We start from the raw sequence: 72,089 nt of genomic DNA, 5'->3' as shown, positions 1-72,089 counted from the left end.
TGGTACAAATCGGCCGTCGAGTGAATGGTTGTATATGATCTTTAACTATGGAGCTACTGTATCAGCAAACTACGAAAGGAACCTAACTGGTATGCAGTATGGACTGGAAGACTTGCTTTGGTTAAGTAATTTAAGTTGCTTAACTACTCTGAGGTACTTGTATGTTGCTCATCTTGGCAACTGTTCTTCATTCGAATTCTGGAATATTTACTTCGTCTACTATGTGTTCTTTGGTGAAGGAATTTCGGTAGGCAGTGTTTAGTAACTCTGCTTTGGCAGCACTGTCGTCTATAGTATTTCCATCGCTATCGCATAGAGAAGGCATTGATTGTGTCTTGGCACTAGCATAGTTCACGTTCTCTTTGATTTTCTGACAGGTTTCGCGAGAGAGTTTCTTTGTGGAAACTATTATAAGCATCTCGCACTGAAGTCCTCGCTAAATTTTGAGCTTCTGCAAAAGATTGCCAATCTTGGAGAATTTGCAGCCGGTTAAATTTGGCAGGTTTTTAAAGTTGTTTCTGGAACGGTGTTCTGGTCCGTTTTGTGTACCAAGGAGGATCAGCTCCGTCGTTTGTTTACTTGGTATAAATCTCTCAACTGCTGCCGATACTAATTTTTGAATTCAAGTCACATCTGGTCTACACTTACATTGTTAATTTGGAAAGAGTGGAGATTGTCTCTCAGGAAGGCATCAACTGAATTTTTATCTGTTATTTTGAATGGGTATATTTTTCGTTTATTTTAGAGGATTTTGGGGCTACAATATTCAATCTCACTACGACAACCCTGTGTTCACTATTCCCTGTATCCATTTTGATGCTTGTTATTAACTCCAGATTATTTGTTGCTAAGACATCAAGTGTGTTTTCACAACCTTTTAATATTCACATGGGCTTATGAACTAAATGCTAGAAATAATTTTCAGAGAATGCATTCAGCACAATTTTGGATGATGTTTTATGCGTATCTCCGGATTTAAACATGCACTTTCGCGAACATTGTTGTTGTTGTTGTTTTTGTTGTGGTCTTCAGTCCAGAGACTGGTTTGATGCAGCTCTCCATGCTACTCTGTCCTGTGCAAGCTTCTTCATCTCCGAGTGACTACTGCTATCTACATCCCTGTGAATCTATTTAGTTTATTCATGCCTTGGTCTTTCTCTACGATTTTTAGCCTCCCTACTTCCCTCCAATACTAAACTGATGATCCCTGTATGCCTCAGAACATGGCCTACCAACTGATGCCTTCTTCTAGTCAAGTTGTGCCACTAATTACTCTTCTCCCCAATTCTATTAAGTACCTCCACATTAGTTACGTGATCTACCCATCTAATCTTCAGTAATCTTCTCTAGTACCACATTTCGCCAACATATCGAGGGGAAATTAAATTTACCACCAACTACACTCCTGGAAATTGAAATAAGATCACTGTGAATTCATTGTCCCAGGAAGGGGAAACTTTATTGACACATTCCTGGGGTCAGATACATCACATGATCACACTGACAGAACCACAGGCACATAGACACAGGCAACAGAGCATGCACAATGTCGGCACTAGTACAGTGTATATCCACCTTTCGCAGCAATGCAGGCTGCTATTCTCCCATGGAGACGATCGTAGAGATGCTGGATGTAGTCCTGTGGAACGGCTTGCCATGCCATTTCCACCTGGCGCCTCAGTTGGACCAGCGTTCGTGCTGGACGTGCAGACCACGTGAGACGACGCTTCATCCAGTCCCAAACATGCTCAATGGGGGACAGATCCGGAGATCTTGCTGGCCAGGGTAGTTGACTTACACCTTCTAGAGCACGTTGGGTGGCACGGGATTTTTTGCGGACGTGCATTGTCCTGTTGGAACAGCAAGTTCCCTTGCCGGTCTAGGAATGGTAGAACGATGGGTTCGATGACGGTTTGGATGTACCGTGCACTATTCAGTGTCCCCTCGACGATCACCAGTGGTGTACGGCCAGTGTAGGAGATCGCTCCCCACACCATGATGCCGGGTGTTGGCCCTGTGTGCCTCGGTCGTATGCAGTCCTGATTGTGGCGCTCACCTGCACGGCGCCAAACACGCATACGACCATCATTGGCACCAAGGCAGAAGCGACTCTCATCGCTGAAGACGACACGTCTCCATTCGTCCCTCCATTCACGCCTGTCGCGACACCACTGGAGGCGGGCTGCATGATGTTGGGGCGTGAGCGGAAGACGGCCTAACGGTGTGCGGGACCGTAGCCCAGCTTCATGGAGAAGATTGCGAATGGTCCTCGCCGATACCCCAGGAGCAACAGTGTCCCTAATTTGCTGGGAAGTGGCAGTGCGGTCCCCTACGGCACTGCGTAGGATCCTACGGTCTTGGCGTGCATCCGTGCGTCGCTGCGGTCCGGTCCCAGGTCGACGGGTACGTGCACCTTCCGCCGACCACTGGCGACAACATCGATGTACTGTGGAGACCTCACGCCCCACGTGTTGAGCAATTCGGCGGTACGTCCACCCGGCCTCCCGCATGCCCACTATACGCCGTCGCTCAAAGTCCGTCAACTGCACATACGGTTCACGTCCACGCTGTCGCGGCATGCTACCAGTGTTAAAGACTGCGATGGAGCTCCGTATGCCACGGCAAACTGGCTGACACTGACGGCGGCGGTGCACAAATGCTGCGCAGCTAGCGCCATTCGACGGCCAACACCGCGGTTCCTGGTGTGTCCGCTGTGCCGTGCGTGTGATCATTGCTTGTACAGCCCTCTCGCAGTGTCCGGAGCAAGTATGGTGGGTCTGACACACCGGTGTCAATGTGTTCTTTTTTCCATTTCCAGGAGTGTATAATTGTATGAGTTGGGTAGATGTTTGAAATTAAACCCAAGTTTTCTTTGAACATTCCAGTAATTTTATCACCTGAATTGGGCGGTCAGTAAAAGGATCCAATTATTATTTTATTCTGGTTGCCAAGAATGACCTCTGCCCATACTAACTGACAGGATCTATTTACTTCAGTTTCACCACAAGATAAACTGCTTCTAAAAGCAAAAAAAAAAAAAAAAAAAAAAAAAAAAAATACATGCCGCTGCCAACTGTGTGTAGCCTATCCTTTCGCAACACTGTTAGTTTTTTTGCAAAAATTTCGGCTGACCTTACATCTGGCTGTAGCCAGCTTTCAGTGTCGATAATCCTTTGAGAATCAGTGCTTTCTATTACCGCTTGACAGTCTGGTACTTTCCCAACACAGTTATGACAATTTACATCTGTTATACCAATGGTTCCTGTGTTTACCTTCTTCCTGTGTTCAGCCTGCACCTGCACCTTTTGAGACTGAAGCCCTTTTTGTGTTTTCCCGAGACCCTCTAACCTACAAAACCATACAGTTCACGCCACACAGGACGTGCTACTCATATAGCCGCCTCCTTCGTGTAGTGGACTCCTGACCTATTCAGCAGAACCTGAAACCCAACCACCCTATGGCACAAGTCAAGGAACCCACAGCCTACACAGTTGCAGAACCATCTGAGCCTCTGATTCAGACCCTCCACTCAGCTATGTAGCAGAGGTTCGCAATCAGTCCTGTTGACTACGCTGCAGATGATGAACTCTGCTTCGATCTCCCAAGCAAGACTGGCAGCCTTTATACCACTTCTGTTAGCCTCTCGAAACCAGTGAGAGAATCTCTTCTGATCCAAAGTGACTCACATCATTGGTACCAATGTGAGCCACCACCTGCAGTCGGCTGCGCCCTGTGCTCCTCATGGCATCAGGAAGGGCCCATTCCACGTCTCGAGTGACGCCACTCAGTATGCACACAGAGTGCACATTGGGTTTATTCCCCTTCTTGGCAGCCATGTCCGTAAGGAGCCCCATAATGCGCCTAACATTGGGGCTCCCAACTACCAAAAATCTCACCCTCTGTGATTGTGTGGATCTTGCAGGCTGAGAGGTTTCCTCTGAAACAGGACCGGCTACTGCATCTGGCTGAGCAACCTTATCAGCACAGACAGCACCTGGAATCTGTTTGTCAGACTGATGGGGGAGGCCTTAGGTGCTGCCTCCTGGGAAGTATTTCACCACCAACCACTCTACAGGGTGACTTCCCACTCGGTCATGGGTGAGGGGTCAACCTCAGTGCAAGCAGTAACTGGGCTGGCTACTGGTGAGGACCGATCAAAGAACTCATATGTGCTGGACATCTGTAGGATCGCCACAGTATATTAGCTTTCAGACGGTGGCGCCTTCTCGACTCCTGATGCTAACTGGTGGTGGGAGAAGGAAAGTGGAGACATATATTTAAAGCGTTTTTAACTATTGTGGCATTGCTATAAAGTGGCGCAACAGGAATTTGGGTGTTTCCATATGCAATTTTGGTGGTACAACTCAAGTAGCGGCTAAGTGGTGTCAGTTTTGTTCTATTTAGAAACTCAAATATAAGCATTAACTTCCTCCAATGCTGAAGATTAGATGGGTAGATCACATAACTAATGAGGAGGTATTGAATAGAATTGGGGAGAAGAGGAGTTTCTGGCACAACTTGACAAGAAGAAGAGACCAGTTGGTAGGACATGTTCTGAGGCATCAAGGGATCACAAATTTAGCATTGGAGGGCAGCATGGAGGGTAAAAATCGTAAAGGGAGACCAAGAGATGAATACACTAAGCAGATTCAGAGGGATGTAGGTTGCAGTAGGTTCTGGGAGATAAAGAAGCTTGCACAGGATAGAGTAGCATGGAGAGCTGTATCAAACCAGTCTCAGGACAGAAGACAACAACAACAAATGATATATTCCTGAAGAGATTAACAAACACTCAATACATTTTGCCAGAACGTTAATGAAATGCAAATACACTTACGCAACGTATGTGGGTGTGGAATGAAACTTTCTTAATATTTAGTCAGTTGTCTTATGCTAATTGGGTGAGACTCAATGTGGAAATGGGTTTTTCAATTTCATGCATTCCAGAAATTTATGTAATCAGTTTCAACACATCATATAACCTCCACAATCAAGACACAATCTGTAAGATAACATTCTAGTAGCTGCATAAGGATGACTTTTTCGTTTCTGAAACTGAACAACGTGTATGTTAAAAATAATATGGAATTACAGTAAATTTGTTTCTGTTGCTACTTCTGCTATACAGTTCATATTCTGTTATTTACTTCAGTAATCTACAGATTATATCTGTGATAAATGTTGCACTGTGGAACATGTTAATTGAACGAAAACTTATGGAAACAGTTAAAGAAATATAAACATTTATGTGGCTGCATGGTGGCCAATTACAGTTTTCTAATTCTTACTTATTATTATGATGTAGAAGTAACTGTTAAGTAGAAGCAGCTTTAATCTGCATTTGCAGTGGCCATCTATGAAGGCAATATTTCGTTTTCTGATTGTGTAAAGCATTTGGAATTGGTACAGACATAAGAAGTTTACAAATTTCTCAGGAAACATTCATAAAATGAAGAGAGGCTAAAAAATAACATAGTTTTCTAGAAATTAATTGTTGAAATGGTATAGTTTTCAGTTATTTTCATGAGGTTATATTATGTGGATGGGTTCTGGCCTGACTACCTACAGAGAACACTCCAGCCAGGCAAAGGTATACATTCACAAGCTGACAGTAACAGCTGCCAACAACAAATCCAATATGACGTGTGTATTCACAGGTAAATCAATTGAATAAGGCAAGACAGAAATGAAAAGAACCTCCATGAAGCGAAAAATAACAGAGAAACAGACTTCTAAAACCTAGGAGGAAATGACGGAAAGAAACAGCATACTCTGTAGATTTGTGTTCACATTTACATCTGTCTTGAAATTAGATAAAGGATTATGTATATGGTGTTTGACCAGTAATAAACCTTTTTAGATTTCCGAATAATGTATGAGAAAAAAACGTATGCAACAGTTTCCATTCACAAACAACTTCATGTAGATCGACAGAGCAGATATAATAGATTTAAGATTTTTTTCTTTTGTTTAAGAAAGAAATACGTAAATATTTATCCACAAAAGTAGCAGCGGCTACAGATTTATCGCGCCTCATATTTGGGATGTAAGTTCCAAACTGAGTACAACGAAATACACGATTTGATAAAGTTGTCAACTGGAGGACAACACCATCAGTTCGATTCAGATGTAACATTTCCACACACAACACTATGCCATCAAATGTAGCTATATGGTAGATGGTGAATTGTAGCTAAGCATGTAACACAGAAGCAACTGTGAAATGCGGTATGTTTTGTGAAATAGTCGGTCTTTCCAGTCTCTCGAATAAAGAGTGACATCACAGACGTTATGGATATTGATTTGGCTGAAAATTCTGAAAGACATTACTGGCTAGCTTGCTGTTGTATTTATGTCTTAGTGTGATTAATTCGTTATGACAGCAGTGGCTGCTCTACTGAAAATACTCTTGCTGAATTACTGAACACTTTTTGTGCACCAAATTTGCCGTTCTCTGTCATGTAAAAATCCTGTATCCATGATGTGGTGCTTAATAATTATACTGAGGGTATACGTGAAGAATTAGATGCCAGCATTGATAACAAGAAACCATTATCTTTCTCATAATCCTGGAGTAGAAATGTACCTATGACACATATCAAACTGGAGGCTATTGTTATTGATCTCACCCTGTATTTTTGAGGAATAGTAACAATATTATACATAATTTGGCTTATGCAGTCATCTATAGTAGCTATATGTTACCTCGGAGGGAAGGGAAAGTAACTGCAGATGTGACATCTTCACTGTCTTCTTCCTTCTTTTCTACAATCATCTCAGCTTAGAACAGTCAGTTTTGTTTTCAGAATAAAAATACCTGTTCTCAAATGTGAAAGTATTAGCAAACTTATGGATAGTGCTGCTTCGAAAGTAGCTTGACAAGAACCAGAGAACGGAGGAAGACCTGAGTTTTTTTTAAGTGTAAAGCTCAAAATAAGATCAGAAAATAAAAACTGAAACAAATTATTTCACAATAAAATATATTAATCCATATACATTGGTTTATTTTATTTTCATTTAATTACATCACAGAACTGAAATAACTAAAAAAACTGTCTCTCATGTATGTTGTCCAGTCTTCTTAATAATTCTGCTGTCTGCCCCCTTGCCAACAACAATTAAGTCTCCACTGGACAGAAGGAAATCACCAGAGGCCAAATATCTGAGTGTCAGTAGTAGCTTGGTAGAACAGAGTTGGTTCTGAAAGAAAGAAAAGAATGACCTGAGGCAATTCAAAAGACATTTAAAAACATGACTTCCTAACCACCCCTTCCACTGTTCTGATTATTAGATTTAATAACTAACAATTCCTGTTACCTGAATGACAGGTACCTGTGTTGTTGTAGCACAAAGATAACAATTACTTTATGATAAATACGGATAGTTATGTGGATAACACTAATAACTGAGAAGTACAAGCTATCTGCTATAACGTTCTTAAAAAAAATGACTTTACTGTTAATTTTACATACTTAAATTTAGCTTGAGTAAGCAAAAATAATATACATGTTTGTGGCAATAATGCTAGGTGGTGGACAATTTTGTTGCTCTGAAGCATTCGTTAAAAGATGGGAAGTTGTTGTCCTAATGGGAGATAAGAGTGAATAATATTTTCTTCTATATATGTGGCTGTGTGAACCCAAGGCATATGTGGATACCACTAATAACTGAAAAACACGGCAGCTGTGTTCCATACTGGGAAATCGTCACTTTTTTTTTTTTTTAAAAGTAACTTTCCTCTTAATCCTACTATGTTAAAGTTAGCATCACTAACCACAAATAGTTCACACACTTCAGTGCTTTAGTGAATAATGGTAGATGGAAGTCAATGTTGTTGCTTTGAAACATTAATTGGCCTGTGATCCCATTATTGTGACTAAAAGGCGAAATGCTGTTCTGACACTGTAGGGGTGTTTCCAAAAAGGGGCATTCACAATAGAAAACTGAGTGGAACGATGTTTTCTGCTATTGACATAAAGTAGTGGAGTGAAATTGGGACACTACTGATTTATCAATACGTTTTCCAACACGAAAATCGATGTTTTATGTAAAGCTGAAAAAGGTGTTAAAAACACATAAAACGTGTGGTTTTTTTATTTGCTTAAGTCTGTTATGACACTGTTTGGTAATGGAACTAAACAGTCCTTTCCACTACTGCAGCATTGTAACACATGCCACATAAAACAATATTTTTGCAAGAATCGTCATTTTAATGTACCTGATTTACATAAATAATGCGATGGAGTTAACTAAATACTGAAATTAAATGCATATTACTATAAGTAAACAGTATTATTGGTGAAAACAGAGAAATAGTCTTACCTGTCCCTCATGTGCTCCAGTTTTTCATGTACAAGGCTGAAACCAAGAAGCACACTAGAAGAGTACCATACTTATATGAAGAACATCAAATGCTTTGTGAAATTATGTGAATAGAAATCAGTAAACATCTTATTGTAATTTTGTTGTCAATTAATAACGAATTCAGAAGAATGTGTCTTATGTATTGTACAAATAACTTTAATCATTACTGTTTCCTTATACATGTGCAGTGTACCATTCAATGTTGAATAAAGCTATTATTATTATTATTATTATTATTAAGCCTTTTCCCTTTGATATGTGAAATCATGGCTTCCTTTGATAAGCGAAGTCTGGATATAAATTCGGAATCAGGGTAGTCTTGTTTTGTTCCCCATCATGCTTATGAACGCTTCAGCCGAAATATCGTCATTGCTGTCTGCATCTGTGACAGTTCCTGCCATCTTGAAAACGTATTCCCCAGGTAAGCTCGTTAACTGGCCAGAAATCGGCGGTTAAATTATCGCGGGTTTTTCTCTGTTTACGAGCTGTTACGGTTTCGTAGAAAGCGTTTCTAGAGCTATTCCGAGAATGGCGTTTAGGTGGTTGCTAACCAGAGATTGTACAACTGGCCCCTAATCTTGTTGTCGTTATTGCTATGGAAGTTATACATATGGAGTCGTAGTATATTTCTAAATTCATAATTTAAATTTGGTTCTTGAAACTTTGTAAATAGGTTTTCTTAGGATAGTTTACTTCTGTCTGGAAGTTTTTGGCATTTCAGTTTCTTCAGCATCTATGACACTCTCCAACAGGTCAGCAAAACCTGCGATCATATATGCTGCAAATATTTGACCATGTTAAATATCTCCTGTTAGTCTGATTTCGTATGGGTCACACACACTTAAGCAATATTCTACAATGGGTCACACTAGTGGTTTATAGGCAAATTTCTTTGTAGACTAATTAAGTTTCCTTAGTATTCTACCTATGAAATGACAACTTGCACCTGCTTTACACGTGACAGAGCCTACATGACTGTTTCATTTTTTTCGCCCTAGAGTTTTATACCCATGTATTTGTATGAGTTGACCGATTTCAGTTGTTAGTCATTGCTACTGTAATCATTACATACCGTATTTTTCGTTTTGTTAATTGGACACCTTTACATTGATGAACATTTAAAGCAAGTTGCCAAATCTTTGTGCCAATTTCATATCTTATCAACATCTGACTGAATATTTGTGCAGTTCTTTTCATGCCACATTTCATTACAGATAACTGAATTATCAGCAAAAAGTCTGATGTTACAATTAATATTGCCTCTGATGGTTGCTAAAATATATTATGAGCAACAAATGTGTCAGAACATTGCCCTGGGACACACCCAAAGTTACTTCTATATCTATGAATGACTCTCCATCAGAGACAACATACTGCCTCCTTCTTACCAAGAAATCCTCAATTTAGTCACAAATTTCACTTGATTCCCCATACAATCATACTTTTGATAACAAGCGTAAGTGTGATACAGAGTTAATTACTTTTCAGAAACCAAGAAAAACTATATCAATCGGGCTGCCTTGTTCCATGGCTTTCTGGATCTCACATGAGGAAAGTGCGAGTTTCCTTTCTCATGACCGATATTTTTGGAATCAATGCTGCAACCGTATGTCTGGAGATGTGCCTTTATTTGCAAATATATAATGAGAGGTACCATGGCTGCGTTTCTTTCGAAGATATACTTTTGTTTTCTTGAAGGCATCGATAGGTGTCTCTGTTGTGAAGGTATTCAACAGAAGCTCATTATATGTTCAGATGGTTCATCCATTACTAATCTGGGAACTTTTGCTGTCTTTTCTTTCTTTGCTGTCTTTACTAGTTATTTGCGTAGTGATATGTATCACAAAAATTACTGAAGCACAAGCTAAATAAATGTGCTTGTCGTGTGAAGAATAATCTAACTTCCGCAAAAAATTATAATTCATTGCCAGGAAAGTAAACTTCTTCTGTCCTCTTGAAAGTAACAGAAACAACTAGAAAAAACATCAGCGAAATATGCTTGCACCATTACTAGAACATATTTCGTACACATATGTGCTTAATTTGAAGGTGTTCATGTTTGGAAAAGAAGTTTCCTAAAATAACTAGTTTATAAATTTTCTTTTATACTTTATAGGTCGCTGACAGTGAGACTAAGTCGCCTTTTAAATCTTTCTCATATGGCTCAGTCTTGTTTAAGTTTTCTTTTCTGACGATGAGTTGTATTTTTTAAACCAGATAATCAACGTGTTTTGAACATTTACTCTCACTTGCGTATTCCAGGCTTAATTTGTAAATGATTGGCAATGCCAAGCTACAGAAGCTGTCAGAAATGTGAAGATGAATGTTAAATTTTTTTACGGATGGCAGGATGCGAACAAAAATTCTATACAAACAACTTCATCAGACGAAATTTCGTTATCCTCAACACCATAGAGTATTTATTTATCCATCTTTAAGCATTTACATGCAACCGATGTCGTCATGAGTAATGTACAATTTACGTATTAAGAAATATAACTATTGTGAGGTATCACACAAAGCTAAAGTATACATTTTAAAAGAACATACATAATAAAGGAATACATTTGATACATAAAGATATCTCACATAACTAAAGTGTGCATTTTAAAGAATGTGCATAATAAAAAAATACATTTCATACATAAGGATTTCTCCACATGTTTAATAGTTAAATGTGGAACTACAGAGACAAAAAAAAAGCTTAGGAAGGGTACAAACAGAGTTGCAAGTTGTTTCGTAAGTCAGGTCTATTTTTGAAGAGTTTTCAAATTCTATAACAATGTAAAAAGCTTTGTCTTGCAGCCATATTTTAGTCTTACTTTTGAATATATTGAGAGAGACACAACGTGCCTGCACAGGTAATGTGTCGAAAAGCCTTATTCCAATGTATTCATAACTGTCTTGTGTTTGCTTGAGTGGAGTTGTTGGTATGTCTATCTTAAATGTTTGATGAGTGTTATGGTTATGAATGGACTGCTTAAGGTTGTAAGTGTTAAAGTTTTCTTTTATGTACAAAAGACAGCTGTATATAAAAAGAGAAGGGACTGTCATTATCTGTAATTCTTTGAAGTATGACCTGCATGATATGTTATTTTTGGTAGTCACAGACCGCTCCTGATGGCTTCCTTCTGCAAAATAAAAATTTTCCTGGACCATGGAGAATTACACCATAGAAGAATACCATAGCTAATATGGCAATGAAAGAATACATAATAGGAATTAATCAGCAGGCTTTCAGAAACACAGGTGCATAATTTTTTCAGTAGATAGATAACTCGTGAAAGCTTTCGAGATATGTTGTCTATGTGACTCTGCCAGGTTGATTTCGTATCTAAGTATTTGCCAAGAAGTTTGGTAGAAGTGTACTCAATATCAGCATTGGATAAGCTGAAGGATATATTTACAGTCTTTTCATAGTTAATAGCTAACTCATTGGCTTCGAACCACATATTGGATAATCTGAGAAAATCTTTACTTTGCTCCTTCAGTTTATTTATGTCTTCCCTGAACTGATGAAAGTTGTATCATATGTGTAAAGCACAGATTTGCGTGGCATATTGCTGGGCAGGTCATTTATAAATATTATAAACAGTAATGGCCCAAGCACTGATCCGTGGGGTACACCACTAGTGACATTCAGTAACTGTGATTTTTGGCTGTTGTAGCTTACAGTTTGCTTTCTGTTACTGAGATATGATTTAATGAGGGAGAGTTCCACGTCCCTAATGCCATGGTTTTTCCAGCAGTATTGTATGGTTTGCAGAATCAAATGCTTTGCAGAAGTCCACTAGTGTGACTTCAGCAAATAATTTGGATTCAAAAGAAGATTGCACAATAGAAACAACATTTTCAACAGCATTAATTGTTGATAACTGGGCTCTGAAATCATATTAAGACTTAGTCAGTATGTTGTTTTTTGACAAATGCATGTTAATTTCCTTTTGTATACAATATTCGATACTTTTTGAAAAATAGGTATCAGAGAAATTGGACGATAATTATTAGTGCAGAATTTATCACCCTTTTTGTGTAATGGAATTACTACTGTCTTCTTTAGACATTCTGGAAAAATACCACTGTCAAATATGCAGTTTATGAGTGTGCAGAGAGGGAATAATATCAAGTCGATTATTTTTTTAATCACAAAATTTGAGATGCTATAAATGTCTTCTGATCTGGAGTCACTTAACTTTGCCACTGATTTAATTACATCACTTATCTCCACATGTCCCCAATTACAGGTTGGCGCAGCATCAACGAATTTCTGTAAAAGCTGGTTTATATAAGTATATTGTGAATTTGATTTTGAACTCTTCTTATGAGGGGACGAGGGATTAGGGTTTGCTGCATTGATAAAAAAAGAGGCTAAATTCATCTGGGGTGACATTAACATCAGTTGTAACTTTTACACTATGACTACCTGTACCTAATTCTGCTTTAATGGCCCTCCACGCAGTGCTCCTGATTTCACATGACTGCATACTTTCAGATCGTAATGGTTTCGTAGTACTTCCGCCAGTCCACGTCCGTGGCTCTCTAAGTAGATATTAAACTCGGTGAGATTTCCTGAAAATTTCTTATTTATTCTTGGAGACAAATATTTCACTTGGGAACACACTTTTGCTTCGCTGGTATGCATTTTCTGTTGAAATTCATCGATCTCAGCGTGTTTTCTATGTGAGGCCTGTCTTTGTAGTTCATTAGTTAATGAACTTATTATTTTTGCTTCTTCCAGTTCGCTTTTATATTTTAATATATCAGTCTGTAGATCTTCTTGTCTTAAGGGGTCATATTTACGTTTTAAAATGCCGATCTCAGTTAGCAACGTTGCAATCACTTCACTTTCGCATTCTGCACTGATCAGTTTTTTTTTTTTTTCAATGTCGTCTACATAACATTCCCGACAAGTCCAGAATTTTTGTTTCGGAATAGCACTTGCACAACTGTAATGGTGTAAAGTTTTGCATAATACCTTTCGCCGCTCGCTTGTTGCAGTAGCACTTGTCTGAGTATACACGATAATGTTCACCACGAGGTTGATCAGAAGACGATGTGGACGCCATACTCACGATTGCGTTAACAAAATTGTTATCGATTTTCCCATCCTTTCTTCTGATATTTTTACAATAATATGGCATGTAACACATTTCTCTTCACCATAAATGTTTTTCACTTACAATTTGTAGTCTTGTCTTGTGTCATGCAGCTACTGGAACCCTTAAACACTAATAATTCATTATTTGACATTATCAATAAATTGTACCTTTTCGAAAGGTCCTCAAAGCGCTAGCATTTTGGAACAGTATTTATTTAGAGAACATAAATTATAAGTTGGTTATAATATAAAACACGCCAAATATAAGATTGACGAAATCGAGTATGGCCTTATACAAGTGCTTCTGCCAAGGTATATCTTTGAAAGGAGCGCGGGCACAGTGCCTCCCGGCTCCCCTTATGTATTTTCAAATATAGGCAAGTAATCGGGAGGAGCTTATTCTATTGCAGAGATATTACTAGGTTTAACCTTAGAATATGGTGTAAGATTATACGGCAAATTGATGTCAAGGTTATTAAATAGTAGGTTCATTAATCATTTCTACTGCCATTCTTGAAGATGTGTGTGACCTGTGTTTTATTTCAACTATTGGACATGGTTTTTTGTTCAAGGGATGTGTTTAGCTGGGGAGTTGTAATGTTGGTAGTCATGGAAGCTGACAGCAGAGTGTCTGGTCGCCTGTGATTGGAGTTTACAATGTGACGTGGGTTCGTGGGAGTGAAATGAGTGTCTGCTGTGAAAGTTGTTTTGGTGGGAATGTTTATTGTTGATACGACGGTGCTGTTGGGGCAGTGGACATCAACAGCTAGAAATGACGATCTTTAGCCTGGGACTCAATAGGAACACAAAGCTTATTTTATATTCTTTAGGGATTTTCGTGTGTTATTTTTACTATGGTATTATACAGGAAAAAATTACTAGAGGAACTTACGGTGAAGGCGACGAAAAAGAAAAGTTCACCTTTGCCTTGTCGCTCGTTTTCGTGCAGTGTGTTGTGAATTATGGCTTTGCCAACATTTTACTGGCAACAATAATGAAAAACCAGGGAGAAGACCATACCCGGACGATATATTACGCCTGCAGTGCTTTGACATATTTACTAGCAATGGTTTGCAGCAATATGGCATTGCAGTGGGTTAACTACCCGACACAGGTATGTAATCACACAATTACTTCATGTATTGCTTGACTGAGTTTACTTGCCAGAAGTGCCATATGTCGTGACAGATCCCATATTGTTAATATGTGGCTGTTCGTGACGCTAGTAATTTGTAGTCTTACTCTTTTTAAGAGAATCATTATGATGCCACAGAGCCCTTGATTACATTATATCGCTGTAGGAGTAGGATTTTGTGTGTAGGTCTTAGGGAGTAGGCCTACATTGGAGAGTCCACATTGGCATATAACATATTTCCACAGGAAATACTTTTGCCAAGTATTGCGTTACTATGATGCATTGCCTATTCATTTTCATCCGTTTACGACGTTTTCAATTTCTGTAAAGTAATGAGTACGCTGCTCCTGTACATAACTTTTGTTCGATTAACTATTCCGCTATTATTAGCCAGGGGTCAGTTCTTGATCATAATCTAATGAGAAGCTTTTTGTTGGTAAAAGTTAACTTGATTTGTATGCAATTCTCTCATAGTGACTTGCCTATGAGTATTCACCCATTATCCAGCAGTTTAACGTTATTTTTATTCATCACAGGTCGTTGGAAAATCAGGAAAACCCATTCCTGTAATGGTTCTTGGTGTGTTGCTGGGAAGGAAGACATATCCACCACGTAAATATTTATTTGTGTTGTTGATTGTCATTGGTGTTGCGGCTTTCATGTACAAAGACAGTGCAGCAAAGAGTAGGTGAGTCAAAATAACAAATACAGTATCTGAAGTCCTTTATGTATTAGCAGGAAAATAATATTTGAAACTTTGTGGCAGATTAAAACTGCACTTAGCTGAGGCTTAAACACAGAATGTTGCCTTGTGTGAGCAATGCTGACCAAGGCGAGGTTCTAGTCACTGCCCAGCACTCAGCTGTAGTCTGCTAGGAAGTTTCAAAAAGTGCACACAGAACTACAGACTGAAATTATGCAATCAGTCTGGTAACCATGACTTAACCACATTTTCATAATATCTTTTTTTTTTTCTTTCCAAATGTGCTGCGTCTGCAGGAGAGTGTCTGTGGCATTTAGGAATGGTTGTGAGTTGTGTGTGTGTTTTTTTTTTTTTTTTAAATAATGAGATTAAGATTGTCATTGCACATTCATTGCTTTGCAGCAATAGTGTGACAGTGGAACCCCCTCCCCTCACTGAAATCTTCGTTGTGGTGACAGATAGTTCTCTTTAGTAACACAAGGTCTAGGTAGGACTGGAAAGTGATAGATACTAGGTTGAGCGGTGGTGAAGCCAACAAATACTACTGTAATACAAAATAAAGGTTGTGGTAATGCGCTTGAATGTCATGTAACTTGATGTCCATGTTCACATCATATTAAATGCCCTCATCATGTTTAATACAGTTTTTGCAATGAAGACTAAAACTGTAAGATCAGTTCAGTAAAGATCTATGTACAAATCTGTGATGAGTATTTTGCTGCATATTAGTTATGTATTGCACTTGCACAAATAAACTACAAAAAAATTCAGGGTGTGGTGAGTCCACAGTGTGACTTTTATTGGTTTTGCTAACTAACAACCAAACTGTCACCTTCATTCTAATGTAGACTTGTGCTATGCTACAGATAAAGCGCTACAAGCATCATAAAAAAAGTTAATTTTTGTGACACGACCTATGCCACCTCGCAACTAAGTTATCACTTTCCAACCTAACCTAGACATCAGCCTATGCTGTAGATCATCTGCCACTACAGCCTTTATTTTCTGAAGATAGCTTGTTGTTGTGGCATATTCACTGATTTGGCTAGTTTGCAACCAAACTATACTCTTCCAAGCTATGCTACAGATCAGTCTGTCATCACAGCCTCCACTCATTATGGTCAAAGCAGAATGGCTGTATTACAGCCTTCAGTATGTATCTTATAACAGTATTAATCCAGTTTTTCTTTACAAGTGGATTAAGAACAATCCCAGTAAAAGCTGAAATAAAAGGTGAGTAACATATGGTATCAAAGGAATCTGTGCCATGAGGAGAGAGATTTTATTTTACGCAGGTAGCTCTGATCAAAACTTAAAGGCAGAGTACAAGCAATATTGAAGTAGTCCACCGTGCCATAAAAAAAGCCCCAACAGTGCATTATAAATAAAAATTTGAAGAACAAATTAAAAGCAATTTGGAGGATTATTAGGCATGAAACAAATGGCATTCATCTGCTTGATGACGGTAGCAGTGATAAAATCTGTTTTGCCAAATCAGCTGGTTTCTTCTGGTTGTGATGGTATCTCAGCCAAAATGCTGTAGGCCCTACTCTTATTCTGATTTGATATTGTTCTCATGAGCTATCTTTGTGATTAGTTGATTAAAAGATTGAAATATGCAGTACTAATACTGATTTAGAAAACTGGAGATAACCAAGTGACCTATAGGCCTTAAGTCCTTGACTCTCTCTCTCTCTCTCTCTCTCTCTCTCTCTTTATGTTTGGGGTGGTAGCTTAGCATATTGAACCATCTCCATAACAATAACCTTTTAAAAACTGCTCACTTTGCATTACAAAATATTTTTTCTGCCTAGAAAAGAATTTTATCCAGGCTCTTTGGTGATGGAACTCATCATCATCAGGATTTCTTTCATGCAAGCTGAGTAGGAACTTGGTGAACGATATGCCTCCATTGGTTTCTGTCCTGGTATAGCTTTTCCCTCTCCACTACATCCCATGTTACTCCTCTCCTCTTGATATCTTCCTTAACTTGGTCTATCCATCTCTTTCTACACCTCCCAATTGGTCTCCTTCCTGGTACCTCCATCTCCAGATACTGGCGTAGAGTCAGAGCCGGTGCATTCATTTTACATGACCAAACCACTCCAGTCTCAGAGCCCTCACCCTCTCCTCTGTAGTCAATGTCACCTGCAGGTCTCTCCTTACATAATCATTCCTGACTTTGTCTCTCCTAGTTTTTTGCAGAGCTGACCTGAGGAACTTCATTTCACATTCTTGTATTTGACTCTCTTTTCTCTTATTTATGACACAGGCCGCTAGACTATACATCATAATTGGCAGGAGATAAGTTTTATACATGGTCTATTTGTCTCTTAGAGAGACTTTCTTGTCCCAGATTAGATTTCATACTTGGTGGAAGAAGCTAGATCCTTTTGTTATTCTGTTTAAGACTTCTAGTTTGGAACTTCCATCACATGATGTGATGCAACCCAGATAATTGAAGCTTTTCACGCATTCTCCCCCTCGAGTATGACATTACAAAGTGTGGGTGTCCTGCTCTTCTTCATAGCCACTGTCTTATTCTTACTCACAGTTAACTTGAATTTATTAAATTTTGTGTTCCAGTAATCTAGCCTCCTCTAAACCTCCATTTATGTCTCTCCCCAAATGGCAATGTCATCAGCAAAAACAAAATCAGTGAGATCTTCATTTTCTTCTTTCTCGATTTCTTTCATAATTGTGTCCATAAGTGTAATGAAGAGTAAAGGGAAGAGCGAACTGCCTTGCTGAACACCTCTCTTTGTCTTAAACCATTTTGATCTTCCACCTCCTACTTGTAGACTGCTCTCACAACCATCATACAGCATCTGGACTTTTTTAATTAATGAATCAGGAACATGATGTTTTCTCAAGCATTCCCATATTTTATCCCTTGGTACACTGTCATATGCTTTTTCCAAATCCACGAATACTACTATCTAGTCCTTTCCTTTTTCCCAATATTGCTCCATTAACTGACAGAAGGAGAAAATGAGATCTATTGTTCCCGTATTACTTCTGGTCCATGCTGTTGTTCCTCTAATTGATGTTCTAGAGTTTTCCGCAATCTTTTTTCTATGACCTTTTCCATTATCTTAAGGCAGTGTGATTCCTCAGTAGTTGATTACCCCTGGTGTAGATCATAAAATAATAAAATAAAAATGCAATAACACCAAAGGACCCAAATACATATGTGTTAGACACAGCCAGGGCATTTGTGGGAACAGGCTTACAACTGCTTCACAGCAAATAGTCTTAATCTTACAAAAACTCATTATGGAATTTCGAGCAAATCAAAATGACTTGAAGGGTTCCAGACATAGAGAAAAGAGGCACACACTAAATGAAAAATTGTCTCTAAAATTACTAGGCACCCAGATTGATAAGCTGAGGTAGGTCGAGCACTTTGTTGACAAAAAGATGAGTTCTGCTCAATGTCCACATAGAAATGTGTCTGCTTGTGTTGATCTGCAGGTGAGATTCCTAACACACTTTGCATTTCTTCACTTAGAATAGCCATGTGGTATGTCCATTCAGACCCTTGCAGCTAATATCAAAAAAGTATTTATTTTACTAAAGGTGATAGTTAACCATACTGCAGAAGCCTCTTCAGTAATGTTGAGTCTTAATGTTTTGAACATGGCTGTGATCAGCAACCGTAATTGATTACAGTGTCACATATTTCCAGCCAACCGGTTGCAAATAGAATTCAAAATTCTGTCACTGTTACTCACTCGTGTCCTATACCACTGTAGTGCCCTTAGTGCCATATCTACATATTGTTTTAAATTTTTGACTATACCTACTATGTATTCAGGTGGAAAATGTTTTAATTGTGGTTTTAATGTTTTAACTAGAGTGATGTCACTCAAATTTCCTTTTAACCACATGTAAGGCAACAGTTTCTTCTGAAGGAGGCACCCCTAGTTGGTGTTGAAAACTAGTTAAAGAATTTTGGTAAACATTTTTGGAAACAGTGATCAATAGAGTATTATATTCTAACTAAAGTTCAGTCTTGATCACAACACTTTTGTCTCAATGACATAGGTGATCGGTTTCGGTTATATTTATATAACCATCTTCAGACCCGTGGCTTCCTTCGAGGATGGTAGGTGGAGCTCTCCTCAGCTGCTACAAAGTCTGATCAGTTGACTTCGTAGCAGCTGAGGAGAGCTCCGCCTACCATCCTCTAAGGAAGCCATGGGTCTTAAGATGGTTATATAAAAATAACCAAAACCGGTCACCTATGTTATTGAGACATAAGTGTTGTGATCAAGACTGAACTTTAGTTAGAATATAATTAAAGAATTTTAAATTCTATTTGCAACCGGTTTGCTGGAAATTTGTGACATTGTAATGTTGGGTCTCTTACACACAGGTGCCATTATACTTACAGCTTTTTGATATTTCTGGTTGGTAATAGCAATAAATTTAAGAAAAACTATTAAATTCCCAACCACTGTGCTACAAGTAGAAGCATTTTCCGTATGTTGTAGCCCTGCTTAGAGCCCAGAATGAGGTTGTAATTCTGGTCAAACACATAGGTTGCCAGTACACATCGGGCAGGGAACACGAAATCTCAAGACATTCAAAAACTAATTTTAAAAATCCCATGGCCATTCCTATAATCCACTAGAATATTTAGACTTGGGGGATGTAAATTCTGGTTAACATTAACATTCATGCTAAAGAATTTTTTTAATCTGTTACACTATATTCTCTGAAATCAGTAAATTTACAGAAATACTTAGTACAAAGCAATGATTAAAAACAATTACTGGCTAGTGTAAAAGGAAGGACAGTGCCCCTTTTTTTCTTTGAGTGAGTTTTTCTCCTTATATGCTGGGAAAGTTAAACGTTTTTGAAAGCTATTGGTTACTTTACAGAAATCGCCCATAGTGGCTGCTTCTGCCTGTTAATGTATAGCCCTGACTTGTTCTGCATCCCTGGAGATTTTTTTTGATGAAATTTGTGAACACAATGTTTGAGTGAGTGACTGAGCTTTGATTGTTTACTTTTAGTCAGCAAGTCTTTTGGATGTTTCATGTCAAACATTGTTGGACAACATGTGAACAGCTTCTTCACACCAGTCAAAGAAAAGACATCCCTGTACAGTAAACAGATGTCAGTTCATAGTAGAAGTAGATTGTTTATATTGTATGTACTAATTGTGCATGCCAGGAAGACAATTGGTGTGGTGAGAAATGGGAATATTAGAATCAGCAAAAGTTGCAAGGCAGTGCATGGCTTAGGATCAATATTAATCTGTTTCTGGTCACTACCTACCTAAGCCAAGATTATAGTTCAGTCTAAACTGACATTATTGTTGCCACTCTGTGCTGTCATCACTGTACTGAGTTTCGTTTCTTGTGTTGTTAACTCCAGGTGTCACATATGTTTTCATACACAAAAACAGCCAATGTTGTAAATTGAGTGTCATCTGCTAAGAAATTCAGGCTAGGCTGATAATAAGGTCAAGCTGTCAGTGCCAGCTGTGAGTACCTTAGATTTAAAATCGATTCAGCTATCCCCACTGCAGCAAATGTATTCATATAATATCTATGTCTGAAGTGTGACAAAAGTATAATGTGTATGTGTTGAATGTTGAGCTATAATCACAAAGTAATTTATTGAATTAAACAAAGGAAAATGCAGGATGCAATGTAACCATATAATGAGAAAGAAAGTTGCCACTAACCATATAGCGGAGATGCTGAGTCACAGATAGGCACAACAAAAAGACTCTCACAATTAAAGCTTTTGGCCATTAAGGCTCAAACACACACACACATACACACACACGCGCGCGCGCATGTGACTGCAGTCTCAGGCAACTGAAACCACACTGCGAGCAGCAGCACCAGTGCATGATGGGAATGGCAACTGGGTGGGGGAAAGAAGAGGCTGAGACAGGGAGAGGGGAAAGAAAGTATCGTGGTGGTGGCGGACAGTGAAGTGCTGCGGGTTAGATGGAGGGCAGGGATGGGGGGGGAGGAAGTAGTGGAAAACGAGAGAAATAAAAAGACTGGGCATGGTGGTAAAATGACGGCTGTGTAGTGCTAGAATGAGAACAGGGAAGAGGCTGGATGGGTGAGGACAGTGACTGATGAAGGTTGAGGGAGGCCAGGAGGGTTATGGGTATGTAGGATGTATTGTAAGGAAAGTTCCCACCTGCGCAATTCAGGAAAGCTGGTGTTGGTGGGAAGGATCTATACGGCACAGGCCGTGAATCAGTCATTGAAATGAAGGTTATCATATTTGGCAGCATGTTAAGCTACAGGGTGATCCACCTGTTTCTTGGCTACAGTTTGTTGGTGGCCATTCATGCGGACAGACAGCTTTTTGATTGTTGTGCCTACAAAGAACGCAGCACAGTGGTTGTACCTATAAACCAGTCCGTGGTACAGCTTTGGGCACCTGCATGGCACCATTCTATGCCAACCTATTCATGGGCCATCTAGAGGAATGCTTCCTAAAAAGCAAGAATCCTAGACTGCTCACCTGATTCGTTGATGACATCTTTGCTATCTGGATAGAAGTGAGGACACCTATCCACATTTCTCCAGAACCTCAACAACTTCTCTCTCATATTCTTCACCTGTCCTACTCAACCCAACAAGCCACCTTCCCAGATGTTGACTCCCACCTCAAAGATGGCTACATCAGTACTCCCATCCATATCAAACTTACTAACTACCGGCAATACCTCCACTTCAACAGCTGCCACCCATTCCACACCAAGAAGTCACTTCCGTTAAGCCTAGCCACCCATGTTAGTCGCATCTGCAGTGACCAGCAGTCCCTCTCGAAATATACCGAGGGTCTCACTGAAGCCTTCACTGACCGTAATTATCCTTCCAACCTTGTACAAAAACAAATCTCCCATGCCTTATCTTTCCAGTCTCCCACCACCCCCTAATGTATCACCGTCCAGCCACAGAGGAGCGTTCCCCTCATAACTCAGTGTCACTCAGGACTGGAGCAACTGAATTACATTCTCCGCCAGGGTTCTGATTACCTCTCATCATGCCCTGAAATGAGAAAAGTCGTGCCCACTATCCTTCCCATCCCTCCCACAGTGGTATTCCACCGTCCACTGACCCAACGCAATATACTCATCCTTCCTTGCACCATCCCTTACCTCATGGCTCATACCCCTGTAATAGACATAGATGCAAGACCTATCCCATACATCCTCCCAGCACCACCTACTCCAAACTGGTCACTAACATCACCTATCCTGTCAAAGGCTCTCTCCTTCTCCACTACTTCTCCCCACCTCCCGCCCCTAACCTGCAGCACTTCACTGTCCGCCACCCCCACGATACTATCCTTTCCCCTCCCTGCCCCAGCCTCCTCCTCACCCCCACCCAGTCGCCACTCCCATCATGCACTGGTGCTGCTGCTCGCAGTGTGGTTTCAGATGCATGAGCCTGCAGTCGTGTGTGTGTGTGTGTGTGTGTGCTTGTGTGTTTTGTTGACAAAGGCCTTAATGGCCGAAAGCTTTAATTGTGAGAGTCTTTTTGTTCTGCCTATCTGTCACTCAGCATCTCTATATGGTTAGGGGCGTCTTTCCTTACCATAAGAATTTATTGGATTAAATACAGAAAAATATACAAGTCCCTTGAACAGGAAAAAGAATACCTGAGACATTGGCAAGTCGTCATGAGCAAAGAGAAAGTATGTTTGGGGAACAGAACCAGTAAAGTCCAGAACCAGAGATTGTCAAAAGTGCAAGCAATAAAAGGCTACAGGACTTCAGGCAAATGACACCAAGCTGCAATTAGCAGTGCCTAAACACAGTATGTACTAGATGAAGTGTCAGTGTCAGCACATACACTAGTCAAATGGCTGCTGATTTGGGTCAATGGAGGCTTCTGAACCCACCTGTCTGCTTTGATCCGTGACAAAAGGATGTTGTGGTGTGTGACATTATTAGGGTGCGCAGTTTAGTTTATGAGTTGGTTGTGTTTGTAGATGTCGTCTTGTTTTGGTTGATGGTGCCCTCTGGTGGTTTGTAAGTGCTTGGCCTAAGTGTTATGTGGTGCATTGGGTTCATTTGAGCTTTGGTTGGCAGTGTCTGTAACTGAAGGATTGAAATTGGTTTGAGTGAGTTATCTATCAGTTTTTTTGGCAGGTGTTATTGGTTTGCTGTTTGTGGTGTGGTAAGACATTTAATTTTTTGTGTGACTTCTTTTGTTATGTATGGATGTGACTATGAAGTTCAGTAGTGCGAGGTTGCGAGCAGAGATGGTGGAGGACATGATGTCATTGATTAAGTTTCTCCAGATGTTTGGATTGATAGCAGAGATTGTCAAATGTAGTGCCTGCAGAGAAAATATGAGGTGGCGTAAGTTCCGCCGTCCCGGACCAGGGACAGGTACGTGTGGTGGTGTCAAAAGGAAAACATTTGGTGCTCTATTAGACGTGGTACCTACTCCGAGAAATGTAGGTTGGCCATGAGAGAGATTGTTTTGATGACTTACTATTTTTTTTATAGGTCCTCTATCAGTTTTTGTGTGCATGGGACTGGAGTGAGTGAGAGGACGGTGTTTTCGCTTTGTAGGGAAGTGTGTTCTTAGTATGTGGAGTATAGGGATAAGTTGGGTGGGCTGGGGATGGTGGTTGAGATAGACGAATTGCAGTTTGAGAAGAGGAAGCATGAGAGGGGAAGTCTCCGCTTGGTTTATGGGTGTGGGGGGGGGGGGGGGGGCTTTTATTTTGGGGAGTGGGTATGCTGATTGTGTTTTCAGGGTTTTGGAGGGGTGTACTAAGAGGGAATTGGTGGGGTTAATTGAAGAGTATATAGAGGAGGGGAGTACTGTAGTGTCAGATGCTTTTTCGTCATACAGATACAGGGGTTCGGGGAAGAGGGGTTATGATCATTTAGTTGTAAACCATAGTTTAAAGTTTAAAAACTACAAAACTAGAGCATGTACTAATACAATAGAGGGGTTTTGGGAGGTGGTTAAATCAGTCACAGGGAGGGGGAAGAGGCGCTCTTCTAACCCGCAATCTCATTTAGATGAGTATCACTGGCAGAAGAGCGTCCCTGGGGATTATTGTATTATTCACGTTTTTTTTTATGGGAATGAGTAAGATGTACAGGCCAAGGGTGGTTAGTTGAGGGGTTTGGTATATGTGTGTGTGTTTGTGGGGGGTGGGGGGGGCAGGTTGTGGGTAATGATTGTGGATTTAGATGGGTGGGTGGGAAGGGGGGGTTGCTTTACGATTATGTTGCAGAGGATCTTTTTTGTTGCAGTTGTTTTTGAGTTGTACTCCGCTGCAGAGTGAAAATCTCATTCTGGAAACATCCCCCAGGCTGTGGCTAAGCCGTGTCTCCGCAATATCTTTTCTTTCAGGAGTGCTAGTTCTGCAAGGTTCGCAGGAGAGCTTCTGTAAAGTTTGGAAGGTAGGAGGTGAGGTACTGGCAGAAGTAAAGCTGTGAGGACGGGGCGTGAGTCGTGCTTGGGTAGCTCAGTTGGTAGAGCACTTGACCGCGAAAGGCAAAGGTCCCGAGTTCGAGTCTCAGTCCGGCACGCAGTTTTAATCTGTCAGGAAGTTTCATATCAGCGCACACTCCGCTGTAGAGTGAAAATCTCATTCTGGATTCATAGGGCATAATCGAGAGGTCAGTTCGTGCATAAAATACTGCGCTGCCAACACTTCCATAATTATGGATGGCTATAGAGGCAACATTGTTCAGTGTTTCTGCAAAAAACTTCCAACAACTTGTTGAGTCCATGCCACGTCGAGTTGCTACACTACACTGGGAAAAAGGAAGCCCGACACGATATTAGGAGGTATCCCATGATTTCTTTCACCTTTGTGTATGTAGGGTTTGGTTTTAAAAGGTGCCAAAATAATTTGGCCATCATGTGCAAACAAGAAGACACTTTGCAAAAAGGGCATACTCCAGCATTTTTTGACAAAAACATGCAACAGAATTAAAGCAGCCAGTGCTTAATTATACAAAATGTGGATTCATAGGCATTACATTGTCAATAAATGTTGACAAAGTCAGTTTGCGAGGAGTAATGCTAAAACAAAAGTGCTGTCATTTTCTTGTGGTGCATGTAGGTTCTTATGTGACTATAGAGGCAAATCGTTAGACCATCACATAGAAATATATAGAAGAAAATTTTAAAATACTTAGACACAAGGGAATCTTATATTTTGCCATTAATTAAGGAGCAGCAGTCTTCTCCTTTTTATTTCACTGACAAAATTCTGCAAGAAGACTGTTCCTGTCATACTGCTGCCGTACTGTCTAGAGCTAAATCATATATACTGAAGCCCCAAAGAAACTGGTACAGGCATGCATATTCAAAATACAGAGAGATGTAAACAAGCAGAATATGGCACTGCGTTTGGCAATGCCTATATAAGACAACAAGTGTCTGGTGCAGTTGATAGGTTGGTTATTGCTGCTACAATGGCAGATTATCAAGATTTGAGTGAGTTCGAATGTAGTGTTACGGTCTGCACACATGCGATGGTACACAACATCTTTGAGGTAACGATGAAGTGGGGATTTTCCCATTGACCATTTAATGAGTGTACCATGAATATCAGGAATCCAATAAAACATCAAATCTCAGACATCGCTGCAGCCGGAAAAAGATCCTGCAAGAACTGGACCGAAGACGACTGAAGAGAATTGTTCAATGTGACAGAAGTGCAACCATTCCACAAATTGCTGCAGATTTCAATGCTGGGCCATCATCAAGTGTCAGCATGCAAACGATTCACCACAACATCATTGATATGGGCTTTCGGAGACAAAGGCCCACTCGTGTATCCTTGATGACTGCATGATGCAAAGCTTTATGCCTCGCCTGGGCCTGTCAACACCGACAATGGACTGATGATGACTGAAAACATGTTGTCTGGTTGGATTAGTCTCATTTCAAATGGTATCAAGCGGATGGACATGAACGGGTATGGAGACAACCTCATGAAGCCATGGACCCTGCATTTCAGCAGTGGACTGTTCACGCTGGTGGAAGCTCTGTAATGGTGTGGGGCTTGTGCAGTTGGAGTGATATAGGACCCTTGATGTGCCGAGATACAACACGGACAGGTTACACGTACGTAAGCATCCTGTCTGATCACCTGCATCCATTCACGTCCATTGTGCATTCTGATGGTCTTGGGAAGTTCCAGCAGGACAGTGTGACACCCCACATGACCAGAATTGCTACAGAGTGGCTCCAGAAACACTCCTCTAAGTTTAGACACTTCCACTGGTCACTAAACTCCCCACACATGAACATTATTGAGCACATCTGGGATGCCTTGCAATGTGCTGTTCTGAAGAGATCTCCATCCCCTCATACTCTTACGAACTTATGGACAGCCCCGCATGATGATTCATAGTGTCAGTACCCTCCAGCACTACTTCAGACATTAGTAGAGTCCATGCCAAGTTGTGTTGTGGCACTTTAGCGTGCTTGTGTGTGCTGTACAAGATATTAGGCAGGTGTACCAGTTTCTTTGGCTCTTCAGTGTATCTGGAAATGTTATTTGCTACAATGCTAGAATGTGGGGCAAAAGCGATATTCACTGAAGCTTAATGTTTTCTGTGCAATATGGGCTGTTTTTCTTTTGTGAGAGGGCTGCAACATGTACCTCTTCCCATGATAAGTTGTGGTTGCTTCCACAACTGACTGCTGGTTACAAGAATTTCCTCTTGGAACTAGATGAGGCATCACCTCATTGGAGCATAGTTGTTTTTTGTCACCTAAACAACAACCTTCTGCATTGTTGATTGAGCATAATGAAGAAGATGATATGGCTCTGTTCTCTTGGCCCACCAGGCCGTCCTATGTGGGCTATGTTTACATATCCCTACTGGCTGAAACAGCCCAGAGACCACATCACTGCTTCTGTGGTGACCATAGACAGGATGTTGGTACATAAGATATAGAATGAACTTTATTATTGCTGGGATGTGTGTTGTGTGACCAGAAGGGAACTCGTAGAACATGGAAAATCGGTGATTTGGCGGTTCCGTTCATGCATCAATCACATTTGTATATGTAATACTAGAGCTTTGAAATGAATGAATCATTTATAGTAGTCCTGAAGAATAAAATCAGTTGACAATATTACTGAAGAATGTACTTTTACTGATACTGTGACCAAAGTACCACGAGCAGCAAAGGTGGAATGTACTGTATGTCCTGAAACTTTGTAGCAGTAACTGTGTGCTGGACCAGGACCAGGACTTGAACCCAGGACCTTTGCCTTTTGTTGGCAATTACTCCAACAACTGAGCTACCCAAGCATGACCCAGAATCTGTTCTCACAGCTTTATCTTTGCCAGTATCTCATCTCCTACGTTCCAAGCTGTCTGTCCTGTTTCCCTGCTTCTGTTGTTATTCTAAATAGTCTTTTCATTCAGTGTTGTGTACAGATGTGTAGCACATGACAGCACTCCACTTGAAAGAATACTGCAATGTACCCTGTTACTGTGTCCATTCAACACTTCTCAGATGTACACAATTGGTGATGCTGACACCTTGTCTTGTTTTTCAGTTCACTTTGCCAGGTACTAACTGGCGAGGATTTTCAGAAGTCCACCATTGATTGCCCCCCCCCCCTCCCCCCCTCCCCCCTGCGGGTCCGGGGTAAGAATAGGCCCGAGGTATTCCTGCCTGTCGTAAGAGGCGACTAAAAGGAGTTTCAACCGTTTCGGCCTTCCATGTAATGGTCCCCCTTGGGGTTTGACCTCCATTTTTCAAAATTCTACAGAAGTACGAGCCTTTTGGGAAAGGATGCCTTACGTGGTGTATCACTGGTCCTCAGTGCACCAAGACCTTGGCACTCAGCATTGTAACGGCGTTGTAACCACACCCACTATTCCTCAAATTGGGCCTAAACGCCTGATGGGTTGCACAAGTTACGCCCATAGTGCGTCCCCATCTGCACCTACGATCATGATGGACCTTCCATGGCACCCGAAATCCAGCACGGTAGCTAGCCCGTTGTGGTGGGGGGATACCTGAGCTGCACCCTCCCCACTTCGGCCAAGGAGTAGATGCCCGTCTCCTTGGGGCATCGGGACTCCCGGCAACGGTCATCCTGCCAGGTGGCCCTTGCTGAGGCTGGGTGGCGCCCGTGGGGAGAGCCCCTGGTAGGAGTGGGTGGTATCGGGGCGGACGTTTCGCAGATGAAACGTTAACATGTATCAGGTCGCTCTGCGGCCGAGTCTTTTAAAAAGAAAGGTACTGTCTCTGGTTCTGGTTTTCCTGCCCTTTCCCCCTTGGCCACTCCCTGGGAGGAAGGACAGGCCCGCTGGCTTGGGGCGAAGTACTTCCCCCGCTATTTAGTCTGTTCTTGGACCGATGGGGGGACGTTCGCCACCTCCAAGCCCATGTTCTTTGTCCAGCACATCGAGGACATCTTCGGGGAAATCAAGGCTCTCAGTAAAATGCGTTCGGGGTCCGTTCTTATAAAGACCGCCTCCGCCACACAGTCGGCGGCGCTCCAGGCGTGCGACCGACTAGGGGACATCCCAGTATCCATTGTCCCGCATCTGGCACTGAATAGGACGCACGGGGTTATTTTTCATCGGGACCTCCTGCTGCAATCTGATGAGGAGTTCAGGGCCAACTTGGAGCGCTGAGGCGTGCATTTTGTCCGGCGAGTCCAGCGTGGCCCCAAAGACCGTCGCATCGACACCGGGGCCTTTATCCTCGCCTTTGAGGGGGACATTCTCCCAGAGAAAGTAAAGGTGATGTGCTACCGGTGTGATGTGCGACCTTATGTCCCGCCTCCTATGCGCTGCTTTCGGTGTTTGCGCTTTGGGCACATGTCGTCACGGTGTGAGGCTGAGCCCCTTTGTGGCAATTGTGGATGTCCTCTTCGTGAGGAACATACATGCACCCCACCACCTCGGTGCGTTAATTGCCCTGGCATCCACTCATCTAGATCTTTAGACTGCCCCGCGTATCAGAAGGAGAAGAAGATGCAAGAACTCAAAACTTTGGATCGTCTCTCTTTTTCTGAGGCCAGGAAGAAGTATGACCGCCTCCATCCCGTGATGTTGACCACTTCGTTTGCCTCAGTCGTGTCCACTCCTTCCACAGTATCCTCAGCCCTATCCTGTCCCCCCTCCACCTCCTCCCCCCATCCGGGGTATATGCCTTCCCCATCCCAAATCCGTCCCTTCCAAATCCTCCTCCCCCGCCCCCTCTGCCCCTCTGCCCCAGGGGCCACACTACCCCCGCCCCCCCCGCCGCCTGAGAAGCGATCCTCTTCTCAGGCGTCCATCGGGGAAACGTTCCGGACCCCGGCTTCCGAGGTCCGGCGTTCCAAAACCGAATCCGCGCGTGAGGACCTTCTTCATGTCCAGCCCACCATCCCTGTGCCTCCTCGGACTTCCAAGAAGGCCTCCAAGAAGAAGTCTCTATCCCCCTCTCCACCCCTCTCTGACGCTCCATCCGTGAGTCGCTGCTCCCGGCCGTCCTCAGTTTCGGCGGGACGCTCTGCTGCCAGGCGCTCAGCTGGCCTCTCGTCGGCAAATGATGCTGCCCCTCCTACGCAACCCGGGACAGCGGCCGCAGCTGGCGACGACTCGATGGAACAGGATCCGCCTCCCACCGGTTGTAGCGTTGTTCCCTCGAAACCTGGCCATCCGTGGCCGTCGAGGTGACCAGCTCTTCCCCCGTCTCGTTCCCCCCTTTTTTCTGACTAGCGATGGCCTTGTTACATTGGAACATACGAGGTATTCGATCTAATTGGGAGGAATTACAACTGCTCCTCCGCCTGCACTGTCCGCTCGTCCTTGGTCTCCAGGAAACCAAGTTGCGCCCAACTGACCGTATTGCCTGTACCCACTATACCTCGGAGCGGTATGACCTCACCCCTGTGGATGGTATTCCAGCTCATGGTGGGGTCGTGTTGCTCATTCGGGACGATGTCTATTACCATCCCATCCCATTGACCACCCCACTCCAAGCAATAGCTGTCCGTATTACTCTTTCTGCTTTTACTTTTTCAGTTTGTACCGTCTACACTCCATCGTCATCCGCAGTTAGTCGGGCTGACATGATGCACCCGATTGTTCAGCTTCCTCCGCCGTTTTTATTGTTTGGCGACTTCAATGCCCATCAGCCCCTTTGGGGCTCTTCTGCATCCTGTCAAAGAGGCTCCCTCTTGGTAGATGTCTTCAACCATCTCAATCTTGTCTGCCTCAATACTGGCGCCCCACCTTTCCTCTCGGACTCTACTCATACCTACTCCCACTTGGACCTTTCGATCTGTTCTACCACTTTTGCCCGTCGGTTCGAGTGGTATGTCCTTTCTGACACCTATTCGAGCGACCACTTCCCCTGTGTCGTTCGTCTCCTGCACCACACCCCATCCCCACGTCCTTCGAGCTGGAACATACCGAAAGCTGACTGGGGACTTTACTCCTCCCTGGCACCTTTCCGGACCACGATTTTCTCAGTTGTGATAGTCAGGTCGAATACCTCACGGCTGTTATCATCAATGCTGCCGAACGTTCCATTCCTCATACTACCTCTTCTTCACATCGCGTTTCCGTCCCCTGGTGGAATGAGGCTTGTAGAGACGCTATCCGTGCTCGACGACGTGCTTTACGCACCTTTCGCCGCCATCCTACGTTGGCGAATTGTATTGGATACAAACGACTCCGAGCACAACGCCGTAGAGTCATCAGAGACAGCAAAAAAACTTGTTGGGCCTCTTTCACCAGCTCCTTTAACAATTTTACTCCCTCTTCTGTCGTTGGGGTGGCCTGCGCCGGCTGTCGGGCATTAAGGCCCACTCCTCGGTACCTGGCCTGACCTCAAGTAATGAGGTCCTTGTTGATCCTGTGGCTGTCTCCAATGCCTTCGGCCGCTTTTTCGCGGAGGTTTCAAGCTCCGCCCATTACCACCCTGCCTTCCTTCCCAGGAAAGAGGCAGAAGAGGCTCGGCGACCTTCCTTCCACTCGCTGAATCTGGAAACTTATAATGCCCCCTTTACTATGTGGGAACTCGAACGTGCGCTTGCACTGTCCCGGTCCTCTGCTCCGGGGCCAGATGCCATTCACGTTCAGATGCTGGCACACCTTTCTCCGGCGGGCAAAAGCTTCCTTCTTCGTACCTACAATCGCGTCTGGACCGAAGGTCAGGTCCCCATGCGTTGGTGTGACGCCGTCGTTGTTCCTATACCCAAACCCGGGAAGGATAGACACCGTCCTTCTAGTTACCACCCCATTTCTCTTACAAGCTGTGTCTGTAAGGTGATGGAGCGCATGGTTAATGCTCGGTTAGTCTGGATTCTTGAATCTCGACAGCTACTTACCAATGTCCAATGCGGCTTTCGTCACCACCGCTCCGCTGTTGACCACCTTGTTACCTTGTCGACATTCATCATGAACAACTTTTTGCGAAAGCGTCAAACGGTTGCTGTGTTCTTTGATTTGGAGAAGGCTTATGATACCTGTTGGAGAGGAGGTATCCTCCGCACTATGCACAGGTGGGGTCTACGCGGTCGCCTGCCCCTTTTTATTGATTCCTTTTTAACAGATCGAAAGTTTAGGGTACGTGTGGGTTCCGTATTGTCCGACGTCTTCCTCCAGGAGAACGGAGTGCCTCAGGGTTCTGTCTTGAGCGTAGCCCTTTTTGCCATCGCAATCAATCCAATTATGGATTGCATTCCACCTAATGTCTCAGGCTCTCTCTTTGTCGATGACTTCGCGATCTACTGCAGTGCCCAGAGAACATGCCTCCTGGAGCACTGCCTTCAGCGTTGTCTAGACAGCCTATACTCATGGAGCGTGGCAAATGGCTTCCGGTTCTCTGAAGAGAAGACGGTTTGTATCAACTTTTGGCGATATAAAGCGTTCCTTCCGCCATCCTTACATCTCGGTCCCATTGTTCTCCCATTCATGGAAACAACTAAGTTTCTAGGGCTCACATTGGACAGGAAACTTTGTTGGTCTCCGCACGTCTCTTATTTGGCTGCCCGTTGTACACGTTCCCTTAATATCCTCAGAGTTCTTAGTGGTTCATCTTGGGGAGCAGATCGCACTGTCCTGCTTCGCTTGTATCGGTCCATAGTCCGATCGAAGCTGGATTATGGGAGCTTCGTCTACTCGTCTGCTCGGCCATCCCTCTTACGCCGTCTCAACTCCATCCACCATCGGGGGTTACGTCTTGCGACTGGAGCCTTCTACACTAGTCCCATCGAGAGTCTTTATGCTGAAGCTGCCGAATTACCATTGACCTACCGGCGCGATGTACTGCTGTGTCGGTATGCCTGCCGGCTGTTGTCAATGCCCGACCACCCCTCTTATCAGTCCTCCTTCGCCGATTCTCTCGACCGTCAGTACGGGTTGTATGTGTCTGCCCTGCTGCCCCCTGGAGTCCGCTTCCATCGCCTGCTTCGACAATTGGATTTTGCCCTCCCTACCGCCTTCAGAGAGGGTGAGAGCCCGACACCACCTTGGCTCCAGGCTCCGGTTCATATTTATCTCGACCTCAGCTCGCTCCCGAAGGAGGGTACTCCAGCTGCAGTGTATTGCTCACGGTTTGTTGAACTTCGTGCTCGACTTGCCGGTCACACCTTTATTTACACCGATGGCTCCAAAACTGACGATGGTGTTGGCTGTGCCTTTGTCGTCGGGGCCGTCACCTTTAAATACCGGCTCCTCGACCAATGTTCCAGCTTTACGGCGAGCTTTTAGCTCTCCATCAGGCCGTTCAGTATGCCCGCCGCCACCGCCATGCTCTGCTCTGATTCACTCAGTGCTCTTCAGAGCCTTGGAGCTCCCTATCCGGTCCATCCCTTGGTGCAACGGATCCAGCAGTCCCTCCATTCTTTCGCTGATGATGGCTCTCCTGTCAGCTTTCTGTGGGTTCCCGGACATGTAGGAGTGCCTGGGAATGAGGCTGCTGATGCTGCAGCCAAGGCTGCAGTCCTGCTGCCTTGGCCAGCCTCCCATTGTGTCCCGTCATCTCACGTTAGTGGGGTTGTTTGCAAGAGGCTTGTGTCGTTGTAGTGGGATACTTGGTCATCCCTTCAAGGAAACAAGCTCCGGGCAGTAAAACCGTTCACAAGTGCTTGGACAACCTCCTCCCGACCATCTCGGCGGGAAGAGGTCCTTCTGACCAGGTTGCGGATTGGGCATTGCCGGTTTAGCCACTGCTACCTGCTCTCCGGTGACCCAGCCCCGCAGTGCCCTTGTGGTCAAGCATTAACAGTGCGCCATGTTTTATTGTCGTGTCCCCGCTTTAGTCAATCTCGTGTTGTCCTGTCCCTGCCATCTACTTTACCAGATATTTTAGCTGATGATGCTCGAGCAGCTGCTCGTGTTCTTCGTTTTATAACTTTGACTGGCTTGTCCAAAGACATCTAACTCTTTTACTTATTTTATCTGCATCTTTGTAAGGACTTTCTGGTGTCCCCCACCTCCCCTTGAGTTTTACTAGATTCTATGTGCTCTAACAATTGTGACTGGGCGCTAATGACCTCAGTAGTTGAGCGCCCTTAAACCCCCCCCTCCCCCCCCCCCCCCCAAAAAAAAAAAAAACCATTGATTGTTCTGCGAGATCATGAGATCATGCACCCATATAAATGCTGCTACACATATCTGAGGGAGTGGGAGAGGGAGGGGAGAAGCTAGACATGTGCCACTGGTTTGGTGAGAATATCTACAGCTTGCTTATTGCCCTGTACATGCTCAATGGCTAGCTAGCCTCCCCGAATTTTCTAACATATGTAGTGCATGCGAACATCAGTATGCTTTGATTTCGTATGAAATTCAGGATTTTTGACCAGTTACTAACAAGAACAACAGGAGCACTCTCCAGTGATGACATTTCTTAATATAGCTTTGATATCCATATTCCTTCTCTTACCGATTCACTGACAGCCACATTTTCTGACTCATTTGTTGACGGTCATATAATTTTCGTGTGTTGGTAGCCCAGGTAACTACTACTCCACAAAATACTGCAGTCACTCTGCTAACTGAGGATATAGTTGCTGCGTTACTGGAATAATCAGCATCAGTATATATCTCCAGTCTTCCATTTGCATGAGATATACTTTATACCCCATGATACTGAATCATATAATTTATAATTGTTTTTATCAAAGACCATGATTTTCTTGAGTATTCTTTAAAAATTTTGACACACAGCTCACCATAAATGCTATATTGGGCCTTATACCAACAGATAAATGCCTAAGGCAGCCAACTGCTTCTTGATATGGAGCATTAGTTGGTCTACCCTTGTTCGACTCAACTGGCTGTAGACATGCTCAACTGGAGGTGACACAGGATTTGCCTCTCTCCTGTTAAACTGTCAAAGAATGTCTTTAGTAGCATAACTTTCTTGATTAATCTCTATTGATTCAGTCTTATGACATATAATATTAATATTTAAGAATAATCTCACTAGCTGAACAGTAATCTTAAACTCATCTTGAATTTTCCTAAGGAAAAGTTCAGTGTCTCTCTGCTTACTTGCAAGTATTAATCTATAAGTGACATACAGAACTACCAGTAACTTGTTGTTATAATCTTCTTGATAGAACAGGTACAGATTTGCCTTACTTTCCACAAGATTCATCAGGACATCCATGAACCACTGGTTCCACCACCTCGGTATCTGTTTTCATCCATATAAACTTAAATGAACCTTGTACACACACTCAGTCTCATCACTAATTTCCTAGCGTATTTTACATCAAACTGTGCCAATTGCAGCTGCTTACTAAGATCAATACTAAACATTGCTCTAATTGTATCATATCAAGCAACAGGACTAAATGTTTCAGTATAGTCAATGCTTCCTTGTTGAACAAATCCATGAACAACCAGTCTTGCTTTGTAGTCAGCTGTACGCTTAATTCTATAAACCCAACAGTTTGTAATGGGCTTATGATCTGATGGCAAGGTTCCAAAGTCCATGTAGCATTTTTCTTTCTCCACTGCTCTTCTCCAGTGTTCATGGTGTACTGAATAATAGCCACTGGAGAATTCATAGGCTCATTTATTTCAGCCAGCATCATTTCAGTGAGATGCTCTGGTTCCTTCAGTTGTTGCCACTTCTTCAATTCTCTTTCACTAGAACTTGCTTCTTAGTTTCTTTAAACAAACTTGCATCACCTTCATGATGACTTGTTGATTCTTCATTGCCAGTTTTACGTGAGAGTAATAACATTGCCCTTCCAGTTTTCTCGGGCTCAAAAACAAATAATCTGTTTTTCTGATTCAACCCACACTCAAAAGCCATCAGTGCCTTCCTTTTGGATCACACTTCTTTCGCTTTTCCCTCAAAATACGAAAAAAAAACACTTCCCCCCCCCCCCCCCCCAAAAAAAAAAACTGGAGTTTATTTAGCTGTATTTTCTTATTGTCTTTTCAGTGAATACCTTTTAGGGTGTACTCCATTCACATGACTTGTCGTAGTCCTCTTTAACACACAAACAGCCGTGTTTACTGCTTCTGTCCCCAAAAACTTAGGCAGATCCTGAGCTAGCAACGTGGTTTGAGCTAGTTCCACAACATTTTTGTTGGTAAGCACAGCACATCCGTTCTGCCCTGGATTGTAAGGATTTGTGATGGTTAGTTGTATACCATTGAATTTTGTCAAATCTTTAATTTCATTATTATTGGATTCTCATCCGCTATCACGTAGAAATGGTTTTGGTAGTTGAACTCAAAAATTATTATTTACAATGCTCACCATTTCTGCAGTCTTCTCTGTAGTCTGAAACTTCTGCCTGAGACAATATACTGTTCATAATCTTGACAAATCACAAGTAAATCAGAGAAAATATTCAGCTTCTCCCAATGATTTGCACTCCATAGGTCCACACAAAGCTTTTGACAATGTTGACTGGAATACTCTCTTTCAAATTCTGAAGGTGGCAGGGGTAAAATACAGGGAGCGAAAGGCTATTTACAATTTGTACAGAAACCAGATGGCAGTTATAAGAGTCGAGGGACATGAAAGGGAAGCAGTGGTTGGGAAGGGAGTAAGACAGGGTTGTAGCCTCTCCCCGATGTTGTTCAATCTGTATATTGAGCAAGCAGTAAAGGAAACAAAAGAAAAATTCGGGGTAGGTATTAAAATTCATGGAGAAGAAATAAAAACTTTGAGGTTCGCCGATGACATTGTAATTCTGTCAGAGACAGCAAAGGACTTGGAAGAGCAGTTGAATGGAATGGACAGTGTCTTGAAAGGAGGATATAAGATGAACATCAACAAAAGCAAAACAAGGATAATGGAATGTAGTCTAATTAAGTCGGGTGATGCTGAGGGAATTAGATTAGGAAATGAGGCACTTAAAGTAGTAAAGGAGTTTTGCTATTTGGGGAGCAAAATAACTGATGATGGTCGAAGTAGAGAGGATATAAAATGTAGGCTGGCAATGGCAAGGAAAGCGTTTCTGAAGAAGAGAAATTTGTTAACATCCAGTATTGATTTAAGTGTCAGGAAGTCATTTCTGAAAGTATTCGTATGGAGTGTAGCCATGTATGGAAGTGAAACATGGACGATAAATAATTTGGACAAGAAGAGAATAGAAGCTTTCGAAATGTGGTGCTACAGAAGAATGCTGAAGATTAGATGGGTAGATCACATAACTAATGAGGAAGTATTGAATAGGATTGGGGAGAAGAGAAGTTTGTGGCACAACTTGACCAGAAGAAGGGATCGGTTGGTAGGACATGTTCTGAGGCATCAAGGGATCACCAATTTAGTATTGGAGGGCAGCGTGGAGGGTAAAAATCGTAGAGGGAGACCAAGAGATGAATACACTAAGCAGATTCAGAAGGATGTAGGTTGCAGTAGGTACTGGGAGATGAAAAAGCTTGCACAGGATAGAGTAGCATGGAGAGCTGCATCAAACCAGTCTCAGGACTGAAGACCACAACAACAACAGGTCCACACAAAGCAGCATGAATCACTTCTCCATTTGCGTGGCATACTGCTGTTGTGACTGAAAACTGCTCCTATGCTGCTTCCCCGTAACCCATACCTCACAAAATTATTCCCCAAAAGTCTTCACTTCAGCACCACATTACTTCAGGAATTGTTAGACATGGCCTTTGTTCTGATGACCAAAGCGTTCATACCATTTGCAGAGATTCCTTTGATGTAAGATATACCTCAGGAGTAAAAGGATTTATTTGTTTTGTCAAACAAATCAACATCTTCAGTAAGTTGGCACTGTGTATGCCACATGTTTTTAAATGCCATTGTTCCAAAACTCAGGCTTGTCTTCCAGTGAATAAAACTCTAATACCTTGTCTGTGTTATCTATGATACATAAAAAAGATTTCTTTGCCCTCCTGGAGTATACAGAACAATATCGATGTGGCATAACTTCGGTTCTCCATCAGCAAAAGCTTTAAATAAATAGTCCCATTTCGTAATGTGTTCATAGTCGAATCATTGTCCATGCACATCTGCTGTGGTTTTGCAAACTTAATAAATGATGTCTACAACTCAATTTTCTTGGCCATGTCATTAGTAGCTCCACAATCAGTGATCCACAAGTTGTCATCCAATTCTTCACTCATTACTGTACCAATGAAAGCCAGGTAGTTCAGTTTTACTTTGATTATGGAGTTTTTTGTTTGTGTTTGACATTTGGACACTTTTTTATATGATCAAATTCACCGCAAAAAAATTTCACCTTCCTTTTGTTTGTCGACTTTTCATATTTATTTGGTGAAATAACATTCTTGTCAGTTGTGTTCTCTGCATTTTTTGTTTCTTGGATGTTTGCTTTGGTAGTGAACAATGCAACTAGCTCATCCCATTCCTCCCTCTGATAAGCATGACGTCTTTCATCAGATGTTAATACAGCCAGTAAGCGTTTTAGTGTCTGTTGATCTTTAGATCTCGCCTAGCATGACTGTCGCAGACTTTCATAACTGTTAGGCAGTGTGTCAGGTAATCACACCACTAATGATAACTCATCAGGTTTCACAGTGAGCTGCTGCATTTGAAGAACCAAACTTTCAAATAATGCAAGATGTGTCACCATGTTACCACTTGAACTCATCTGAAAATTGAAGAATTCTAATTGAACAGAATGTCCAGCTCGCTTTGTTTTCTGTTGAAACACGGCATGTAGCATGTCCCACATATCTCGCACACTTTCACATGCAATCAGTAGTGCCATGACTTTTGCTTTGACAGTACTGACAATTATGTGACACTCTACACGATCAGCTGTGTCCCATGTTTTTAGGTCAACATGAAATGCATCTTTTTATGCTGATGTCACATCCATTGGTAAACCTGCTGGTCTTGCTACATCGCCAATATTCATTTCATATGCATGGTCTGATGGACATAATAATATTTGTACTGTAGACTTCCGTGTGGTCCAGCTTCCAGAACCACATAGTTTCTTAATACCATGAAAATACATGTAAAAAAGTGCAAATTAACAGCTGCAAAAAATTCCACATGAGAACATATACTCAATATGAACTACACATGTCCCACAACATATGCTAATGCGTTTCTGGTGTCGCAAAGTACAAATTTGCAGCTGCAAAGATTCTACACGAGAATGTGCAGCAATTGTTCACATATACACGATATGAACTACATGTATTCCACAACACATGCTAATGCATTTTTGGTGTCACAAAATACAAAATTATGGTACCCAGTTTTTTCTTGATCTGCATCTGGGCCCATAACCTATTGCAGAAAGTTCAAGAAAAAAAGGGCACAATATAAAGCTTACTCTCAATGTGATTGCAACAACAAGACACACACATTTTAGTACAATAACAAAAGACAGAGGTATGTTACATGGCATAGAGATTAACATAAACATTTCACATCTACAGTAAGGTTTGAATCTGTTTACAGCTCTGTAAGTCTGTGCTAGCAACACACCAGTCTGAAGTGCTAAATGGCACAGTGACTTTTCTGGATTCATTTGATGACCGCTCCAAACTCTTTTAGTTTATTTTGTTTTAACTCTGATACACCACCTGACACGTTGTCCAGTCAGTGGGCCAGAGTGCCTTTACAATGATTGGAGCCTATCTACAAGTGTATTAGTTCTCATGCAATGCCAGAAATGGCACTTGTGACATACATCAAACATCCTTTATACGAATTGACAGAAGTGACCTCTAGAGGGTACTTTTCTAAAGTGTACTAAAAACCACTTATGACCAGTGTTACTCTACCCACATTGATGATAATTTATAGGAATTACATTTAGATAATTTTGAATATAATCCATTTGAACAACTGGCCATAGAAGCCTATGCACTCAATTTTAGACTACTTTATAAGCAGAAAAGTGACCATTAAAAAACTACTGTTTTTATTCTTATACCACTCAGCTGCTGTTTTTATCTAATCCCACAAGCTAAGCATTTGTCCAACTTTACACACAACACTATCAGCTGTTTATATGCTGGTAAAGTTAAATCTCGTTTAATGTGACTGAGGGATATGAAGCTACACCCCATATTCCAAATATATTTAATATGTTACTAATTAGGATGTTGTGGATGATTAACTGTTCTTATTACTGTTCTGGGGAATGTTAATAGAAAGATCTCATTAATTAACACCAGCTGTAGTTCAACGTAATATAAATATTCAGTAACAGTTTTCCACATATTTCGCTCTACAGTAGTGTGACTTAATTCTATTGGTTTTTCTCTTTTGTAGCCAGAGTGAAGGTGGAGGGCTAGGAGAGGTGCTGTTACTGTTGTCATTGACAATGGATGGGCTTACGGCAGCAGCACAAGAGCGAATGGCAGCTGAGCATGGAACAAAGTCAGGGCACATGATGCGTGGAATGAACCTGTGGTATGAAATCAGAATTAATTGTAAACTGTTGTATTGGATGTAATGGATTTTGTAATCAAACATTTCACATTCTCATGTTGTTATCATTAACCTTCAATTCCAGGTCAACAATGTTCCTGAGTGTAGCTGTGTTGCTAACTGGTGACGGGCTGGCTGCTTTGCAGTTTTGCCAACGTCATCCAGCAGCTGCATCGCATTTGGCCACATTGGCACTTTCTTCTGCCCTTGGTCAGCTCTTCATCTTTCTAACTGTTACTGAATTTGGCCCACTAGCCTGCTCTGTAGCAACGACAACTCGAAAATTTTTCACGGTTTTGGCATCTGTGTTATTTTTTGGGAATCGTCTTGTGTGGCCACGTCAGTGGCTTGCAGCCATTCTTGTGTTTACTGGTTTAACATTAGATGCAATGTATGGGAAGTCACCAGCACCACGTAAAACGTAGCGTCCTGGGTTACCCATGGCGAGGTGCTGTGCATCCTCAGAATAACTTTTACTAATGTGATATGTAAAATGTACTGATAATCTGAAACCTATAACAAATACAGTCACATCTTACTCTCACATTAGCAGAAAACCATTCTGTCAAAGTATCCTAGGTGTTTTACACCAATGAAATGAAATGCGTGTTTATATGAATATCTTACAACATGATTATGAATGTGTCAATCAAATAGATGACCTTGTTCATTTTGTATATGTTAGCTGTAAATGGCACAATTTATGAATGTGTGTGAAATTTATGTTTGAATTTGATATCAGTGACTTGCGATATTTAACTATTTGGCAAATTACACATCCTTATGTATGTGCCAACGTATGTGAAAGAATCAAAATAGGTTTTATGTTATTACTACAGGCAATTTTTCTGCAGTTTGTCATTATTTTTATGGTTTCTCATCCCAGGCATAAAGGAACTTCATATTTACTTGTGTGCTGAAAAAATATTATACATATACCATGCATGAAAATAGAAACATTAAGAAAAATTGTACACTAGGAATAACCATTTAATTTATTTTACAAAAAATAAACTGCAGAAAAATTTGAAATTTATGAAATGTATTACCCTGTTATCCTTTTTTTGCCTTGTAAAAGTGTGTAAAACACTCATTTAGTATCATCTTTTGTACCTGTTTTGGATTTTGGTACCAGTCAGACTTACTACTTTAGCCCTTAGTCCCTTAGATGTTAAAATCTCTTGGCTTAATTCTTGACTTTTGGTAACTTTTTTTTATCTGTGCTGTTTTCATTTTGTGTGTGTGTGTGTTTGTGTGTGTGTGTGTGTGTGTGGGGGGGGGGGGGGGGCAGGGGGGGGGGGGTGTTCAGGTGGTACTTTACACTAATTACTGACAATATTGACATTTATGTTTGATTCATGTTGAGTTACACACATTTTCTTATACTATTTTTTTAAGAAAGTAAAATTGTCACCCTGAACAGTTGTCATGTCCTGAGAGGGCGTGAGAAAGACACGTCATAATTAAAAGAGCTTACCTCTATCGACGTAATTGATGGGCTAATTTTGCATACGCAGCTTCCAGAACTCCACCCTGTAAAGAAATCTACAAGCTAAAGAGGGTGTTCAGGGACAGACACACAACTCGGTGTACAGCACAGGGAAACTCAGGTCTAATCAAGCTCAGACTAATAAAGTTCATTGGAAGCTTACTTCTGGCGCCACTGACTTTAGCTTCTTCTATTCAGTGCATAATGTTATGATGTACAGCTTCACGTAACTGTCAGCTGCATTCTACCTCACAGCCCTGAGACTAGCTTCCCAGTATTATCTCGATCCCGACATGACTCTAAGTATTCTAAGTCCTCAACCTGTTGACACTCAGCACAGGGTTAGCAGCCCAAATGACTACCAACTGTGCTCTCCCTTTGGTTGGGGTCGGTCCCCTTTTTATAACACTGGTTGAGTTTCTAGAATATTCCCTCTGATGCACATCGTCAATGAGGAGTGTACATTACCATATATGGGAAACTCATGAGGCACTTGTGTCACTGTCACGAGTTGCTATACGGGACCTTGGTCACATGCTGGCTGATCAGAGACTGTTTCCATGTGTATTTAGCCTGTGTACCAACTGTCGCCAATCTGTTGGTGTTAGAATAGCCAATTGCAATGACTCCTCTCTTGTCTTCCCAAGTAGCCCCTCAGTTACAACTTTGAATTCAATGCCGTATTCGATTCCTTAATAGTAGATTTCGGGATTCCTCCCATCCCCCTGGAAATTTTTTTATAGAATCTGTCCTCAGGGACTATAAAATTTTCTATTTGCATGATCACTAGTGCCACCAGATCACTGGTTCCGTTTATTACATTCATTCCATACTGTCAGCAGAATTATGTTTGACATACATCAGTACATGTGACCATTCATTTTTCTCATTATCAACAGGATTAGGCAAAATTGCATACATTATTACATGTGACCATTCATTTTCTCATTGTCAACAAGATTAGACAACATTACGTACATCTTTCCATCATTAGAAGTATAGCTGGTCTTATTTTTTATTTACGATGTAGTTACACATTTATAAAATAATTCAACATCCAAATGCTGCAAGCATCATTGTCCAGTCTGTTTTGGGAATTTATCGTTTATTGGTGCATAATTGTGGGGAATCTATTATAGGGGCGAGGGAGTCATTCTCCCTAATCCTCCCTGGCAGAGGACTGGTAGCCCTTCTTAGTCGTCATTCAGCTGACACAGGATACTGGGTTGAGTGTCATTAGAGTCCAACTCATTCTCCTCATAGTTCACATCAATTTGCCGAGCTAGGCTATATCAGACATGTGTGCCTGGGGCATGTTCATTTACAACGGTATTTGTTACACAAATTCTTGCACAACAATCTGTACTGGCTATTTGACAAAATTTCTTACCACAAATCCTACAACATCTACAATAAACACACAGAGAACACAGAATTGCAATTAAAATTAATTTAGGGGACCCTGAGTACCCCATGTGGAATACTCACTCATCAACTCACTTATCAACCATCCCTTGAAAGTTGTTCTTTGTTGACAGTTAATTTCATCTTGCAACTCATCAATCTTATGCCCTGCAGCTTTAAAATTATCCAGCTGATGAACTACATGCTCTAAAGGTAACATTTCAGGTATTTCTGATATTTGCTGTTTTTCATCTTCTATAATACAATAGTCTACTTCAATGTTTGAGGCAGGTACTATACCTACATTACTTATATTGGTACGTAGCATACACTTTGTTTGTAGTGTGATTTGAGCTCCATAGCCCTTACATTTTCCTAGAAATGTTAACTTGCCGGTACCGTGTACTATGGCATTGGTCAGGTGCAACTCATTACACAGATCTGTTAATCCTTAATTCTTGGGAGACACAAATAACCACTCATCTCCCATATCTGCATGCAGATAATTTCGTTCAGAATTATGTGTTTTTATTGCAATCCTTTGACACCTCTCGAAACAGCTGCAGCATTCGTGCTTCGCATCTCTCATGATCGTAGGTAGACATAAGTACAAAGCTCTGCTTACATATTTGATGCTTATTATTAATGTGTTTACATTTTAATTATTCAAGAGACAGGTGCGCATTCTGCCTTTTGGCATCATCGATTATTATGAATTCTGTTGTGGGAGTAATATATGTAAACAATCTGTTAGTTGTATACATTTAGAACATAGCTTAAAGTACTGTGGCTAAAAATACATCTAAAACAATAATACGAAGCAGTAGGTATCCCTGGTCCTCAATTAGTGCAATGGGGAACCTCTTGTCTTTAATATAATCTTAAATTAACTCTAAGTATCGCACTACCTATACCAGGTTTATTACGTGAGGGTCTAACAATCCATTCTGTGCATTCAATATGGCCTTAATTAGCAAATCATATTCCCTTTCCAATTCATTAAAATTTGTTGTTAATTGTACCAACTGTTCAGTCATCATTAACAGAACTCAGGCTTGCTGTAACTCTTTATGTGTACTATTTTCATAATCTGCCACATGTTTACTTAGCTTTTGAATTCCTTCAGTGATTATTTTCTCATTCTTTGTAACCACATTGATTGTCTGATTAAAACTCACTAGGGAGGCCTGCACTACTGTCACTTGGTCCTTGGACAGCCTTAGTAATTCCTGTTTCTGTTCCTCCAGAACAATTGGCTTAGTGTTGAAAAATGACGCGTCCTCCTCATCTTAAGTGCCAAACAAAATCTTGCTTGCTTCCCGTATAAAATTCAAAATTCCTCTTTTCCATCTGACGTTTCATGTCTCGCTAACTGCCCTATCAATTCTTTCACTCTACTTATTTTTTCTACATACCACCTTATGGCTTGCTGTGCGTGTTCACACTTGACTGTGGCCGACTTCTCTGTATGTAATCTTGTTATGCAGGTTGACACTGCTAGGTTCATGGCTTGGTGAGTCTTGTCAAACTTATCATGCAAGTCCTTCAAATTCAAATATGTCACTATGTGCTAAATAGTACTTTATAAACTAACCATTCCTTGGTTGTCATAATAAATCCCAGGTGCGGACTGGACTCATTGAAACTGTATGTCCCTTGCCATCTCCATTTCTCCTGCAATGCTGGTTACCATACTGCCGAAGATTAGCCATCTCCACAAGTCTCATACTCCTGCCATCTGTAGTTATAAGAATTCCTTCAGCCTATTTGCATGTATCTTCCTACATTTCTACCCCTTTATTTTAATTATTACATTTGGTCTATCCACAACGACCACTTGATAGGGTCCTCTCCATTGGCTATGTAATTTCCTCGATATACCCTTTCGTACACTCTCCTCATAACATAACACCTGATCGTTAACCTTAAATGACTTGGGATTTTGTGTCCTATTGTATTGAATCTTATTCCTTTCTTTACTTTCTTGTGTGGCTGCCCAGGCCTCTTGGTGTAACAGTTGAATCCTCTGGCATATCTCTGTGATGTAATCATGGTAGTTATAGATAACATTCGCCGGCTTCTTTTGCAGAAGTCAGGGTAGGTTGCATTTTCTGCCGAAGAATAATTCAAACAGCATATACCCTGTAGTACAATGGGGGGTCGTATTAAATATGAATGTTGCGAATGGCACCCACTTATCCCAGTTGGTTTGATCTCTGTTTACATAACGTCTTAGCATTTCCATTAATATTCTGCGTATTTGCTCCAGTGCTCCATTTGTTTGCGAGTGGTAGCTCATTGTCTGCAGCTTCTCAATTCTTAACAGTTTGCATACACAGGTCACTCACGAAATTACTGCACATATCACTCAGCAGTGCAGTTGGTATACTGAATTTTAGTGTAATGTTCTCTACCAACTTCCTCATGACGGTATCTGTATCCTGTTCGTCCAGTGGCTCCGCCACAATGTATTTCGTCAGGGAATCTTGAAATGTCAAAAGGTACTTGCTACCAGTCTTTCTTGAATATAAATTCTGGGGTGGGCATTATCTCCAATGTTTGCTTAGTCTTAGCCTGTGTAATTGTTGTTCAAAATATGAGTTCTGTAAAATAGGTGGACTAATTATTTTCTCCTTAAACTGTTGAAAAGCTTCTTCCTGTTGAGTCCCTCAGCTATATGGAACTCCCTTCTTCAGCAATTCGTACGACAGTTTGGCTGTCTTACTGAAGTGGCTAGAAAAATGCCAGTACTACCCCACCAGGCCTAAATACGCTTTCAGCTGTGCTGTCATTTGTGGTTGTGGGTATTTCCTGATGGCTTACACTTTGGATAGATCTGTCTGAAGTCCCTTGACCGTCAACATATGACCCAAAAAAGTGACTTCTTTTCTCAGAAATTCGCACTTATCTATCTGTAGCTTTAAAGTGTTGCTGTCTCAGTCGTTCGAACACTGCCTCTAATTGAGCGTTATGTTCCTCGAGCAAAGTTCCCACGATGACTGTATCGTTTAAATATATGAAAACTTGGTTACCATGTATTCCTGTTGACACTGTGTTCATCAATCTTTGGAACGTGGATGGTGCAGTCTTCAATCCCATGGCCATTTTATTATATTCAAAGTGACCTGTGGGCGTGCTAGATGCAATTTTCTCATGATCTTTTTTGTCAATAAGCACTTGGTAGTATCCTTTTGTCAGGTCTAATGTGGAAAAGTATTTTGCTTTTCCGAAGCCGTCTAGTTTTTCACCGATACGGGGAAGAGGATACACCATGTTGAGTATTATCTCATTTAACTTTCTGTAGTTGACTACCACTCTCCACTTTTGCTGTCTGCTCACATCTAATTTGTTTGGCAACATTATTAAAGAAAAGTTGTGAGTACTATTACTAGGGTATATTACTCCATCTGCTAACATACTGTCAACCTCCTCCTTCAGTGCCTCTTGCTGAGTATGCAGAATTCTGTATTGCCTTTGATTGATTATCCTCCCTGCTGCCTCTGTTAGTAGCAGTATCTGGTGCTTCACTACTGTCACAGGCATTAGTTGATCACCAGGTAAATGGACTACATCGTTGTAAGCAACACACAATTGGGTAAACGATTAATTCTCTTCACTATTCATACGACCTACTTGCATGTTCTTTAGCAGAAGGCTTTTCCTAGACTTGAAAGTAGCTGTTGGGTCTCTTCGTGTCTGATTTTGCAGTTGGTTGGTTGAGCCAGAGGCTCCGCAGTTAACTCTGGTATTGGCATTCGCACTTCTTCGCTAGTGTTCATCACGCTCATAATACCGATTCCGCCCTTCAAGGTCACTATTGTGATTGGAGTGTACACAACCGGTCATATTTCTAGTCTCAGAATAATAGTTCCGGTCCTTTTTATTCGAGTTAACCTTACTTTCACAAAATACTCCTCTCATGGACCTATCTGCACTTCTATGTTAATCGCTGCTTGCCGTTGCTGCTGGCTTCTTGTCATCTGACTACTGTGGTTCCTCTGCTGCCTGGCAACAAGTCCTCTGGCGAAATTTGCGGTTGCAATTCTTTTCTTTTTTTGATGCTGATAGCGTTAGTTTGGTCAAGTGCAACATGTGCTAATGGTCTGTTTGGCTGCTTCTGCCAGTGGCCCATATTTCTAGTTCCGCTTGTGTTTACTTGCTTGGTTAAACAGACCCTCTTGATTGTGCAGCTGCTGGTTTCTGCACTATCACTTCCCTGTTTGTGTACCTCTGGTTCTTTATAACTCTTGCGTTGGTACTTCTGATTGGCAACCTTTCCAATTTAGCTAAATTCGTCAGTCTCTTGAAACTTGACCCACTCATTCCACATCTTAAGTCTTTGGCCAGCATAGTCAACAATTACGCTGTGCTGGTCCAAGAAGTCCCTTCTCAATAGCCCATCAAAGGGTAAATCAATGCTTGCTCCAATGACCTGGAAATTTTCTACACATTCTGTCATCTGTAGAGTGTACGAGACTAATCTCGCTCTGCGTTCAGTTCCGATCTCCCGATTTGCAATACTTCAAATAGTGACAGCTTTCCTTTTATTCCAGTTTTTCCTGGGCTTCAGTGCTTCTTCTTTTATTAAACTTACATGTGCCCCTCTATCTATTAATAACTTTACCTGAAGGTTACACAAATCTACACAGTTCAGTTGAATAAAATCACTCTTGCTGGTGCAGTCCGTGGCACATATAATGCTGGATGCAGCATAACGTGACTGCTCCATTAAGCATTGCATTTGTTTCCCTGCCCAATCTTCTTACGCATATTCAGCCATCGGCTCTCTCCACAGTCCCTGGCATAGTGTCCTGGACAGTGACAGGTAAAACACCTCCCTTGTTTTCATTGTGTACACATAAGGGGGGGGGGGGGAAGTAGTATGTCCTATCAGGTTGCACTGACTGCACCATACTGCAGGTGGACACTGTGATTTGGACCCGTCTCCTCTGAAGTGATGAATATCAATCTCTTTAATGGGAATTCTATTCTAACGTTGTCATGGTGGAGGCATCTGAGTCTGATTGATTTGTCTTACTTGATATTTGCACCTACAATTGAGTGCCAAGTGCCCTTCCCAACTACATGTAAAACACTTGGTACTCACTCCATGGCTGTGTTTTAGAGAGGGGCTGCCCCCTGGCACTCTTTTCGATCTGAGGTCATGGCACTCTTTTCGATTGCTGCTAATTCGATGGCTTGCGACAATGTTAGACACTCTCCATTCTCATAGAATATAAACTGCTTGTCTGGGATTTCCGATCAATGCATTGCTTCCGCAGACATCTTCTGCATTCGTTATTCTTTTCATGGCCTCCCAAAATGAAATTGCATCGCATCTATTCTGGCGCCCCATTGAGCCACACTCTCATCGCATGCTTGCTTACTGCCAAATAATTTGCAAACTTAACAGTCTAAAGTCTTATTTTCGTAACTTTCAATTAAAATCATACGAACTATGCACCAGGTTTCCATATGATCACATACTAATAATTTTCTATTAAATGATCCAGAGATTTGCCCTACAAAAATTTTTAAAATAGTTTCTTACAACTAGGATCCACTAACTCATATGCATTATCACAGTTGTTTATGAATTTGGGCAATTGTTCATGATCATCATCAAATTTCCTGGCACTAATTTGGTTGCCGCACTAAAACTTGAAAATTCTCAATCGCTATTGTGTGGGAAGTCACTCCCTGCCTCATTAGGTAGACTCATGTTCACTAACCTTCCGTTACTGTCGTTGTCGTTCTCTCTGTGTCTGCTTCCGAGTTAGCTGAGCCTCTTGCTCACGTTGTGTGTGTCATCGGCGGCAGTCACAGCCCCTTTGGTATGGTGAGCTTCTAACTCACAGTGGTACAGCTGTAGTGGCAGCAGCGGCCCCTTTGGTCTCGAAATTGTTCCCTCAACATGTTCCTAGTTGGCGATAGTGACCCATTGAGCTTACCTGCACCTATTCCAGTGCTCAGATTCATGTAAGTACTCGACTCAATTCGTGTACTCAGTTCTCAAAACACACCCTACCGTACACCTGGCATCAAAAAGAGTTCACCATGCTTCTCGTGTCTTGAGGGAGTGAGGAGGACATGTTGTAATTGCAAGGGCTTATCTCGATCAATGTATTTGATGGGCGAATTTTGTGTAGGCATCTTGCAGAACTCCACCCTGTAACAAAACCAACAAGCTAAAGAGGGTGTTCTATGACACAGACCTCAGTGTACAGCAGAAGGAAACTCAGGTCTAATCAAACTAAGACTAATAAAGTTCATTGGAAGTTCACTTCTGGCACTTTTGACTTTAGCTTCTTCTATTCATTGCATAATTTTATGATGTATGGCTTCATGTAACTCTCTCAGCTACCTTCTATCTCATGGTCCTGAGACTTATCTTATCAATATTATCTTGATCCTGATGTGACTCTTTACTGTTCTAAGTCCTCAGCCTGGTGACACCCGGCACAGGGTTAGCGTTCCAGATGACTACCAACTGTTCTCCCCCTTGGTCTGGGGTGGGTCCTCTTTTTATAACGCTGGTTGAGTTTGTAGAACGTTCCCCTGACGCACATTGCCAACGAGAAGTGTACATTGCCACATATGGGAAACTCACGAGACACTTGTGTCACTGTCACAAGCTGCTATACGGGACCTCGCTCACGTGCTGGTTGACCGGAGGCTGTTTCCATGTGTACTTAGCCTGTGTACCGAATGTCACCATGCTGTTGTTGTTTGAATACCTGATTGCGACAACTCCTCCGTCATCTTCCCGAGCAGCCCCTCAGTTACAATTGTGATTTGAACCCCATGTTCAATCCCTTAATATTGGATTTCATGACTCAGTGTTGCTGTCAATCTGTGTCAATGCGGTGTCCAAACTAGGCTGATTTTGGCTTATGTGGAATTTGTGTGTCAAGGACAACAACCACCACTGACAAAAGATAGATTCCAAAATTTGATACAAGAATGCTTGGTGGCATTTGGTCTTCTAGTCATTTTAGACTACAGTGACATGCAAATTTTATGTAACTGATGTCATGAAACTTCTCAAAGTAAGACACAATTTGTAGCATGTGGTTCTTTCTTCATGGGATCTTTCCCATACAGTTATCTCAGCCATTCTGAATCCACAGCTTCTGTTTAATGGAAGATCAATTTAGAAAAGTTATGGTTCCATAGAGGCTGTGTATTATTTCAACAAGATGCTTTATTCACCACTGTTGACCAATTTCGGCATAACAGTAGTTTTAAAGTGTACATAGTATTAACATTGGTCATGTATGATGGCATGAATGAGGAGAGATACCTGTGTACAAAGTCATAACCAAGAGGGGTATACAGTGATGAGTATACTAAGAGAAATAACTGGTGCTTATGTGGAGATATGCTCGTATATATGCTACTGGTAGTGGTAACATGAAATCAAAAATAAAGTGAAAATCCTGATACAGCATAGATTAGTATTACGATGAGTGCAGTATGTAAGCAAGCTAATACATAGCATCAAATTACACCAGCTGAATATTAATAACATTACAGAACATAATACTCGGTAACTGTGCTCATACTTGATGCACAACAAACTATACAGCACAGATATGCTATCCTGCAGTCATGCGAGTCTATTGACAGTGTCGAGTTATTTCTTTGTCCTGTGTATGGGAATAGGCCATTGGTTGTGGACCTGAGCATAAGGAAAACTAATGCAGAAGTTTTTATTGGAACCATTATTATGCACAGTTTTTGATGAAGAAATGTTACAATTTAGATTGTATTCTTCCCCTATTCTTCGTAGAACAGAATATTTTTCCCCCCACTCTCTTACTGACAAACTTGATGTTTTGCAGCGTTATTAGCAATAGTCCTACTGCCACCACGCAATTGTCCGAGAACTCATGCTTTCAGATACAAATTATTGTATGCATTTTTATTGCTTTCATCTGCTTTTGAGTTGTAAATGCTTATTATACAGCTATAGATAGTATTGATTCTCTCCTTAAAATCCATTCTGGCATCCCTCACATCAGCTCAGTAGAAGTACTATTCTTCATAGATACAGCAATATGCAGGTTAAAAGTTTATCCTTATCAACAACTTTTTGTACTATGTGCACTATACAGGTATCAAATTTTGGCCTGTGTGAATAATTTACAGCCATTTAGAGAAGTCCAGTGTCACCAGGCTAAGGACTTGCATATTTCCAGAGACATAAGATGGAAGAAAAAACAAATATTGGTTATCAAGATTTAATATTTATTCCTGTTATTTATTGTCCTTGATATTTATTATCAACCAGAAGTCTGTGACTGACAAATGTTAATAAATTGTGGTTGACAATAAAAGTTTGTTGTAGTTTGGTGTAAACTTCATCGGAAGTGTACTGATCTTTCTGTTCAGAATAATTTAGACTAATGTTTTCAAACTAGGAGAGTTGCATGAGGATTTTTGCTCACATTTTTAGTTTATAAGTAAACCAGGAACAGTGTACGGAAATCACCGTTGCTAATAACCTGTTTTCCTTGAGTGGATAGCATGGACTCCTCGTCACAGCTACTACACTAATGAGGACCATTATCTAATTTCATTCACTTTTTCTGTTGGACATGTGCAAAAGATTCATATAGTGAATTGTTTTAGGTTAAATGTACAAATGAATAAAAATCTGTAGACACATAGTACAATAATCACACATTCCACATTGAAGTTCTTGGCAATAGACTTGTCACAAGATTATTGAAATATCAATAAAAGATTAAAAATGTGTTGGTCAATAATATTTCCAATTAGTTGTTGTTCAGGTATTAACAGTGCCTGTGTCTATTGTTGTACAAACATGTCGTCCATGTCCTCCAAAACTGTGTCAAGTGTCCTAACTCTTACATTTTTTTTTTCCTATAAAATTACTTGTATAATACAGAGACAATGAAATTGCTGCCACTTTCATCAGTTTCTTCTGAGAGAGATAAAACATAAAATCCTTTTGTTCACTACATTTGCAGTTTTGAAATCTGCAGGAGAATCCCAGCTTTAATTTGATACCTTCTCTTTGTAGATTTGAGCTGCTCGTAGGCATAGAGATTTGTGGAATTTGAACATAGTTTTGGTAATACAAGATAAAGAAACAAATATTTCCCAACTCAGAAAAAGTCTTTGTTATCTGGAGCTGTACACACTAGATATGTTTTACTCAGCATATGTGGACTTTTGTTGAGCTTAGATGCTTTGCACTTCTTAATAAATTTATCATTTGTAAATCACTAAAATAGTAGATATTTATATTCACAGATTTCTTGCCATTGTTATTTATTAATAATACATTACTATTTTGTGAGAGAATCTCATAGTGCTAATAATAGAATTGATACAACCTTCATTACCATCAACATTATTTATGTTTCAGTTTCATCTGCATCTCTAAAAATTCAGATAATTAATTGTTTAAGACATCCGCAATTATGGATAACAGTGCAGCATGTCAACAGTAGGTAGGAGATAAGAAAAGAATGAATATGAATAAACGATTTCTCATTTAATGCAAAGATACCTCCACAAAAAATTATAAATTGCTTTCCAAGACTTTCTCCCTGCAATAGTTTCACATTTTGCAATACTTATTTAGAACACTATTGGACTGAACATAATGCTTAACAGAACTGCTATTGATCCTAATCCCTCCCTCCTAACACTTTACTGGCAACTTAATTTGTAGATTGACTTTTACCTTTAATATTGACATTATGTGGTGATGTAGAATGCAGTGAAGGAGCGAGATTAGTGTGCACTTTTGTTGTTACTTGTCCAATTTTTGGGCTTTGGATCTTTTAATTTCACATATTGTGCTCAGCTATCTGAGCTTTCCAAATCTGTCACTTACTGCTTCTGTGCATCAAACTGACAGTCTGGTCATACAAACTCAGCATAGCCAATAAAAAAAGTAGCAAATGTGTTTCCAAATGAGATGTTGCTAAGCAAGGACCCAGAAAAGTAGCCTGCGTGCGTGTGTGTGTGTGTGTGTGTGTGTGTGTTTGTGTGTGTGTGTGTGTGTGTGTGTGTGTGTGTGTGTGCGTAAGGGGGGAGGGGGAGGGAAAGGGAGGGGGGAGAGAGAGAGAGAGGGGGGGAGGTGTGTTCATGTGTTTCCTAAATTCGTTTCTTCCTGCTATTATAAAATGCCTTTTTTTAAACACATTCTTTGTGCATTGGTTAAGGCACTGGATTCATATTTGAAAAGAGCAATGCAAAAATAGTGTTTCTGTGAATTGCCTAAGACAAATACTGAAACTGTTCCTTGAAAAGGACACTTCCCCATTCATGTTCACGTAGAGAATGTACTCAGCATCTAATGGCCCTATCATCCATGCAATGCTAAACTCTTGATCTTCCTTTCTTCTCATGGTACCTATTGTCTAGAATTTTAGTGCAATTCTACATGTCAGTATTTTATGCACAATATTATAACAGTTCCTTATATACAAATTATTCAGTTTTTGTATCTTTATTTCTGAAAAATTTAAGTGAACCATTTTACATGAGTTAATTTTATATCTCTTTGGCAATTGTACAAAAACCCTACACAAAATGTTGTAAAACATAATTTTTATATTAGTGCATTTCCATGTGGATATACAAAATACATGTATTTTAATTGTAAGTTGATTCCATAAAATGTATACGCTTTTGGTCTTCCATTTTCAGTTGTACCATCGTTTGTAGGGAATAAAGTGCATAGAAGAACAAAATACCTTCTTAACTAGAATCTGTTGGCTTAGAATTATATTTATTTTTTTAGAATATAATAATTTATTTTTGAAAGTATAGTCACTGCACGGAAAAACCTGTTCTTCTTGTCAAGTGCACTGTGGCCACTCAAACTGACGAAGTCAAATGGTGAATTAAATTCTTAGTTTAACTGTTTGTTTCATATTTGCAATATATGTTATATGCGTGACTTATATTACTGAACATAGATTAGGCATCTAAGCAGTGTGAATGGCAAGTAACCAATTATCCCTACCTCACTGTTTATTGAAACAATTATCAGTGCTCCTTAAATGGAAGAAAATAAAGGTAAACCATGTGTCACTTGGGGAACTGTAGTGCCACTAACAGCAGAACACAAAAGAACAGACAATGTAAAGTATCAAGACAGACTTTCCTTTTAGAGAGGAAAATGTTAAATAAAAAATAGTACATCATGAGGTGATTTTTGTACCCTCTGATTTATACGTTGTTTTGTCTGTTGTTTTCGTTAATTTCAGTTTTGATTTTAAAATTGTTTATGAAAATATCTCTGTGATATCGAGTTACCATGTCCATTAACTGGTTTCATGAAATATGTTCGAGAATTTTTCTAAGTTATCAAGTCGTAAATTAAGAAAGCACACTAAAGACTGAAGAGCTAGTGGAATTCTGTAGGGCACAAATTGGAGATATTTGAGCTTTCAGTTATGGTTTTTGGATTGACAATTATTCTTCAGGTGACAGTGAACAAAGCTCATTAATCTACTATACTGTTGTTTTGATGTGGTTGTTGTAAATAATTAATTATGTTGTTGAATTTTATTTCAATTTTCAAAAATGCAGTTGTTTCTTGTGCAAGTTTTTTGATGTGAAAAATTCTTAAAATTCAATCATTGGTTTCATTTGTCAATAGTTATGGGTGTGTGGTTCCTGTGAAAAATAAAATTATATTCTTTCTGTATTTACATATTTTGCTGTATAAAATACAGTGTGATAAATAATTTTTTTATGTTGTTTCTTGTAATCATCAATTTTATAGCCCAATCAGTGTTTTTCCTTAAGATTAGAAACAGTTTGTTAAGCAGCTAAATTTTTCAGCGTTTCATGACACTTTCATTTCCCATTGGAAATGAATATTTATAAAAAGTTTTTCGCTCTTATTGCAACAGTTTTTTTTTCTGTTGTCAGTTATGTTGATTGATGATTGTTATGCAGAACTATTGCTATTAACAATGCATTGGAATTCTGGAGCATACTTTCTCTAGTTTTCATTTTAGGTGGTCAGTGTATTTGCTGCACAGTCCAGTTTGATCCATTTATTCACTCATTGTATTATTACAAGCTATCACTATGCAGTGCTGTATGTACAGCTAAAAGGCTAAAATGGTCACAAATTTTTAGTTGCAGGTTATCTGTCTAATGGCTTTTCAACAGGAAACAAAAATTTGTTTTTCAGTATTTCATATAATTATTTACTGAAGTAAAAAGATTAAGATGCTATCATAATCTGCTCATTAAGAGGTATTATCATGTGTTAATGGTTTAATGCAGTAAGTATTAAATTTAGAAACTTTATATGTCTTGTGGCCACATAATTCAGGACTTGCAAATCATCCAGTCTTTGAGACTGTAAACACTTAGCAATTTCAAAAAACTTTACACATAATTCAAAAAACTTTTGTTACTTATTCTCACTAACATCACCCAAAAAATAACGAAAAGGGAAAAAGTTTATCAGTTACTGTATTTTCACTGTTTATTTAGAAAGACTTCAGCGTGTGGCATGACAATTTATTATTTCTTTACTACTAATTCTATTTGCAACACATTTTGCAGACTGTATCCAAATATGCCACTGAATATACCTGCAAAATTATACAACTATAGGACACTTTGTTCTGTAGATATGAAGCAATAAACACTGTGATGCATGAAAAGCTGGACTTCCTTAAAATGGAGAGCAGACTGCCCAGATTGTACTCATCCAGTACATGATACACAGAGCACTCGGTGACTTTGTTTTAGGGCATGGAGGTTTGATTCTTTAAACAATCAGAGATGGGTTGGGGGGGGGGGGGGGGGTTACTGGTGGCGTCACAAAGCTGTACAACCTAAAATCAGAATTCTACATGTACATTTATACTCCGCAAGCCACCCAACGGTGTGTGGCGGAGGGCACTTTACGTGCCACTGTCATTACCTCCCTTTTCTGTTCCAGTCGCGTATGGTTCGCGGGAAGAACGACTGTCGGAAAGCCTCCGTGCGCGCTCGAATCTCTCTAATTTTACATTCGTAATCTCCTCGGGAGGTATAAGTAGGGGGAAGCAATATATTCAATACTTCATCCAGAAACGCACCCTCTTGAAACCTGGCGAGCAAGCTACACCGCAATGCAGAGCGCCTCTCTTGCAGAGTCTGCCACTTAAGTTTGCTAAACATCTCCGTAACGCTATCACGCTTACCAAATAACCCTGTGACGAAACGCGCCGCACTTCATTAGATCTTCTCTATCTCCTCCGTCAACCCGATCTGGTACAAATCCCACACTGATGAGCAATACTCAAGTATAGGTCAAACGAGTGTTTTGTAAGCCGCCACCTTTGTTGATGGACTACATTTTCTAAGGACTCTCCCAATGAATCTTGACCTGGTACCCGCCTTACCAACAATTAATTTCATATGATCATTCCACTTCATTCCGTACGCATACTCCCAGATATTTTACAGAAGTAACTGCTACCAGTGTTTGTTCCGCTATCATATAATCATGCAATAAAGGATCCTTCTTTCTATGTATTTGCAATACATTACATTTGTCTATGTTAAGGGCCAGTTGCCACTCCCTGCACCAAGTGCCTATCTGCTGCAGATCTTCCTGCATTTAGCTACAATTTTCTAATGCTGCAACTTCTCTGTATACTACAGCATCATCCACGAAAAGCCGCATGGAACTTCCGACACTATCTACTAGATAATTCATATATATTGTGAAAAGCAGTGGTCCCACAACACTCCCCTGTGGCACGCCAGAGGTTACTTTAACGTCTGTAGAAGTCTCTCCATTGATAACATGCTGTGTTCTGTTTGCTAAAAACTCTTCAATCCAGCCACACAGCTGGTCTGATATTCCGTAGGCTCTTACTTTGTTTATCAGGCGACAGTGCAGAACTGTATCAAACGCCTTCCGGAAGTCAAGGAAAATAGCATCTACCAGGGAGCCTGTATCTAATATTTTCTGAGTCTCATGAACAAATAAAGCGAGTTGGGTCTTACACGATCGCTGTTTCCGGAATCCATGTTGACTCCTACAGAGTAGATTCTGGGTTTCCAGAAATGACATGATACGTGAGCAAAAAACATCTTCTAAAATTCTACAACAGATCGATGTCAGAGATATAGGCCTATAGTTTTGCGCATCTGCTCGACGGCCCTTCTTGAAAACTGGGACTACCTGTGCTCTTTTCTAACCATTTGGAACCTTCCGTTCCTCTAGAGACTTGCGGTATGCCGCTGTTAGAAGGGGGGCAAGTTCTTTCGTGTACCCTGTGTAGAATCGAATTGGTATCCCGTCAGGTCCAGTGGACTTTCCTCTTTTGAGTGATTCCAGTTGCTTTTCTATTCCTTGGACACTTATTTCGATGTCAGCCATTTTTTAGTTTGTGCGAGGATTTAGAGAAGGAACTGCAGTGCGGTCTTCCTCTGTGAAACAGCTTTGGAAAAAGGTATTTAGTATTTCAGCTTTACGCATGCCATCCTCTGTTTCAATGCCGTCATCATCCCGGAGTGTCTGGATATGCTGTTTTGAGCCACTTACTGATTTAACATAAGACCAGAACTTGCTAGGATTTTCTGTCAAGTCGGTACATGGAATTTTACTTTCGAATTCACTGAACGCTTCACGCATAGCCCCCCTTATGCTAACTTTGACATCATTTAGCTTCTGTTTGTCTGAGAGGTTTTGGCTGCATTTAAACTTGGAGTGAAGCTCTCTTTGCTTTCGCAGTAGTTTCCTAACTTTGTTGTTGAACCACGGTGGGTTTTTCCCATCCCTCACAGTTTTACTCAGCACGTACCTGTCTAAAACGCATTTTATGATTGCCTTGAACTTTTTCCATAAACACTCAACATTGTCAGTGTTGGAACAGAAATTTTCGTTTTGATCTGTTAGGTAGTCTGAAATCTGCCGTCTATTACTCTTTCTAAGCAGATACACCTTCCTCCCTTGTTTTATATTCCTATTAACTTTGATATTCAGGGATGCTGCAATGGCCTTATGATCACTGATTCCCTGTTCTGCACTTACAGAGTTGAAAAATTCGGGTCTGTTTGTTATCAATAGGTCCAAGATGTTATCTCCATGAGTCGGTTCTCTGTTTAATTGCTCGAGGTAATTTTCGGATAGTGCACTCAGTATAATGTCACTCGATGCTCTGTCCCTACCACCCGTCCTAAACATCTGAGTGTCCCAGTCTATATCTGGTAAATTGAAATCTCCACCTAAGACTATAACATGCTGAGAAAATTTATGTGAAATGTATTCCAAATTTTCTCTCAGTTGTTCTGCCACTAATGCTGTTGAGTCGGAAGGTCGGTAAAAGGAGCCAATTATTAACCTAGCTCAGTTGTTGAGTGTAACCTCCACCCATAATAATTCACAGGAACTATCCACTTCCACTTCACTACAGGATAAACTACTACTAACAGCGACAAACACACCACCACCAGTTGCATACAATCTATCCTTTCTAAACACCGTCTGTGCCTTTGTAAAAATTTTGGCAGAATTTATCTCTGGCTTCAGCCAGCTTTCTGTACCCATAACGATTTCAGCTTCGGTGCTTTCTATCAGCGCTTGAAGTTCCGGTACTTTACCAATGCAGCTTCGACAGTTTACAATTACAATACCGATTGCTGCTTGGTCCCCACATGTCCTGACTTTGCCCCGCACCCTTTGAGGCTGTTGCCCTTTCTGTACTTGCCCGAGGCCATCTAACCTAAAAAACCGCCTAGTCCACGCCACACAACCCCTGCTACCCGTGTATCCACTTGCTGCGTGTAGTGGACTCCTGACCTATCCAGCAGAACCTGAAACCCCCCACCCTATGGCGCAAGTCGAGGAATCTGCAGCCCACACGGTGGCAGAACCGTCTCAGCCTCTGATTCAGACCCTCCACTCAGCTCTGTACCAAATGTCCGCAGTCAGTCCTGTCGACGATGCTGCAGATGGTGAGCTCTGCTTTCATCCCGCTAGCGAGACTGGCAGTCTTCAGCAAATCAGATAGCCGTCAGAAGCCAGAGAGGATTTCCTCTGATCCATAGTGACACACATCATTGGTGCCGACATGAGCGACCCCACCTGCAGATGGGTGCACCCTGTACCCTTCATGGCATCTGGAAGGACCCTTTCCACATCTGGAATGACTCCCCCCCGGTATGCACATGAAGTGCACATTGGTTTTATTCCCCTCTCTTGCTGCCATATCCCTAAGGGGCCCCATTACGCGCCTTACATTTGAGCTCCCAACTACCAGTAAGCCCACCCTCTGCGACCCCCGGATCTTGCAGACTGAGGGGTAACCTCTGTAACAGGACAAGCAGCCATGTCCAGCCGAAGATCAGTATCAGCCTGAGAAAGAGCCTGAAACCGGTTCGTCAGACAAACTGGAGAGGCCTTCCGTTCAGCCCTCCGGAATGTCTTTTGCCCCCTGCCACACCTCGATACGACCTTCCACTCTACCACAGGTGAGGGGTCAGACTCAATGTGGGCAGTATCCCGGGCAGCCACAGTCGTAATCCAATTGGGGGGATGCGTGGGACAAGCTGGCCGTCCTCGACAAACCTCCATCCGGACCCCCACAGTGATGCCCATTGACAACAGCCTCAAGCTGTGTGACCGAAGCCAACACTGCCTGAAGCTGGGAACGAAGGGATGCCAACTCAGCCTGCATCTGAACACAGCAGTTGCAGTCCCTATCCATGCTAAAAAATGTTGTGCAAAGAACGTCTGAACTAATCTACAGAGAGCACAAACAATTCGACACAAAAGTTAAACAGTTATTAAAATACAAGATTGCCTAGTAAATGCGGTAATGCGGCTACTTGCGCACTGCTGACACACTGCTCGGCGGCGGAAGGAGAGCGATTTTACACTATTCAGGTACTAAAACGCGATGCTACAACTCTCAAATACTATAATACGCCTGAAATTTATGAATTAAACAATGCATGTACCCAAAAACACGCAAAGAAAATAAGAATTAAACTATGTAACAAATAAGTGAGCTAAGAGTATACGACTTGCTGCTGGCAGCTGCTTATCCAACGGCAGCAGGGAGCACACTGAGTAATTAATTCTGAACACTCAAAAAGCACCTTGTCGTTGATGTGTATGTCATAGGTGCACTGTTTCAGTTTATAGTTGCTGTGAAACAATAATTTTAATGTTGCTGGTAGACCTTTGGGGATATGAGGTCGTGGTCCAAGAAACTCTTCTGTTCCTAATGTTTCATCCAGGACTGCGCTGGACATCTTCAGAGGCGCTCCTCCACTGAGTCTTGCCGACTGACTGGTCAGTCCGAGAGTGACATATATACTGTAGGAAAGGGGGTGTGGTTGAAGTAACATATGATGAGCAGAGAGAATCCTTGTCAAAGATAAAACTTAAACATCTTTCTCAAGACAACAATCGATAGTTAAGTTTTATCTTTGACAAGGATTATCTCTGCTCATCACATGTTACTTCGACCACACCCCCTTTCCTGCAGTATATATGTCGCTCTCGGATGTCTGACCTATCAGTCGGCAAGACTCAGCAGAGGAGCACCTCTGAAGATGTCCAGCACAGTCCTGGAAAAAACGTTAGGAACAGAAGAGTTTCTTCGACCACGACCTCACTGATCAGTAATTTTAATGTTCATTTAGTTGGTACAAATTACATACTTCCATCTAATTCATTGGTGTTCAGAATTATTTATATCATTGTAATGATATAATCATTACAAGTTTGTAAATGAACAGTTTTGAATACACTTCCGTATTTTAATACAATTTATGCTGCCGTAGCTTTTCTGCCTCCAGTGAGGCAACCAAAGCAGTCTCCTTTTTTATATAAAAACAATTTGTGAACCTTTTAATTTATCTTGCTGATTTTATAATTATTTTAGAAATGTTGAATATATAAAAAAGCTGTAAACTGTGGTACTGTAATGTTTTACTTTACTAGTCCCTTATTGTGCATCAAATTATATGATGACCCTCCTGATTTATTTGTTGTAACGATTGCTCGTTGCCAGACCACTGTCGATAAAAAAATAATGATGTGCTTTATAGTGTTGGGAACAGATTATGTGAAGGAAACATCAATTAATAAGGCATGACATACATTAAACCAAACTGATTTTATTACGTAGATCACCTTAAAAATAAAGAACAGTTGGCTTGGAAGTGCCACACACAATTCTCCCCCCCCCCCCCCCCCCCCCCCCGCCCCCCTCCTCTGCAGCGTCATTGGCATGTCACAGACCTTTCTAGTTGTAGACTCCAGTGTAATGCTAACAGTAAGTAAGAATATCCCTTTACTGTTAATTTTGCACTTTAAGAATGTGTGACCAAATTAACGATCCTACCAGGTGCAAGGTTCCTAGTGTAATACAGTTTCTGAATGCATGAGGAATCTGCTCTATTGAAATTTACTGACAGATAATTGAAACATGAAACATAATGAAAGAAGCTTCAATTTGTAAATTGTCATCTTCTTTCTCACCCTTGCTTTTTCTCATTTTTCCACAGGGACTGCATTTGCTATATGGGTTGTAGCATTCCTCCAGGACAGAATCTGTGTACCCCACCAGTCTGCGTCTAGAGTCAACCCCTGTTTAAGTATGAGAATGATTTTGAAATGTTCATGTAGAGTGTACCCAAGGCGGTATGTGGATATGAGCCCAGTATTTACGTAGCGGGTATGGGAAACAGCAAGTGACAGAGGAACCAAAAGCAATGAAATAATGTATTGGTACAAGCCAAATATCCCAGGAGTCTGAAGTGTCTTGTGGCCTACAACACTAGCCCATAAACTCCTGATTGATGTCACCTGATGGTAGATATGAGTTTTGAGTTTTATGGGCTATTGTAGTGGGCCACAAGTGGCTTGAGACTACATGCGTATTTAGGCTTGTACCAACATATTTGTTCGTAGACTTGGGTTCCTCCATCACTTGCTATGTTTTGAGTAATGTTGTTCCACTCCATGATTAGTTTATAATATGATGCCATTTAATAAACCATTTTTGCCCACAATTATTGCCCCCTTTTTGTGTGCAAGTTTGTTACTTAATTAGTGGGTTTATACTTTGGTGTTTTGTTAGTCTTCGCACACTTACCTATCTTTTCAGCTTTATCCATCCCTGCAATATCTATCCGGATACAACTTGCTATGTGTCAGTTCCAATTTGGATGGTTTCATCATTTTATAATAGGTTGTTAGTGTGATACCATATACTCCCAGGGAAATATTTGACCTTGTCAGCTGAGATTTTGGAGGACTCCCCTTATTAAATAGGGATTGAGCCCCTTGTTTGTTCCACTTTTGTATTGCCTGCTTGTTAAGTAATGTATAAGATGCCAAGTATTTTTACTTTGATTTGGTATACAACATATGCTCTCAAGGTATTTTTTAGTATTATTCGCATTCTCTTTGCATTCCATTTTTCACTTAATATGTTGTCCATCCTTGGGTTTTGCATCAGGTTGCAGTCTTGATGTTGTGATAACACTGTATGAACGCTGTTTCATACTTCATAGATTATAGTGCGACATTTTACTTCGAATGAGGATAGGTCCTCATATGAACTAGGGTTTTTCTCATCTATAAGAATTATGTATGTTTTTATATTTAAGAAATTGACCGGCTTTGTTTGGTTGAGATTCTGATTGTATATTGTCTATTTTTGGCTTTTTTAATGTTGGGGATTTTCTCTTATAACTCTGTGATGCTAAAATAGTTTGACTTCTGACCAGTATGTTCACATATTCTATTTGGTGGTGCCGTATGTATACAGGAATTTGTCTTAACATTCCTACTTGCATTTTGTAGTTTTTAAGTACTTTTATTAATTCTGTCATGTTCAGTAAATCTTGCTGTGGTACACCTTGGTATACACTACATGTATACTCTTTCTATTATGCAGGGACATAAAGATAGCATGTTGAATTGCCAAAACTGGTAGTGACAGTAAAATAAAATAACTTCTCAATCAGCATGGCATTCGGCAAATTTATTTACTAACTATCTGACCATCTGCTGCCCCCCATCCACAATGTATCAACAGATATGTTGCTACTAGAGGGCAAGAACTATGTTTCACGTAAAAGAAATAAAGTCTTGTAAGTAGAATAACAATATGCACAATGACCCAAAAAAGTGAAACAAATTCTGAGCATCAAAAATATGTTTTGAGATCCAAAGGGTATCGTACCTAACAACTTCATGCCTAAAGGAGAAACCCTTAGTGCAGTGGACTACTGTCAGACTCTTCAGTGACAACACTGTGCCACTCAAGACAAATGGCATGGATTGTTGCCCAGTGGTACTGTGTTTCTTTACAATAATGCTCACCAGCATTCTGCTGTGTTGACAAATGACTTGCCTTGGCAGTTTAAGTGTGAAATTTTGGAAAATCCATGTGTCGCTCAGACTAGGACCTAGTGATTACCGCCTTTTTCCCAAACTGAAGGAACTGCGGGGCTGGACGTCAATGGCAATGGCAAGAATCTGAAAGAGGATGTTAGTTATCCGACTCAGTAACTTAGTAGCAACTGATATGGAGAATGCGTAGGAAAGCAGATTTTGAATGCCAGCTGCATAGAAAAATAGCTAAGGTATAAAAATATGTTGCAGAATAAACTTACATTTGTTATCTTGAATGAAATTTTTTGAGAAATGGACTCTCAATTTTTATAATGACCCTCACAATTTATATTTTCAATGAAATGAGGAAATTATATTTGCCTTGTACATTTCAAAGCACATGATCTTGATGGAACATAAATCATTTATTGTGTATGTGAAATATATTATTAATGCTCAGTGGGGTGCTAAGTGAGGTGTCACTCATGATGAAGGTCAGAAATTCTTCTGTCATGGTTGTATCAGACAACCTTATTTTCCTAGCTGTTCATATAGGTTTTGGATGCCATTAAGATATTAATTAGGTAGTGGATGGCTGACCACATGGTGTATTGATGAGATATGTGTCCATGGAACGTCATAGCTACATCTGTACTATACTCCATAAGCCACTTCACAGTGTGTGTGCTGGGTTCTTTGTACAAATAATAGTGATTTAATATCCTACTTTACTTTGCACATTAAACAAGGGAAAAATATATGTTTGCCTCTATGTATATACCAATCTCTCTTATTTTCTTCATTATTCCTGCATAAGATATAAAGATATATGGGTGAGTCATGTAAGACATAACACCCCGTTTATTTCATAACGGTTGCACATACCAAAACACAGTTTTTGGCAAATGTTAGAGCATCGAGGGGCATGTACTTTTTTGTTTAGTTAATGTTTTTATTACTGGTATAAATGGAGACATTGAAGCAAATAGTTTTTTTTTTTTAAAATGGAATTGTATACTTTTTCTAACTGCATTCAGTGTCTCTTAAGAAGACAATTACAGTGATCTTGTTGTTGTTGTGGTCTTCAGTCCTGAGACTGGTTTGACGCAGCTCTCCAGGCTATTCTATCCTGTGCAAGCTTCTTCATCTCCCAGTACCTACTGCAGCCTACATCCTTCTGAATCTGCTTAGTGTATTCATCTCTTGGTCTCCCTCTACGATTTTTACCCTCCACTCTGCCCTGCAGTACTAAATTGACAATCCCTTGATGCCTCAGAACATGTCCTACCAACCGATCCCTTCTTCTAGTCAAGTTGTGCCACAAACTCCTCTTCTCCCCAATTCTGTTCAATACCTCCTCATTAGTTATGTGATCTACCCATCTAATCTTCAACATTCTTCTGTAGCACCACATTTCGAAAGCTTCTATTCTCTTCTTGTCTAAACTATTTATCATCCATGTTTCACTTCCATACATGGCTACACCCCATACAAATACTTTCAGAAACGACTTCCTGACACTTAAAGTAATATTCGATGTTAAGAAATATCTCTTCTTCAAAAAACGCTTTCCTTGCCATTGCCAGTCTACATTTTATATCCTCTCTACTCCGTCCATCATCAGTTATATTGCTCCCCAAATAGCAAAACTCCTTTACTACTTTAAGTATCTCATTTCCTAATCTAATTCCCTCAGCATCGCCCGACTTAATTCGACTACATTCCATTATCCTTGTTTTGCTTTTGTTGATGTTCATCTTACACCCTCGTTTCAAGACACTGTCCATTCCGTTCAACTGCTCTTCCAAGTCCTTTGCTGTCTCTGACAGAATTACAATGTCATCAGTGAACCTCAAAGTTTTTATTTCTTTTCCATGGATTTTAATACCTACTCCGAACTTTTCTTTTGTTTCCTTTACTGCTTGCTCAATATACAGATTGAATAGCATAGGGGAGAGGCTACAACCCTGTCTCACTCCCTTCCCAACCACTGCTTTCCTTTCATGTCCCTCGACTGTTATAACTGCCATCTGCTTTCTGTACAAATTGTAAATAGCCTTTCGCTCCCTGTATTTTACCCCTGCCACTTTTAGAATTGGAAAGAGAGTATTCCAGTCAACATTGTCAAAAGCTTTCTCTAAGTCTACAAATGCTAGAAATGTATGTTTGCCTTTCCTTAATCTTTCTTCTAAGATAAGTCGTAGGGTCAGTATTGCCTCACATGTTCCAACATTTCTACGAAATCCAAACTGATCTTCCCCGAGGCCGGCTTCTACCAGTTTTTTCATTCGTCTGTAAAGAATTCGCATTAGTATTTTGCAGCTGTGACTTATGAAACTGATAGTTTGGTAATTTTCACATCTGTCAACACCTGCTTTCCTTGGGATTGGAATTATTATATTCTTCTTGAAGTCTGAGGGAATTTCACCTGTCTCATACATCTTGCTCACCAGATAGTAGAGTTTTGTCAGGACTGGCTCTTCCAAGGCTGTCAGTAGTTCTAATGGAATGTTGTCTACTCCCGGGGCCTTGTTTCGACTTAAGTTTTTCAGTGCTCTATCAAACTCTTCACGCAGTATCATATCTCCCATTTCGTCTTCATCTACATCCTCTTCCATTTCTATAACATTGCCCTCAAGTACATCGCCCCTGTATAGACCCTCTATATACTCCTTCCACCTTTCTGCTTTCCCTTCTTTGCTTAGAACTGGGTTTCCATCTGAGCTCTTGATATTCATACAAGTGGCTCTCTTTTTCTCCAAAGGTCTCTTAAATTTTCCTGTAGGCAGTATCTATCTTACCCCTCGTGAGATAAGCCTCTACATCCGTACATTTGTCATCTAGCCATCCCTGCTTAGCCATTTTGCACTTCCTGTCGATCTCATTTTTGAGACGTTTGTATTCCTTTTTGCCTGCTTCATTTATTGCATTTTTGTATTCTCTCCTTTAATCAATTAAATTCAATATCTCTTCTGTTACCGAAGAATTTCTACTAGCCCTCATCTTTTTACCTTCTTGATCCTCTGCTGCCTTCACTATTTCATCCCTCAAAGCTACCCATTCTTCTTCTACTGTATTTTTTTACCCCATTCCTGTCAGTTGTTCCTTTATGCTCTCCCTGAAACTCTGTACAACCTGTGGTTCTTCAGTTTATCCAGGTCCCATCTCCATAAATTCCCACCTTTTTGCAGTTTCTTCAGTTTTAATTTACAGTTCATAACCAATAGTTTGTGGTCAGAGTCCACATCTGCCCCTGGAAATGTCTTACAATTTAAACCTGGTTCCTAAATCTCTGTCTTACCATTATATAATTTATCTGAAACCTTCTAGTATCTCCAGGGTTCTTCCATGTATACAACCTCTTCTTTCATGATTCTTGAACCAGGTGTTAGCTATGATTAAGTTATGCTCTGTGCAAAATTCTACCAGGCGGCTTTCTCCTTCATTTCTTAGCCCCAATCCATATTCACCTACTACGTTTCCTTCTCTTCCTTTTCCTATTGTCGAATTCCAGTCGTCCATGGCTATTAAATTTTCATCTCCCTTCACTACCTGATCTAGCATTTGTTAATGTTGACGTAGAAATCCGTCATAAGGAAATTCGAGAAATGTCATAGAATTTGAGAGCATGGTGTCCGGAATCGGCATTACTGGTGCAAATGCCACCAAGCACAGCTCTCATGCTATGTTGTGTCAGAATGTCAACACATTTTACTGTTTACTTGTGTGCTGTGCAGGCGCTCATTTCTGCATCAACATTTTTTGCATGCAAACATGTGTACCAATGAGGAGAAGTTACATATATGGCTATTATGTGGTGAATGTAAAAGAAATGCTGTAAAAAAAAAGTACAGCATTATAGGGCTATCTGTCCAGATTGCCATTGTCTGATGTGCCATGTAATTGCATGAATTATTAGGATTACGAGACATGTTGCCAAGGAATGTGGAATCAGCCAGATGAGTTATTCACATTCTGCATTGACAGAATTTACATCCCTATCATCTGTCACTATGTCAGGCACTTGATGACCATGAGTTTGAACATTGTACAGAATTTAGTCAGTCTGCTCTTCAGCAACTGAAAGATGACACTACGCTTTTCCATTGTGTTCTCTTTACCAATGAAGCAATGTTTACTAATCACAATAATGTAAATTAGCATTACATGCACTACTCGGCAGCCGAAATTCTACACTGCCATGTACAGGAAGAGCTAGGTCAAATCTTCTTCTAATATTTATATATTTAATACTGCAGTTGCTTTTTGCATTGTATTAGATCTTTTTATTTTTGAAAAATGAATGATTGATTTCTGTGTTTCAGCTCATGTAAATCTGGAAGGACACACATATGTGAATAGTTTTCCTAAGCCCTTTGTGGTGTGCTAGATTCTAGCCTGTCACATTTCCATATACTGTACAACATTTGTAGGTGACCGTACATCTAGATCTTAAGTTGGTTAAATGGGAAATAAAGCTTTGTTTTTGTAGAACAGGCCTACCTTACGGTATACAACTACGCAGCCTGGTTTGAGAAGCCTGCTGCACAGTGTTTACCCAGCAAATGCCATTTTCAGCCACCGAGCTCTCGCATTCTAGGACATTTCTCGAAATTTTTTTATTAGAGGTATCAAAATCAATATTAACAAAAGCTATACTGCTGTAATTGTCTTCTCAAGAGCTATCGAATACAATTATAAAAGGTATATAGTTCTATTGGGAAAAACCTATCTGCTTCAAAATCTCCATTGATACCAGTTCTAGAAACATTAACCAAAATAAATAAAAATAAAAATAGAAACATACATTTCCCTTGACAGTCTTAACATTTGATGAAAACCAGTTTTCGATATGTTTAACTGTTCACAACATAAAGGGGGTGTTATCTTACATGACTTACCCTGTATATTGGGTGTTTCAGCAGGATGGTCACATGGTTTTCCTCAAATACTTTATCCATTAGGACATTGCAATAATAGTGCCATCTTTCTTTCAAAGATTCCCCATTACATTTCCCGAGTAACTGTGTTGCACTTTTGTATGGGCTATACTGAGCAACATGTTTATGAGTTTGTCCAATGTCTGTTGCTACATGCTTACTTGATAAGAACTTATTGAAGCAATACTCTAGAATTGATCACTCTAGTATATTGTGTACAATTTACTTTACAGAAGCATTATACTTCACTAAAAACGTTTCAACAATTCTAATCCCGTTTGCTTTACCTAGTACTGATTGTGCGTATTGGCAATGCTTTCTTGTAGACAACAGTGTTCCCAGTGAACAATTTGATAGTGCTGCTGACCCTGTCTTCCAAATAATTTATGTACTAGGTTGCTGCATAAGTTTGTAGCTTTGTGTGTTGGTATTCCAATTGCTAGGGATTTGGCTATCAATTGTCATTTTTTATTTGTAGTTCACATATTGTCACTGTGTCATTTGGAGATAGTGAGTGGATCTGTGGATGCCAGGAAATGGAATGCCAAGTGTAGAAATCTGAACATTTCCGAAATAGTCTTCTGTTTAAGTTCAGTAGAGGGATGATAGCAGCAGAGGCAGACAGAAACATTTAGGGATAATGCCATTGCACAGAGCATGGCAAGAAAATGGATTTCTCATTTTAAGGAGGATAGTTTTGACTTTAGTGACTCTCCATATATATGGACCTTATAAGGGATGTGATGAAGATCATGTAAATGAATTAATCCATAATGGTCCACATCAGTGTATTCGATAGCTGGCAAAAGTGATGAACAGTGATCATTCCACCACCGTGCAACAATTACATGCAGTGGGGAAGGTTCAAAAATTGGGTGTACGAGTATCACATGCTCTAAGCCAAAATCACAAAAATCAATTGATGGCCATATGTGCATCTCTGCTTGCCCATCACCAGTTGGTTAATTAGTTACAAGTTCCATTGACCAATCTCATGGTAACCATTATGATGTGGAACATGTCAAGTGCATAAGAAATACACACATGAATCAAGGTTTTTTTTCCTTCTTCTTCTTCTTCTTCTTCTTCTTCTTCTTCTTCTTCTTCTTTTTTTTTTTTTTTTTTTTTTTTTTTTTTTTTTTTTTTTTTTTTTTTTTTTTTTTTTGTAAAAAAAGGCTTAAAATTTTTATACCTACCCTATTCCGTTAAATGGCTACAAAGTTCATATATTATATGTATAGATTTATTTATTCCTATTCAAGAATTCAGCTATGGTATATAAGGAGTTGTCAAGAAGATACAATTTCAATTTATTTTTGAAACTATTACTGCTTTCTGTCAGACATTTATTTTAGCTGATAATTTATTGAAAAGTTTTACAGCTGCATATTTTACCCCTTTCTGTGCCAAAGATAGATTAAGTAGAGGATAATGTAAGTCTTTCTTTCTTTTGATATTCTAATCATGAATGTCACTGTTGTTTTTAAACTGGTCCATGTTGTTGAGAACAAATTTCATTACTGGGTAAATGTTCTGTGAGGCTGTTGCAAGAATTCCTAACCTTTTAAACAGATGCCTACAAGATCTGCGACTATGATCACAACACATTAATCTATTTTCTTTTGAGCAGTGAATACTTTATGCCTAAGTGTTGAGTTACCTCAAAACATTATTGCGTGTGGCTTCAGAGAGTGAAAATAAGCAAAGAATATTAGCTTACTAATTTCTGTATCCTCATAATTGGCAGTTATTCTGATTGCAAGAGTTGCTGAACCTAGTCGTTTTAGGAGGTCCAAAATATGAATTTTCCAATTAAGATTCTCATCTATAATGGAAAATCCAGGATGGAATGTAACAATATTTTGAGAAGGAAAGTTGCTGCTCACCATACAGTGGAGATGCTGAGTCACAGATAGGCACAACAAAAAGACTCTCACAATTAAAGCTTTCAGCCATTGGCCTTCATCAACAATAGACATGCATGCACCCACACTCACGCGAATGCAACTCACACACGTGACTGCAGTTTCAGGCAACTGAAACCACACTGTGAGCAGCAGCATCACTGCAGTGTGGTTTCAGTTGCCTGAGACTGCAGTCACATGTGTGAGTTGCATTTGCGTGAGTGTGGTTGTGTGCATGTGTGTGTCTATTATTGACAAAGGCCAATGGCTGAAAGCTTTAATTGTGAGGGTCTTTTTGTTGTGCCTATCTGTGACTCAGCATCTCCACTATATGGTGAGTAGCAGCTTTTCTTCTCATAATATTTAATTGTTCATGCAAGCCTTGAACCAATTACAGACACAAAGGCAAAAGTTATGTCAATAATGGTAATTTCAAAAGAAGTCCACAAGCACTTGAGAAATGACACAACATTCATAAACTAAGGGGTTTCCCTATTTTAACACTGAAACGAGATTGCCCTACAAGATGGTATTCCATGTATGAAATGTATGACAGTCTTTTGAAAATCAAAGAGCCTTTAAAAAGCACTCTCGCTGTCCTCATTGTGGATTCACAAACAAAACTGTCCAATGAAGACTGGTCAGTTTGTGAAAAATCTTGTGAAATATTAAAGTATCCTCTTTTGACGAAGTAATGACAGAAATTAGAAATGTAACCTTTTCAGAAGTTGTCTTATTAAGCACAGGTTTAAAAAGTCATCATCTGAGACTGAAAAACTCAGGTTACACCAATGAAGCCATTAATACAGTAACCGCTAAACTTGAGGAAGGAACCTGCACCTGACACATTCAAAAGCTTACAGATAAAGCTATTGCTTCAGCAGAAACATTATTGGATCCCCTCTCCTGGGAGCATGGATTTCCAAAAACTGAGCATCAATTAAAAGAAAGAAAAGGTGCCATAATTAACAAGTGCTGTGCAATATGACAGAAACTGACTCAGTGCACTACAGACAGTCCACCATCAGCCCATCCAGTTGTGGTGAGCACATTAAACTCTAGCAGTGGCAACATTTGGCAAGATTTTGACCAAGCAGTAGGAGGGTTGCTCCGAAATGTAGACAATCCATGTGCTGCAAATATAGTCGAGCTTGATAAGTATAGGAAGGTGCCACTTACAAACACATCACAAGATCCATTGCAGTGGGGGAAATAAATTCATGTGCTGTTTCCTATGCTGTTGAAATAATGAAATGACATCTTTTTATAACTGCCACCTCTGTTCCATGTGAGTGCATATTTCCAAAGCAGGGGTATACAATAACATACAGATGATCCCATTTTTCAAGTGAAAATGTATCAAAAATGATATTTCTAAACTACAGCTTAGAATAGGTGAGGCAGCTCTACTCTGAAATCAAACCATAAAAACTCAATTGATTTTGTTGTTCTCTGCACTGGATTTGTATTTGACTATATTTTATTGTGTCCACAAAATCTTACATGTAACTATCTTACAAGGACACTTTTCTCAAAATCGCTGCACATAGAAGCACACTATGTTTTTACTCACCATTCAGTCTCTCTAATTTTTTGAATATGTTTGATTATTTATGTGTTTGAGAATTTACTGTCTGATTTATGTAAGTATATACACTATGTGATCAAAAGTATCCGGACACTCCCAAAAACATACTTTTTCCATATTAGGTGCATTGTGCTGCCACCTACTGCCACATACTCCATATCAGCAACCTCAGTAGTCTTTAGATATCGTGAGAGAGCAGAATGAGGTGCTCTGCAGAACTCATGGACTTCGATTGTTGTCAGGAGATTGGGGGTCACTTGTGT

General features: G+C 40.6%; 1 protein-coding gene across 1 annotated transcript; it reads left to right on the top strand.

The window, feature by feature from the left end:
• Window positions 1-14,118: 14,118 nt before the first annotated feature.
• Window positions 14,119-41,145, top strand: LOC124615776 (solute carrier family 35 member B1 homolog). Its single transcript, XM_047143875.1, has 4 exons — window positions 14,119-14,576; window positions 15,134-15,285; window positions 39,984-40,124; window positions 40,228-41,145. The coding sequence occupies exons 1-4, from the start codon at window positions 14,235-14,237 to the stop codon at window positions 40,565-40,567; spliced, it is 975 nt and encodes a 324-aa protein (XP_046999831.1). The 5' UTR covers window positions 14,119-14,234; the 3' UTR covers window positions 40,568-41,145.
• Window positions 41,146-72,089: the final 30,944 nt, after the last annotated feature.

Source organism: Schistocerca americana, chromosome 5, assembly GCF_021461395.2.
Source record: "Schistocerca americana isolate TAMUIC-IGC-003095 chromosome 5, iqSchAmer2.1, whole genome shotgun sequence".
NCBI classification, from domain to species: Eukaryota; Metazoa; Arthropoda; class Insecta; order Orthoptera; family Acrididae; genus Schistocerca; species Schistocerca americana.
Note: the sequence above shows the minus strand (reverse complement) of the source record. Positions and strands in the feature narration are given on the sequence as shown.

Coding starts and splice junctions, on each gene's coding strand:
- LOC124615776 (XM_047143875.1), top strand. CDS start 14,235: ATGACGATCTTTAGCCTGGGACTCAATAGGAACACAAAGCTTATTTTA. Junction 14,577..15,133: donor GGGTTAACTACCCGACACAG/GTATGTAATCAC, acceptor TATTCATCACAG/GTCGTTGGAAAATCAGGAAA. Junction 40,125..40,227: donor ATGCGTGGAATGAACCTGTG/GTATGAAATCAG, acceptor CTTCAATTCCAG/GTCAACAATGTTCCTGAGTG.